The 67296-nt window shown below is 44.0% G+C and overlaps 3 protein-coding genes across 4 annotated transcripts; 2 read left to right on the top strand and 1 right to left on the bottom strand.

The window, feature by feature from the left end:
- Nucleotides 1–12117: 12117 nt before the first annotated feature.
- Nucleotides 12118–29863, top strand: CHRNB4 (cholinergic receptor nicotinic beta 4 subunit). Of its 2 annotated transcripts, none has more exons than XM_066635005.1 (6): nt 12118–12172; nt 18045–18190; nt 24011–24055; nt 24702–24811; nt 25908–26880; nt 29723–29863. In XM_066635005.1, the coding sequence occupies exons 1-6, from the start codon at nt 12118–12120 to the stop codon at nt 29861–29863; spliced, it is 1470 nt and encodes a 489-aa protein (XP_066491102.1). The 2 variants fall into 2 exon arrangements, with proteins under 2 accessions (XP_066491102.1, XP_066491103.1); XM_066635006.1 differs by lacking the exon at nt 12118–12172 and adding an exon at nt 13261–13282 and having other exon boundaries at nt 18057–18190.
- Nucleotides 29864–41829: 11966 nt separating this feature from the next.
- CHRNA3 (cholinergic receptor nicotinic alpha 3 subunit) lies at nt 41830–49475 on the top strand. Its single transcript, XM_066636036.1, has 5 exons — nt 41830–41964; nt 42744–42788; nt 45387–45496; nt 46726–47740; nt 49347–49475. The coding sequence occupies exons 2-5, from the start codon at nt 42762–42764 to the stop codon at nt 49473–49475; spliced, it is 1281 nt and encodes a 426-aa protein (XP_066492133.1). The 5' UTR covers nt 41830–41964; nt 42744–42761.
- Nucleotides 49476–54732: 5257 nt separating this feature from the next.
- On the bottom strand, nt 54733–63984 carry CHRNA5 (cholinergic receptor nicotinic alpha 5 subunit). Its single transcript, XM_066636037.1, has 5 exons — nt 63841–63984; nt 62287–62331; nt 61293–61402; nt 58143–58974; nt 54733–54891 (listed from the first exon to the last, which is right to left on the bottom strand). The coding sequence occupies exons 2-5, from the start codon at nt 62311–62313 to the stop codon at nt 54733–54735; spliced, it is 1128 nt and encodes a 375-aa protein (XP_066492134.1). The 5' UTR covers nt 62314–62331; nt 63841–63984.
- Nucleotides 63985–67296: the final 3312 nt, after the last annotated feature.

The raw sequence follows: 67296 nt of genomic DNA, 5'->3' as shown, positions 1-67296 counted from the left end.
TCCTGCTCCTGCCGGCACCAGGGGTAAGTGAAACCACCAGGTGCTCCCTACTATCCTGGTGCCATAAACGTGCTATACAGCACCCAGTGACAGTGCTAGGGCTCAGCGCCGGTGCTGGAAGCATTCAGGATTGGGCCCTATGTCCAGTGCAGGCGTTGAAACAAGGTGGGAAGAGGGCAGGGAGGGGGTTGAACGGGGTGGGGAGGGTGGAACGGGGCAGTAACAGGGGCTGGGGGTGGACAGATCAGGCCTTGGAGGGGGACAGGATCAGCAGTGCCAGCATGCACCAAATCCCTAGGCCATTTCCAGGCCTGATCCGCCTGCTCAGATCAACGCAGACCTGTAGCAGCAATATTGCTAGTATAGGTGACCTGTTGTGGCTTGCAGGGACAAAAGTATCCATACCCTGAGGAGACCTCCAGCAGCCAAAAACCCCCATGGGACACAGCTAAGCCTGCACAGTTACATCACTGCGCAGGGATTTGCTTTTCATAGGGCTGCCCCAGTCCTAAGAGGCAGAAAGAGCTTTTACGCTAGTTTTATTTATGTATGTATTTTTGCAGTCTCAGTGTTCCCACAAACTCCAGGATAAGACTTGAGATTCAGCGTCACATCCATGAGACAGTGATGTGAAATTGAGTGGCTGTCACAGTTTGCTTTTTCTAACACAGTGTTAAGCCATAATTTTTGCAGTGATCATCCTACATCTGCGTCTGTCTCATTTCATAGATGCCAACTCTGCTCCAGGCTGTTTCAAGCTTGGGCAGCCTCATGCCTGTGCCTCTGGTACATCTGCAGTGTAGGTCAGTAGACATCTGAAGCCACAAAGCTCTTTCAGTCAGTGTGGAGAATGTTATGAGCCAATGTTCTCTGTATGCTCTACCGGGGCAGTGCTATGGAGCCTGGTCTTGCACATGACCTCAAAGTGTGCCCAACTACACCCCATCTGGTCCACTGTTGCAGTGCTACCCCCTACACCAGGGGTGCTCAATAGGTGGATCGCGATCTACCGGTAGATCGCGAGGCAAAATGAGTAGATCGCGGAGTGCTGACCCCCCCTTCAGGTGCCTCTGGGAGGAAACGCCGGGAGTAAGGCCCATTGTACTCAATGGGGCTTACTCCCAGGTAAGTGTGGCTAGGATTGCAGCCTCACAGCCTAATCCTAGGCATGTCTACTCAGGAGTAAGTCCTGTTATACTCAGTGGGGCTCAAGGTACACCAACATACATTGTACACATAAATGTTATATGTTATGATGGCGCGAACATTGTAAAAAAAACTCTGGTAGATCTCCGGGCTTTGCTGGGTTTCAGTGTAGCTCTCGAGCAAAAAAAGTGTGAGCACCCCTGCCCTACACCATCCCTGTGACATCCTGGATATTGGGGGATGGAGCAGAAGAAAAAAGGTGGTGGATTATGGCATGTCCGACACTCTAGCCCACTACTTCTCTCTTCCACATTTCCTCTTCTGTGCCATTCCCCTCCAAGGAGGAGGAGGAGCTAAGGCTGGCCCATCATCAAGTTAAGTGGGCAGCATTTGGCTTGCTATCTAAGATGATGGCAGGGCCTATGAGAGGAATTTTAGCAGGGATTACAAAATTTCTTCTGGGCCCCTTCCCAAAGAGGAAGGGGGGCAATGGGGGCAAGCAGAATGCGGGAGGGGCAAAATAGGGCAGGGGAGGGTGCTGACAGCCACAACAGACTTTGGAGCTCAGATCTACTAGGCTTCTTGATGCAGAGCCCAGGTCTACCTGACCATGCGGCATTAGCAGCTAGATAAAATAATATGAAAAACCAAACACACTCCTAAGTCTCTCTAAAATTTTTGAAATGCCAAAGAGCTACTGCAGCAGGCCAGTTTCCTCCCAGATTTGACAGTGTTAAAGAGGATAGTGGATGCTTTCCTGGGCCTAGAGTGTATGGCTTGCAGCAGTGATTAACATTGCATGCACATGGTCGTGCCTCAGCATTATGCGCTAGCAGTTAGTTTAGGTAAGATAGGAAATGTCAGGTCCCAGGAACTTTCTGGGCCCCCTCCTTTGGCTCCTGGGTCCCCTTTCTGACCCTGGGCCTGGGTACAAATTACCCCCTTTAACCCCCCTCTCCTAGGCCCTGGATGATGGGATGTCTTAAGTCAGCCCTGGCCTCAGGTCAAGCATAGAGTCTTCTTCATTACCAGAGAAGCGGTGAAGCAGTGGACCCGGCTGCTTCCAAGGCAAGCATGCAATCTCCCAAGCGACCTTCCCTTTTATGGAGTGTTGGGGGACTGGGTTTCTATTTTCTCACTGGCTAATACAGAGGGGAGAGCATCTTCCCAATCACTGGGACTTATCCAAGCCACAGTAAGGCAGGTGGTCTCAGTCAAAGGATAAGCACCACCAGATCCCAGTGGGAGGAGTGGAAGTGCGGAGGAGAGTGCTGGGCACACAGATGCACTCATCTTCCTTTCTGAATCAAGGAGAGGAAGGAGGAATGGCAGGCGGGTGTGCTGCTGTGTAAGAGAAGTGTGACCATAACTGTGTTCTGGTCAAACGTATCCTGGTATTGGACATTAGTGTCCATTATTTTTGCATGCCATTCATTTGTGTCCCAATATATGTCTATTTATATTAGATGTACTTTTTATTTTTTTAAAAAACAAAGGTAGTGTTAGGGCTGGGATAAGAGGCTTAGGATATATAACATGACATGTGCTACCCAGTTATAGTAGGATGCAAATGACCAAGACACTCCCCCCCCCCCAAAAAAAACACCACAAACCAGACACAAATGTCCATGGTTGCCAATGATGCATTTGACCAGGGCATAACTGTCCACTATAGGAATACCCTATTACCAGCATTCGGCATGTCACCTTGGGCCGGTCCTGCAACCGTCTCCTTGTGGAGCAGTCCTAGTGAGATTTCTCTGGATTTTTGGTAGCCTTGCTCTTCCTGTGATCTTGGGTGATTTCTTTCCAAAGTCATGACAGCAGTGCATGGCAGAAGGTAGATGGGAGCTCAGCTGTGCCTCTGTTGCCCTTGGCCATCCGCAGCTGACTTGAGCTTCGCCAGGAGAAATGCGGAAAGCAGGAGCAACTGATTGCTTGTCTTCCGGCAGTGGTTTGGTCTCTTCGTGTTTGCTTTACCTGCTCCGTGAACCATCCAGTGACAGCTGTGCGATGCTGATTCATCCTCTGCACCTTTTCTCGGGGCCTTGCACACGAGGAACGTCTTTGAAGGCGGATCGGAGAGTTGGGGCTCCCTCAGCAAATCTTACCAAGCGTCTTTCAGCATGCATGGGGAAAGGTTGTGCTAAGCAAATGACTTCTGCTGTCTTCTGCTGTCAGGAGACCACAGGGGTGTTGCTGAGCGGTATTGTATTAAGAACAGCAGCTTTGGGGCCCCAACTCCCATTACTGTTGACTGCTGCACAGCCCTGAGCCACAAGCAGATGGCTGATGAAGTACTTCATTTTATATAGCGAAGGGCTGGAAGCAGAGAAGGTAAAAATATGTGTTCTTCCCCTTGTTTTCCCCAGATGTCAACTCAAGAGCTTAGTTTCTCTGGAGTCTGACTTGTCAAAGAATTACTGTACCAAGTTGACAGCTAGTTGCTGCAAGCGCAAGCTCCCCGAGTCGTACTGAGGCCATGATATTTCTAATGAGGTTGCTCACCAACTAATATTGAAGGTTTTAGACCAGAGGTGTGTTCTGCCAGATTCCCAGGCCAAGCTCCACCTAGAGAACTTATGCCTACTTTCAGCTAATTAGCTTCCCTTCTATCCCCAACAATAACCCTAGTTCTGCTTTGCTGGACCCCACCACCAGAGTAGCTCACTTGTTCAATCTGCAGAGGTCCTCCTTCCTCCTCTCTCCTGCCAGCAGCTTCTCCAGCCACTACAGCAACACCTTGGTCCTCAGCAGGTCTTGGGCGTGGCAGCCACACACCAATCTCCAGTGTCTCCAGCAGTCTTATTCTCCCTACTACCTTTTCCAGTAGTCTTTCCTCCTTGCCACTGTCTTTCAAAAGCAGGGACCGCATCTCAGTTCCTGGCCCTTTCACTAGTTCTTTCATTCAGTGAATCAGCCCTTCTTACAGGGGATGGGTGAGTTTCGATGTGTGCCATTTTTGCAGCCAGAGCAATGGCTCTTTTAAATTTGCAAGGACATAGCCACATTTGGAATGGGTGCATCAGATACTCCGCACCGCCATATCCTAAAGTCTGTATCAGGCTAAAAAGCCTGACACAGAGTCTCTAAAGTCTGTACCGGCAAAATAGCCGGCGCAGACTTGTGAAGCCCCATTGTGGGCTTGGGACACTGTGGGCTTTGGACCACAAACAGGATAATGCAAGGACCTGAGAATTGGAGATACGTTTTCAGCTCTGTGTAGGACTGGCATCTAAAAAATTAGGTACGGGTGGTTTCCCCTCACTCCTGCCCCCCAATAATCCTTTCCAAACCATTGCAATTCAAGGTAGTGAACTATTTTTCCTGTTCCCAAAACTATCTATAATGCTGAATAGGATTAGCATACTTGGGGCCCAATCCTATCCCATTTTCTAGGGCCAGTGCAGCCATGGCAATGGGGCAAGTGCTGCATCTTGCAGTTGGGGGGAGGGCGGTCTTCTCAAGATATGGGGATATTTGTTCCTTTACTTTGGGGCTGCATTGTGGCTGCACTGATGCTGGCAAATTGAATAGGATTGGGCCCTTGGTCATTTTTGCAAGCGTACAAAGGCAGCCAGAAACTTTCAAGAACCCCTGGGAGAGAAAAGTGAACGGCAATAGGCGACTGCTTCTCTTTTGGTGAAAAGCCTACAGTAGATTTGGTTACAGCGATGCCACTCTGAACAGAAAGTATTGCTGAGATGAGTGAAAAAGAACCACAGGCAAACGGGACCAATTAACAGCAGGCAGAGCCTCAGTGCTCTCTTTTACTGATCTCCATGGAGCATAGGAGGAAAACACGCCAGGAAAAAAGTACCCAGGACAAGCTGAGAGCTTTATGCTCAAAGTTACATTTGTTCAGTCAGAGTTTGTACTTTTATTGTTGTCCTCACTTGGGCAAGACTTCAGTTTTTAAAAGGAAGCTTCCTTGCCTCATATACCCTCCCTGGCACCACTGCTCAGTCTTGCCGGCATCTTTGTGGGCTGTTGTGTTCTCTTGAATAAGAAGTATTGATTTATTTCCTCAGCCTCAGATACAGTAGTTTTAAATAATATCTCAGACTGCAATCCTATACACACTTACCCGGGAGTAAGTCCTACTGAATTCAGTGGGACCTAGGCTGCAATTCCCTCCACACTTACCTGGGAGCAAGCCCCATTGACTATAGTCGGTCTTACTTCTGGGTTGACATGTATAGGATTGGGCTGTTAGTTCTGAGTAGATAGGTATAGGATTGGGCTGTAAGCTACTTAAAGGACTCAGCCCTCCAGATCCTCAGCCCTCTCTTTATAACAGCTTCTTTATAACAAATCTCCAAATATTGGGGAAATTCCTCTTTTTGAAATTATAGGAAACTGCTTTATATCAAGTTAGCCATTAGTTGAGCGAGCTTAGTACTGTTGGCATTGACTGGTGGTGGCAGTGGCGTTCCTAGTGAGTAAAGGTGGGCAAATGCCCCAGGGTACCATGCATCTGGGGGTGGTGCCACCCCCGGACACATGGTGCCCTGGGGCATTTGCCCACCTTTCTTTGCTCTTCCGCTGCCCCTCGCCCCTGTCCTGGGGTCTTTCAAGAGCCAGGGAGGCCGCGCTTGGCCTCCTCAGCCCTCCAATGGCCTTCTGAGGCTTCTGGAGGAACTTTAAACCCTACTTCCAGTTTGGCTGAAAACCTGAAGTGGGATTTAGAGTTCCTCCAGAAGCTTCCAGAGGCCTGCAGATGGTGGGGGCAGCACTCAGCAGGGGAGTGTCTTGACTGGGCAGCATTCGGCAAGAATCGCCCATGGGTGGTGGTGCTCCAGGACTCTAGACAGGAGCTTTTCCTCTGCCCTACCTGGAGATGTAAGAACTTGAACAAAGGAATGTTTAGCTACCTGTGTGGGAAATTGCCAGAAATGTCCAACGTAGTTCAAAGTGCTGTGGCTCAATAGAAGAATAGCTGCTTTGCATTCACTTGCCCCAAGTAGGACTGAGAAAGACCCCTCCAGCTGAAAATACTGGAAAGCTGTGGGCAGTACTGAGCTAGATGCTAATCCTGAGACAGACTTTGTGAGAGCAATGGCACCCAAGTGCTTCAGTATCGGTCAGCTCTTTCTTGCCCAAACTTGTTACAAGCTGTCTCTCTGTCCCTCCCACTGATTGAAGGGTATAGCTTTCCAAATGCAGATGAAGAATTTTTCCAGCCATTAAGGTACATTCAACACCACTGTTAAGCACCTGTTCAGATTAGTCACATCATAAGCAGCATCAACACCAATATGAGATCTGTCTGTGCCTGAGGTGGGGTACCAAGACTTGCCCCTGCTGCCCTGGCCCAGTGGTGAGCCAAGATGCAAAGAGCCATCTCTGCCATTCTCCTTCTCTGCTGCTGTTCCTCTTCTAGAGCCTCTCCCTTAAGCCATTTCTACCCAATGTTGCATATACACAACAGGGATCAAATGTGTACAGCTGTGGGTTGGGCAGAAATGGGTTAATTTTAAAAAAGAAGAGGGGACTGGAGCATAAGGGGACATGTGAAGGACTAGTTTACCACTCCCCTTTGCTCCACTCTGCCTCTCTCATTCTGTTCCCATCTTCCTTTCTCAAATACAAGGGCTGTGGGAGGAAGAGTAGCAGAAGAGACTGTTTTGCCAAGCTGCTGCCTGAGGCAACCACCTCAGTCTGCCTCATGTAAGGGCCGGCCCCGCTCAGATTAGCCAAATGTACAATATTAATGCCTTACTACAGAATTGCGGGGAGGCCGAATGACTTAAGAATCGCCAAGCTCTTTGTAAACCTCGAAGTGCAAAAGATTTTCATCAGTTACCAAACTGAATTAACATCTTCCTGGTGCAAAACTGTCGAAGTGCCTGGCTCACAGGAGCCCGGGCAGACTTCTGCTGACAGAAGGGAGAATAAGATCCCATTCCAGAGACATACAGGGCTGACTTGGCTCCCTTTGATCCAGAAACGTTGATTTGTAAGCCAGATGCTTTTGGGTAAGCCTGAGTCAGGCAGCCCACAGAGCAAGTTAAGGAAGAGATCAAAGCAAAAGAGGACAATGAGAAGGGCAGACAGATGACATGGGGCCATGGCCCCCAAAGGGTCAAGGTTAAGCAGAAATTAGGGGGTGGTGGTGAAGGAGAGCAAGAGAGAAAAGACAGGATCAGACCATGGAAGAAAAGTTGGCAGGAAGTCTGTATCAGGTCCTAGCAGGTTTGGACCCCAAGCAGGTTTCAAGGTCCACAAGAATCCTTGTTGTCAGTCCAGTGGGCCATGGAGTGAGTAGTAGGGTCCAGGGTAGGCATATAACAAGTTCCAGAGGCAATTGATGCTGTCCAAGGGCCAGTCCAAGACCTCCTGATACCTGCAGCAGCAGCTCTGCCTCCCCCCTTTACCCAATAGCACGCCAAATGTTCCTCCCCTTTCCACTCTCTGTATTTAAAAAGGAATAGGGGGACAGAGCTGAAGAGGCAGTGTGAAGGAGAGGTGAGTGGTGGGCTAGAGTGTCTTCTCCAATCCCCTGTTCCTTTTCAAGTTCAGGACCCCTTAGCAGTGGCACGAAAGGTTTCTTTGGAGCTTGAAGCAGCACACGCCTCCTCCGAAATCAGAGGCAATGTGCGCCACTTCAGCCAGCTGCCCAGCCATTCTGAAGGCTGCCCTCTTTTCTTCCCCTTTCTTGAAAAAGACCTAGTTGGGAACCATGCCTAGAATGGCTACAGGAGAGCACAGCCACTGTTGAAAACTGAGAGCACAACCAGTGAAAAACTGGTGGCAGGGGGAGCAGGTCGCGGCGCCACTCCCCAACTGCCCAAGCACCTGACACCAGGGGCATTTGCACTCCTTGCTCCCCTGGGTATGCTACTTTCCAGAGGGGAGGAGGAGAAGAAGCAGAGAGCCAGAAGACAGGGGCAGGGGATGGAGGCCCCCTGCCGCTCTCCCACCTGAGGTTAGTCAGTCTCCAGAGCAGGATAGCCATGAGATCAAGGGAGGCAAGAGGGCAAGTCCCAAACGCAGCAGTCAAAGCTCAGAAAGGACAGAGGCAGGTGATGCACTTTACTACTAGGAAAGGTAGTTGGGCTCCAAAATGCAGTACCACAGGGGAGAGGGCAGGGCTTCAGGAGTCTGTAGAGCAAGTCGTCTGGGTGATAAGAGACTCAGGGCCCCATCCTATGCAGTACACACCAGCTCCCTGCCTGCGCACACTGTCACAAATAGGCAGAGGAGAGGTGGTGGGGGGAGGCAGGGAGAAGGTGTTCTGGGACAAGTGGAGGTGGAGGGAGGGTGGGGAGAGGGTGGGGAGGAAGTGTGCCAGGGGGAGGGAGCAGGGCGGGAGGGAGGCAGGACCGGTGGAGTTTTGCTCCACCAGATCCTGAGCCTCTGTGTTGGGCCGCACACCCGACACAGAATCGAGTAGCCCCACTGCAGGGTTACTTGCCTTGCCTGGGGAAGGGGCGAAAGTCCCCTTCTCCTGAGGAAGCAGTGGTGGCTACTTGGGGTGCACTGGATGCAATGGCAGCTATTTTTGGCGCCGCTGCAGCCCCGCACACCGGGCAGCTCAGGATTGGGCTTCCCAACTGGTGCCAGCCCTGAGGCTGAGTGGTGTACGAAAGTCATTTGGCACCCAGGGCCCTTAAATTTTTGGCACCCTCCCCTTGACAAAATTATTTTCTGTAATAGTCATGATAAATGAATAATAATAATAATGACCAGAGAAGAAGCGCAGGCAATGAACATTTTCTTTTATTGAACTTACGTGAAATAGGTTTCACATATATAGTGAACATTAGAGACCAGAACTCAAAACAAAACAGGGAAAGAAGGCCTATTAAAATAATATGCAGTGGGCTTGTGGTCTACCATACATACAAAGCAGTTTTGTTGTAATATAGAAGAAAGGCAAAACATGTACAATGCATGTGTGAAAAATACATTTGGTTTTCTGGAATACTTGCAACAAGCTATTTATTCCCAGTGGTAATCCTAGTGTAATCCACTTTTTGTTACATAAGGCCATTGTGTTTTCCTTTTCTGGTTTGTTTGTTTTTTTGCTATAACTTTTGATAGAATAGAGATATTTCAATGTGGTTGGTTTCATTGCATTCTGCATGAAATTGCACATCAAATGATATATAACATGATGGTATTATTAGAAAATATCAAGATTTTAAAAATTGGAAGGTGGCCTCTGTCACCCTCCTCCTGCTTGGCACCCAGGCCAGCAGGCCCCCCCCCCCATTTGTACATCACTGCTTGAGGCAGCAAGTTTAGGAGACCAGCAGGGTCCCCATTAACTCCTCAGATCATCTGAGGTGACTGGGCTGCCAAGCTGTTGTATATCATCCAGCCATTATTGGGGGTGAATGAGGGGAGGCTGCAAATCCTCATGAATTGGGGTCAGCAGTGTTGTCCCCCACCCCTGCTGAACTGCCCTTGTGGCAGAGCCTTGGCTGCCTAAGCCCTGTAGGTGGTTCCTATGGGTTTAAGTCCACCCCATTCATGGCATCTTAACCCTTAGGTTCCGACACTTAAAATTGCAACAGAGCCAGGGCTGCAAACTACACTCAGCTTAGGGCAAATTCACCCAACCAAACTGTCAGAGAGATAACAGGGGCTGAATGCTACTGTGCTGTGGTTGTGAAGTTTGCTTCACAACAAGCCAACACTTGTTTACCCTGCTACCAAAGAGATCACTGACAGCATATAAAATTTATATTCTGCCTACCCAGCCCAAAAAGATCTAGCAGCAGTTTACAGCCTAAAGCCCTATAACAATAAAATAAATGAATGGTGTGTAGACCCGCTGACAGTGGAAGAGAATGATCATAGGCTGTTCATCTTTATAACACTGGAATAGTTAGAACCACTTGGCTTGGTGAAAAAAATACCATATGGGCCTTTGTTTCTGTCAAAAGATAACTGAGGTTGACTGTCAATTTGGCAGGCCTGTTTATGAGGTTAAGGGCGTAATCCTAACCCCTTATGTCAGTGCTTTCCAGCACTGACATAAGGGCAATGCAGCTCTGAGGTAAGGGAATAAACATTCCCTTACTTTGAGAAGGCCTTCGTGAGTGACACCCAACTGCAGGATGCAGCTCACGTTCCATTGGCACCACTATGCAAGTGCTGGAAAGTACTGACATAAGGGGTTAGGACTGCACCCTAACTGAGAAAGTCAGTGCAGGTGGATTGGCAGGGACACCTGCCCCCCACTGCTCCTCCTTCTCCCACTCCCTGAATTCAGAAAAGGAGAGTACAGGGTGAGTCTTCTTATTCATAAAGGTTCCGTTCCCAGAACTCACCTGGATGGCAAAAATCGAGTTAAAGCAAATCCATTTAAAAAACAATGTCCCTTTGCTAGGTGATTTAAAAACAGCCTTGCTGACCTTTGTGATGTAAGATAGAGTCATTAAGAAGATACTCCATCAATCAGTCTCTCTCCAGGTGCTTAGAAAGGCTTCACTCTGAGCCAGCAACCCCTCCCTTCACCCAGTGCACAGCCCTGGGGAAGAATGCAAAAGTGATTATCTTTCTTTCATGTGCTTAGGGGGAAGGGAAGGGTTGCATGCCTTGGAGTGAAGAGCCTGGAGAAAGAATGATTGATGGATTTTCAGCCCTCTCTGAGGCTATTGTTAAACGACTTTTTCCTTCAATTTAAAGGGCCCTTTCTCACTGCGTTGAGATAAAACTGCAGGTGAAAAATCCATAGATAATTAGGTTATACCTGTATAGCAGAAATATAGAAGAGACATCTCTGATGCTAGCCCATCACTCTTTTCTCCTCCACACTTCTGTGAAAAGAGACGAGTCGCTCAGATTATTAAATCCTATTGACCTTACTGAACTGAAACCTCATTGAATTCTTATACATATTCACCCAGGAGCAAGTTCCACTGAAATTAATAGGATTCATTTTTAAGTAGACATGCATAGGATAGCATTGTGAATGTACACAAATGTACAGCACATGAAACAATTGCATGCATATGTTTGCATGGAGTGGAAGCATTCCTTTAATGATCAGGAATAAGCTGGGAGAACCCATACTTGGCCTGAGTGTGCAGCACATAGTGCATTGGGGGGGTGCATAGTGCATTTAACCCTTTCCCCCCATGCAATTTCTCCCAAAGCTGCTATTTGTAACAAATAGTAACTGCGGAGCAAGTAGTGGCCTGGGACAATTTCCCCTGCACTGCCTTGAAGGAGAAAAATTTCAGAACCCCTCTACTGCCCCATGATGCTTTCCTAGGCTGGATTGGTGTCCCCTTTGGCTTATTTTTGATGATAAAAAGACCACCTCTGGGGTTAATTACATGTGGCTTAATATCACATGTAGTTTAACCCTTGGGAGGATGACTCCCACCTTTAAGGACCCTCTAGTACCTGGCTTCTCTTCTGATCCCTCCTTATAGCACCTGTGATGTGGAGCACCTGGATGCGTGAGCAGGAACTCCTGCTTGGAGCTGGGGTTGGGCTGGATGACCTTCCAGTGTCTTCCTGCCCTACCATTCTCTGAGAAGCAGCACTGCTTGGACATTGGCACAGAGTTCTCTCCAGTCCTTTCGCTGGCTGGCTGGAAAGACAGCCCTCCCTCCTTGCCAGCTCCGGTGCAGCCTCACTAATAAGGCAAAGGCAGCCCTTTAAACGCTGCCCAGTCACATGGATAATGCACTTGTCTTTTGCAGATGTGTGCACTGGCCCATTGATACCACTCTGCCCTTCTTTTATCACATTTTAAATACATCATGATTCCTCTTCCACATTTTCTTCTCTTTAATCAGCTGCAAAGGGGGAGGGATCACCTTCCCCTGGAGAGCTCCCCTTGGTACAGAAGACTTTCTGGGTCCTACAGTCTCTCTGCTTCCAGACTCTGAATGCCTCCCAAGTGCTATTTTGCTTTGATTTCCCATGCCTATACAACTTGACAGCTGAGCCCATCTCCGGCAGTGTCCCCCACAAAAGACCAGTCATCCACCTCCTTTTATAACTGCCATGAGGAATACAAGCTGGCTCTTTTTCTCTGCGGTGGTCTCCTTTTGCATTAAAGGTGAGTGCTCTTTTCTTTCCAGTACAGTTTGGGGAGAGGATGGTAGCTTTGAAGCAGCAGCACATAAAAATCTTTCAGAAAGCCGATGCAAAAAAGGTTGTCTAACTTCCAGCCAGGTTTGCTTCTTTGCAAAGAAAATTGCATGAAAGTTCAAAAAAAAACATTTGTTTTGGTGTTGTGGTCTGTGGTATTTCCATGGCCAGCATGATGGTTCATCGCTCACCTAATCGGTGCCAAAGTGGAATGGGAAACCTTGACTGGAAATGAAAAAGAAGGCTCATCTTTAATAGTACTAGTTCCATAAGGGGATGTTGATGTCAAACATCTGTTGGGTGTCAGCTCTGTACAGCACTGGCTGAAACAAGCATTGCGATGCCTCTGTGAATCCTGCTCCTCTTTTGGTTTGATAAACAGGATTCAGTGGACCTTGCAAATGTGGTCAACATAAGGACATGGGTGTGAAAAATGATCAAAACAGAGATGGTCTTCTCTTGTTTTCCCAGTTTCATAATAGAAAGTATTAGTGCAGTACTAGTTTAGCAGTATTGTTTGATAACCCAGTCGACACACTCTGTGAACAACCAGTTTTGTTCTCTTGAAGGCAATGGGACCAAACTGGCTAGAATTTCAAAGTTTAACTAGACTATGGATCTGGCAGTGCTTTCCAAAGTCTTTCCTTCCAACGATCATTACTGCATTAACCAAGATGCACTTTATTGAATATGTTCTCTGACAATTGAAAGCACTATTTATTGTTAAGTATCATAAGCATGACGAGGGGCAAAAAACAACAACACAATCAATCAATGTCTGGAGCAAGATGGAACCAAAAAAAACTGGAAAGTTGTCATTTGATTGAATTTATTTTCTTAGTACACTCTGGGACCAGTTTTAAAATGAGGATCCATTTGAAATGACTGCACACTAGCAATAAAATATCAATGTAGAATCCAAGACAAGTAGAGTGTGCAACGTATGTAGGCAGCATTAATAAACCATGATCTATATAGAGCATGTTGAGAGGTAATAACAATCACATTCAATAATTTAAGAAGCTCTAGAATCCCAAATTTGATAGCTCGATTGGCATTCTTTGTGGGGTGCTTGGTAGTTTGGCCAAGGAAACGTGATAATACAAAGTGATCAAACTACTTGGAGGAGTAGGGGATCAACCTGTCTTAATTAAAGAAATAAGAGGACAGAGAAAAATTAGTTTAGTTAAGAGTTGCAGAGCCAGCAAATCTCTCTGCCAACTTCGCTGTAAAGAAATCGATTGATGGTTTGATCATCTTATTTCTTAAGCAATTCATTTCTGTAGTGGAAAGTAGTTATCTCAATCTCATTCTTCTTCTTCTTTTTTTTAATTATTAGATAACCACAAAGAGTCTTGACAGTGGGATGATGGAACTAAAGCTGCTGCAAAAATAGACCAGCTGTAGGAGGAAGGTGTCAGGAGTTACATACCAATGGTGATTAAAAGAGAACCCCAAAACAGTTGTAGTACTGTTTTCTAATTCTCTCTTTTCACTAGTCGCTTGAATGGAGTGGCTCCATTGATGACAACTGGCCAAAGTAGAAGTTGTAGATTTGCTGTAACAAAAAGGAACCAATTACACACATTCAGAGAGAGAGAGAGAGAGAGAGAGAGAGAGAGAAATTATATTACAGGAATTTGGCCACAATTTGTTAGTTTGCTTAAGTGAAAATGACGAAGGTTTGTAAATCTAGTTATTTTGCTTTCAGGACATGATGCAATTGATGCTTGATTTAATAAAGAGGGAATGGAGTGACTAACAGTGACTTGAGCTGGACAAAACATATTTTAGGCCCCACAAATGCTCCGATCTGTGAAAATATGCAAGTCAGTGTGCTCCTGACATCTAGTGGTGTTTGCTTCATAATGAGGGGCAAATGACACTTTTGCCACTGGAGAATGGCTCATTCCTCAACAGCCTGGTTCCAAGTGATTTCCACACCTGAAATTGATTTTATCATTCCCTGTTTCTAGAGTGAGTGTAAAACTTTGCACCGGCCAGAAGGCATGTTGGATTTAAGCTCTCTTCCGCTTTCCAGGTGGAATTCATTCCACTCACACATACATGCACACACATGGAAGGCCCTTTTAGTGTCACATGTGGAAACACACTTAAGGCCTGCCAGGCCTCCGCAGAGGAGGTGTCTGTGAATGTGCCCCCTTCTGGTTTGTGTGCCAAAAGAGCAATCCCTGGGTGTTTCTCAGTGCGGATTCAGAAACTGTGTGCACAGCATCAAACAAATGCTCGGGCACTGACAGCTTCAAGATTGGTAATTACTGTACTTGTTTGGGGTGGGATGCTGAGCCATGTCTCCTCCCTTCCCTGCTGATTGGTTGGTTGGGGCTTGGATTCAGGTCCATCCCTTTCTTCAGGGCCATCTTTAAGCCAACTGAACCATTGCTCCCAATTGGGTCCCCCTGTGCTAGAGTAAAAAAAAAAATAAAATCAATATGTTTACTAAATCATTTCAAAGTCACTGAAATAATTGATTTTGTAACTAAAGGCAGTTCTCTTTATATGCAAACTTGCTTATCTGCGAGGGACAGAATTGCCACCCACCTCTCGCTATATGTGACTCTGTTCTCGCTATCCGCTAATACTGTGCTGGTGCCGCATCAAACAGGAATTGGCCCATGGAAAATTGTCGGACAAATTTGTATCCGCTTCCAGACTTGCCCCACCATTTTGGGCACCATCTTGGGGACTCCAGCTCAACCTTCCCAACCCTGGCAATGAGGAGAGCTCCTCTGGGGCTGGGGCAAGCCCAGAGAAGGAGCCCAGAGACTGGTGGAGGAGGAGGACAGGTGAAGCAACCTCCTCCCCACTGCTGATCTCTGAGGCCTCATTGTTGGGCTGGTAACTTTCAATGAGTTGAGGCATAGCCAGCATGGAGAAATTGCCATTAGCATTGCCACAAACTTCAATGCATCAAGGGATATCCAGCACAGAGGAGGAAGCATCAGATGTTGGAGATGTAGATGAGCCTTCGCTGTCATCCATAGACTTCAAGTTAAGATTCAGGTTCATAAAAGTTCGTAGAGTATATGGTGGAAAGAGTCCCTTGGTACCTAATCCCATTTTCCCCATAGTTTCAATGATTCAGTATCTGCTAATTCGGTATCCACAACGATTTCCAGGAACCTAACCCTAGTGAATAATGAAAACAGACTTATTTACTTTTCAAAAGTAATCTACACATTTTGTTTGTTTACTTGTAGGTGTACGTGTATGCAATTCTATATTCAAATACGTATGCTTGGATCAATTTGATCCATTAACTCACATTTTGATTGTGTTCCATTCTATCATAGAGATATACTGTCTATATAATACATTTTATATATAACTCTAAGATTACACAGACATTGGCTGTGAACCTGCCCCCCCCCCCAAATGTTCCTAATGGGGCCCTGCAGCCCCTAAGACCGGCCCTGCCTTTCCTGAATTTTTGCCTAGTTATTTCTTGGTAAATTTAATGAATATATTTCTGACGCTTATACTTGGCCTTTCTTCCTTGCTGGAGCTTAAGGGATCTGTATGGGATCTGAGCCAGGTGGTCTTTCATCCAAGCACAGTTCTAAAGTTGACCAAGCCATTTTAGCTTCAGCAGTGCAGCTGTATCATGTGCCCTTAAGCCATGTCCTGGTGCCAGGAATCTCTCAGCCACAGATTCATGTGCAATAGTTTTAAGAAACTTTTGATGTTCAAGTTACAGTAGCATGTGCACATTAAAATACTGTCACACCGTCCATCATTTCAGATATAAAAAATAGGGACATGCCTCTGTTCTTATACCAAAGCTTGTTGCCTGGGCGCATGTGTGCATCAGAACTTCATTGCACATGCCGAAGGCTTTACTCCATCTGCTGTGTTTATGCTTCAATAGTCTGTCCTGAAGTATTTTCACAGCCAAAATAGATGTGTCCTTTCGGTTAACGATACGCGAGAAGAGCATAAATTCATATTGCCCTACAATGATCTGTTAACAGTTCCACCCAGATTCTGTGGAACGGCAGACTGTACACTGCAGGCACCTTACTGACAGACATGCGCACTCAAGAGATGTATCCGCCCAGCTACCCAGAGATTTAGCTTTGGGGGACTCAAGGCCTGCCTGTCCATGAGGGTTGACTGAGGCAGTCACCTGGGGTGGCAGCTTGGTAGAGGATGGCCACCTCTGTCTACCTCCACTGTTGTTGTTCCTCCTCCCACATCCTATATTTATTTATTTATACAGGTATTTATATACCGCCTTTCTTTGGTCGTCAGTTTTCTCCTCAGACTTTAATCCAAGGCGGCTTACATAGGCAGGCTGTTCTAAACCCCCGTAGGGATTTTTACAATTGAATAGTTCTACGGAGTCTTTCATAGAACTCCTCGTTCCAGCTGGATTCCTTCCTGGTCTGGCCTCTCTCTGGCCCTTCGCCTCCCACGCTCCACTTCAGCTCATCAGTATATCAGCGTGTCGTCAGTTCTCGGGTACTTCCGGTTGTTTCGAACTGGCAGCCTCAGATCTTCAGGAATACAAGGCGGCAGCTCTACCAACTGAGCCCGACCTCCTGCCTATATTTGAAAAGAAAGAGGGGAATGGAGCAGAAGAGGAGGGACTGTTGTCTTGTGTGCTCTTTGAGACATTTGGCGGGCCACTGTGAAATGCAGGAAGCTAGACTAGATGGGCCTATGGCCTGATCCAGCGGGGCTGTTCTTAAAATGGGCATGGGGTGCTTTCTTCTAAAAGGTGCTCTTCTCCTGGTGCTTTCTTTTAAAAGAAACTGTTGGGAGATCTGAGCTTCCATGTCTCATCAAGTTTGGCCCCACATTTAATTTGTTTGCATGTAGTTATCTTGCCACTCTCCCCCCCAAAAAGAAAGGGCAAAGCTTAACTGTGATATTCATGCAGCTTTTAATGGCTTTGCCTGGCTCTTTGCTAGGGGAATGAGATTTAACAGGTGGCCTTGCATGATTATATCCTTCAGCTGTCTCTTTTTAATATTTCATTCAAATATAGGGGTTGACATGCTAACCATGTGCATATTATAGTGTTTTAGAGTGTCATGTTGAGTGACATTAAACATTAATTTATAAGGTATTTGAGTATGAAAGTGAAGGCGTTACACAGGACAAAATGGTGGATGTGTCCTTAGAGACCATGTGAGATCCTCGTGGGTGGTTACAACTAGGTTTGTGAAGTCACATTTCCTAGATGATTATTTTTTTGCCTTCCAGGAAGCCCAATCCTATGCCTCACCAACCTGCGAGATGCTGTGGTACCTATGGAAACTTTTTTAGTTACCTCCCCTTAATCTGCTTGGCCACTAATGAAGATCCACAGATTTATGCCAGCTACTTAACTGGCATAAGTCCAAGGCACCTTAGGGGGTATGTTGGGCCATGAAAGGGGATCTTGATGTGTGCCACTGCCACCAAGATCACCCCTCCCCCCAAACCGCCCCCAGTTCAGCCTGGTCAGTCCTCCCCCAAACCACCCCTGCCACTACCTTACCTGCTCTTGTGTGGACTGGGTGAGCTGCTGACATGTGTGTGAGTGAGTCTTCTGGTCATTTGCACTGGTGGCCCTGAAAAAGCACTGGCATGGTTTTTGCGGTGTCAGACCGGGACTTTCAGCAACAGATCATGGAATCCACTGCCATAGGATTGGGCCAGAAGTTTGTCAATTTGATCCTTTTCATACTGTTAAATTATTGTTAAATATTGATCTATAAGCAGAGATTATGGTGGTTTCCAATTAAGTACACTTCTGGGTTGTTTTCATTCTTCAAAATAAAATAGTATCTTGCCTCCATTTTGTGATTCTGTTTTTGTTTCCTGCTTTATAGGAAATGACACAGCAGATGCTGAGGAAAGGCTAATGAATCACCTCCTGAATACTTCACGCTACAATAACTTAATTCGCCCCGCCTTCAATTCTTCACAGCTGGTTGTTGTAGAACTGCAGGTAGTCCTAGCCCAGCTTATTAGTGTGGTAAGTTTGAATCAAACTTCCTTGCTTGCTTGCAAAATGTAAGACTGTCGTAAATAGTGTTTCTCAACCAGCGGTACTTGAGGTGGTATCTGGTGGTAATTGTGGGACTCCTGAAGCCCTGGATCAAGAACGCGACACCACAAACAACAGTAGGAGGCTTGGTTCTTAGCGGGGAGAGCTCCAAAGCATGCTTGCCCACGCTTGAAAAAGCCCTCTTGTCCACCCTGAGCCTCTTACTGGTGTTTGTCACATCACATGGGGGCATTTGGTGGGCTGCTGTGAGATACAGGAAGCTGGACTAGATAGGCCTATGGCCTGATCTAGTGGGGCTGTTCTTATGTTCTTATGTTCACATCTGGTCTCCCAACCCAGAAGTAACTGGTGATCACATCATCTGATGTCAACTGATGTCATCCTCAGTTATTTATTTATTATTATTTTTCACATATTTATACCGCCCTTCCTCCAAAGAGCTCAGGGCGGTGTACACAGCTGCTCCCCTCCTTTTGTCCTCACAACAAGCCTGTGAGGTAGGTGAGGCTGAGAGAAAGTGACTGGCCCAAAGTCACCCAAGAAGCCTCATGGCTGAAGGGGGATTCAAACCTGAATCTTCCAAGTCTAAGTTCACCTCCCAAACCACTACACCACCCTGGCTTCTGGTGGTACTTCAAATAGGTGGATCATGTGAAGTGAAACAGTGGAGGACAAACGTTGAGAAACACTGATATAGAAAATAAGCATTGGGTTTGCAGGACCTCCTATTTTATTGCTTTGTAGACTCCAGGAAGTTTGCAAAAGCAGGGTTACCCTTGAAGGGCTAGAGCCTGGAAGAGGCCCAGAATTTCTTGATGCCTGAAGTGTACAAGGTAGTGCCCTCCTTACCCTGCAGTGTTTCAACTGCCATTGCCACTACTCTTCCCTCCTCCCCCAAAGCTGACATATGAAAGAGAAGACATGTCCTGAAGGGCTAGAACTTTGGAGGCACTCTAGCCCGCCACTCTCTTCTCCACACTTCTTCTTTTGTTCTCTTCTTTTTGAATAGACTGAAGAAAAAGGAAGAGACACACTGAACATAGGTGGGCATCCCTTCCAATCCATGGTTTGGTGTGACCATCTCAGTCAACCTCATTAGATGGACCAGCCCTGCTAGGCCTTATTCTGCCAAAGGCAGGCAAACATCTTCATGAAATTGATAAATTTGCGCTTCAGACTTGCATGCACTCTGGTGCTCCATGAGCTTATGAAGATGCGTTCCACCAAGTCAGGCCAGTCCATCTCGCCCAGTATTGTGTATTCTGATGGCAGTATCTCTTTAAAGTTTTGGGTGGAGGTCCTGTTATCTTTCATCTTTGACTGAGAAAGACCAGAGCAATTCAAGTTCAAAATACCTTCGGGATGTTGTCTAGGAAAGCAGATCGAATGATTGAAAGCAGATCGTATGATTGAAAGCAGTAACTTCATTTCTAGATATGAATATAATCAGGACAGAAAGAACCAGGCAAGGCCAAAACGATGACTGGAAGCATGAATGTGATTAGGAGGATTTATGGAACACAGATGGAGTCTTAACCTAGTTAGTTCATTATCTTTGGGTGTTCCTGATCTTTGTGCTGGAGCCCATTAATCTGTCAATCAGCTGGAGATTTCCTTTTCCCAGTTGCCCTGTACATTCATATAGTATCCAAGAATCGCTCAATTACCTTTCTGGCTATAACCAGTGCATTTTTCACCCTGGGCTGCACAGCTACTTCATTAAAAGGCTTTGAACTAGCTAGCTTAGAGGAGGGGAATTGAAATGGATGCTATCAAAGGCTAATTCATCTCCCACCTGACAGCACTGCTGAAAATGACAATCAGTTTCTTTCAGAGTGGGACTTCACTGTTTACACCAAGTTTATGTCTACATCTAAGTATATATGCACACATACATATTGCACGTGTGTGTGTGTAGCAGCTGAGAGGGTTGTTTTTGTCATGACCAGAGACTGAAGGAGTAAAATTCCCCATTAAGGGATGGAGATGTAGCCCAGTGGAAGAATACCTGCTGGGCATGCAAAAAATCTCAGGTTTAATTCCCGGCATCTCCAGGTAGTGCATAGAAAAATGTCTGAAGATTTAGAGAGTTTGCTACCAATCAGCATCAACAATACTGCCCTAGATAGACCAATAAGACAACTCAGTATAATTTCCTACATACCCTATGTTACTGATCCCCCCACTGCTATTTTACAAATTCAGACCATCTAATGACCCTGCAAATTTGGTGTCTGTTTCAGCCCTTGTTACATAACATTGCCTATGTTGTATATAATTCAGTAAAGAGCTACTGCATCACAAAATTGCAGACCTAAACATAATCAGGCAAGCAAAATGCAGTTATTCTATTCTGGGAGGAAAGTCTGTCTCCTTGTAGCTAGTGGCCAGAGGGGGAAAGGCTTCAGGCAATGAAGAAAGAGGGATCAAAGTTGCTGCAAACCAAAGCCCAAAAGAAAAAGAACAGCCGTCAGGTCGAGTATATTTCCTAAAGAACTGAGGGTTTGCTTCACCTGCTGCAGGAGGCCAGAGTGTCATCCCATGATGGACCTCCTCCCTTGCTGCAGGTATGGCCACGCCCCAGTTGGTGTGTGCACTGATGCACTATTGCCCCACCCCACTGGGTTTTTGGCTATAACTCTTGATAGACTAGAGATATTTCAACGTGGTTTATTTCATTGCATTCTGCATGAAATTCCGCATTGAATGATGTATAACAAGATGGCATTATTCAAAAGTACCAAGATTTAAACAATTTTGACCTATAGTGGTGTCACACCCCCCCCGTGTGCATCACCTGGTGCGGCTCACACCCTTTGCGCCCCCCACATCGACGCCACTGCTTTGTGTGTCTTTAAAATGTGTAACACAACACCACTGAAAGGGGAGAACGTTTCGCAGCAAACTCCCTTGTGGACAAAATGCGAGTATTGAAGCCATATAAAAAATAGTTTCCTTACTTAACTCTTATCCAGACCAGTTCACTGTGAAATATATTCACCAACAGGACATCTGTCTATGAAATCTGCCCTTCACCTTGGCTGAGGACCTCACGTATATATAATGGTACTTCTGTGGTTTTATAGTCTTTGAAGACTTCACACAACCTTTAAAGACTCACAGTAAAGGGATTGCTCGTTTTGATCCTTAGTGCTATGAGCTCTGCATCTCCAGTAATCTCGGAACTGTCACCCAGGGCTGGCTCAGGTTTCAGTCATGCTGGGCACCAGCAGAGAGGTCACAGGCTGCCAGAGACCCAAGCAACTGATCCCAAAGTCTCCCAGTTGTGGCAGTCAACCAGCAGCAGCAGTGCAGTTTGCGCAACAAGTGAGATGTGCTTGCTGACTCTTTCCACCTGGCCCATCCCCAATTGGGCTTCCCCAGAGGCCTGTGTCATGATGCAGAGCCCTCTGAGGGAGCCCATTTGTAGAGGACTGCTGAGGGTGGTGGAGGTTGGCTGTTGGATGTTCCATCTCAGCAACGCTGTGAAAGAGAAGCATCCAAACTGCTCTCCTTTACCCATCCTGGTCATCTAGGTTAGGTAAAGAGGCGGTCGAGACTGGAATGTCCAAGCTGCTCCCAAGTAGGGGTAGTGTGTGCTTGCACATGTTCCATGGGGGCCCAGCATAGGGCCCCCACCACCACTTGGCCCCAGCACTCCTGCCTCCACTTCTGGCTTCATAAAAGCAGACGGGAAAGTGAAGAGTTTTCTTTGGCTCCGTTCCTTGGCTGTGGTAATTGCCTTTCTGCAGATCCATATTAAGCCATTTGTCATTATGCTCATTCCATCCAAAGGCCAAAACATGCCTTTCTTCCTCTTTCAGTCCATTCCAGGCTTTGTGAACCCTGGATGGAGTACCTTGTTATGGAGCTCTTGTTATGGTAATGAAATTATCAAGACCGTGAAGCATTTTGCACAACAAAAGTGCCGGGTACATGAAATAATAAACAGGCTGCAATTTCCCGATTAGAGATCTCTGGAAACCAACGGCAGTTCTTTTGAAAAAGCCCAGCTTCTCTCTGTGGGGAGATGTGTGTGGTATCCCGCTACCGCAACCCGCCAATTGCAATCCTCACGCTTCACTGGTTTGCATTTACAGTGCACTCTGTGCAAACAGAGGGAAAAGAGCCTTCCAGAAATTTGCTGATCCCTGGAGAAAGTCAGCTCAGTGCGTTCCTCCGACGGAGTTCTGCTCCCAAGCACTCTGTGCAGCGATTCTGATCTGTTTGTATCTTGCAGTCTTGCCAATTTCCTGTCCTGAGCACATTCAGGCATGCTGGGTTCTTCCTCAACCTCAGCTATGGCCTCTTTTCTCATCCAGGTAGAGGTCCAGTTTGTGTCTGCGCAATACACAGCCCAAGGTTAAGCATGTCTGCTCAGAAGTGAGTCCCTTTGTGTTCAATGATACATAGGACGCAATCCTAACCCCTTATGTCACATCTTTCAATCCATTCTAGGTCTCATCCAGCACTTACATAAGGGCAATGCAGCTCTGAGGTCATCTTTCCAGGACTGACATAAGAGCAATGCAGCTCTGAGGTAAGGGAACAAACATTCCCTTACTGTGAGGAGGCCTCCATGAGTGACACCCAATTGCAGGATGCAGCACATGTCCTATTGGCACCGCTATGCCAGTGCTGGAAAGCACTGACATAAGGGGTTAGGATTGCACCCTTACTCTCTGGAAAGTATCCATAGAAAGCCTGGCTTAGGTTTATCACCAGAAATGTTATGGTGAAGGGGGCTTCAATACCTAGAGAAGCATTATGGAATACAAGAACGTAAAGGCAGCGAGGGGGGTGGCAGAACAAGTGGGTGGCTAGCTGCTGGGGAGAGGAGGCAGAAATTCCCTCATTTTCAGTTTTTTAAAAGCCTGAGCATGACATCAGTTCCGGGGCATCATTTTGAGCCCAGCATCAGGTTACATGATCATCAACTATGACACTGCAGGGAGCCCATTCTGGAGTGAACCTCAGGGGCCTTACTCAGGCTGCAATCCCATATACTTGCCAGGGTGTGCGTCCCATTGAACACAGTGAGATCTACTACTGAGTAGCACTGCATTGAGTAGCATTGCACCGTCAGTCTTATGGGTAGGGTGGCCCTGATTTAATCCACAAGAGATTAGATTCTTTCCTATTTGCTCAAATAAATGGGTGCCATTTGGCTTAGAAACTAATTCGCTGCCTTTGAAGATTTCCTTCTCCTCAGTCTACCAACACAGGCTGATTTAGCACTTCTAGAGCAGGGGTGCCCAAACCCCGGCCCGGAGGCCACTTGCAGCCCTCAGGGGCTCCCAATCAGGCCCTCGGGGAGCCCCCAGTCTCCAATGAGCCTCTGGCCCTCCAGAGACTTGCTGGAGCCCATGCTGGCCTGATGACCTCTCACCTGAGCTGTGGGACGAGGGCTCCCTCCACTACTTGCTGTTTCACATCTGTGATGCAGCAGTTGCAGAGAAGGAAAGGCTAACCTTGCTTTGTGCAAGGCCTTTTATAGGTCTTGAGCTACTGCAAGACCTTCATTCATTCAGAGAAGTTCCATCTCTAATAAATTCATTTATGTAAATTTATTCAAATTTGAAATGTAAATTAATTCTTTCCCTCCCCCCCGGCCCCTGACACAGTGTCAGAGAGATGATGTGGCCCTCCTGCCAAAATATTTGGACACCCCTGTTCTAGAGCAACAGAGTGGCTGTGCTACGCGTCCCAATTTACCCCCTACATACTACATCTATCTATCATGATGTGAAATGTATCTTGCTTCTTTGTATCTTTCTCTTTCTTCAGAATGAGCGTGAACAGTTCATGACCACCAACGTCTGGCTCAATCAGGTAACCATCCCATGAACTTCTTTCTTTCTTTCTTTCTTTCTTTCTTAGTCCATCCATGAGGCCAACTGAGATGGTTGCCTCAGGTAGTGGTTTAGTTGGGAATGTCCATCGCCCACTTGCCTCTGCCACTCCTTCCAATCTTTGGGTTCAGAAAGGGGCTCAGAGCAGGAGGTGTGAAGGAATTCTAGCCTACACAGTGGCATACTTAGTGCATTTGACACCCAGGGCAGATAATTTTTTAACACCCCCCTCTCAATACAACACTCTGTCCTCCTCACTCACTCTCTCTTTCAACCAGCTTGTCTTCTACATGGCTCTTTGCCCAGCATGCCTGGATAAAGTGAAATTGCCTCCCTGGAAGCAGTTGGCAGTGATGCCACTGCTGGGTGCCTCACTGCTGCCGCACATCTTGGTGAGTGGGGGGGGGGAGCCTGCAAGTGTGCTCCCCTGTAAAAAAATGTTTTGCATTGCAACTCACAGCTCCTACTGCCTCCAGCACCCTCAGACACTGGGAGTTCTTGATGGAGCCTTGCTTTCTTCCTTCAAGATTTGTTCTGTACTGTTCTATAACTGTATAACTGTGCAAGCACACTGTGAAATTAAAAAGCCACTTTCACTGTGGTTGTCTCCCGCTTTGTTTTTGTAGGAATGGACCGACTACCGCTTGTCTTGGGAACCTTCAGAATATGAAGGCATAAATAAACTAAGGATACCAGCTAGGAAAGTCTGGCTCCCGGACATTGTGCTTTACAATAAGTAAGTGTGGCCCAGCGGCTGTTGCACTGTCCCTCAATTCCAGCTTCTCTGACAATGTGCATGAGCGAGGCACTATCAGATGACACTGAAAGCAAGGATGAGACCTCTTTTGAACCTTTGAATAGCTAGAGGTAGCAGGAGTGGTGTCAGAGGTTAGCCACTTGCCAAGGGCCCACGCCCATCAGAGGTCTTGTCCCCGTCAGTACTGGTGGTAGTGCCCACTGTACCATCAGATGGAGGTACTGTGGGGGCCTAGATAGATAGATAGATAGATAGATAGATAGATAGATAGATAGATAGATAGATAGATAGATAGATAGATAGATAGATAGATAGATAGATAGATAGATAGATAGATAGATAGATAGATAGATAGATAGATAGATAGATAGATAGATAGATAGATAGATAGATAGATAGATAGATAGATAGATAGATAGATAGATAGATAGATAGATAGATAGATAGATAGATAGATAGATAGATAGATAGATAGATAGATAGATAGATAGATAGATAGATAGATAGATAGATAGATAGATAGATAGATAGATAGATAGATAGATAGATAGATAGATAGATAGATAGATAGATAGATAGATAGATAGATAGATAGATAGATAGATAGATAGATAGATAGATAGATAGATAGATAGATAGATAGATAGATAGATAGATAGATAGATAGATAGATAGATAGATAGATAGATAGATAGATAGATAGATAGATAGATAGATAGATAGATAGATAGATAGATAGATAGATAGATAGATAGATAGAAGCAATATTCTGCTTGTGCAATTTAAAAAAATGGGGGGGGGGTGTTCAGAAGTACACCCAGCTCAGGGAGTGGGAGGCTGGCACACCACCAGGCAAGAGAGGGGCAGCATTTGGCCCATCACTGAGATGCTGGGAGGGACTTGCATAATTCCAAACATATCTGAATTATTTTAACTGCCTGTAAAAGTCCCGTGAAGCTGCTGTCAGAAAGATGCTGAGTCACAACAGTAAAACAAACTGGAATGCATTGTCATTTGAAACCCATATTGCACACCACCTCTCCCTTGACTGTATTTGCCTCCTCTGTTTCTTTAGCGCTGATGGCACATATGAAGTCTCGGTGTATACAAATGTGATAGTGAAGAACAACGGGAGCATTTGGTGGTTGCCTCCAGCCATCTACAAGAGCGCTTGCAAAATCGAAGTGAAGCATTTCCCATTCGACCAACAAAACTGCACCCTGAAGTTCCGGTCATGGACCTACGATCACACTGAAATTGACATGATTCTTAAAATGGGTTCGGCCAGCATGGATGACTTTACACCTAGTGGCGAATGGGACATTGTGGCACTCCCAGGGCGAAGAACTGTGAACCCCTTAGACCCAAATTATGTGGACGTGACGTATGACTTCATCATTAAGCGGAAGCCCCTGTTTTATACCATCAACCTCATAATACCATGTGTCCTTATCACATCCTTAGCCATTCTGATGTTCTACCTCCCATCAGACTGTGGGGAAAAAATGACTTTATGTATTTCCGTCTTGCTTGCCTTGACTGTGTTCTTGTTGCTGATTTCCAAGATTGTGCCCCCAACATCCCTAGATGTCCCACTGATTGGAAAATACTTGATGTTCACAATGGTATTAGTGACATTCTCCATCGTTACCAGCGTCTGTGTGCTGAACGTCCATCACAGATCTCCCAGTACGCATACGATGCCACCATGGGTGAAAGTGGTCTTCCTTGAGAGACTTCCAAGCTTCCTGTTCATGAAGCGTCCAGAGAATAATTCTGCAAGGCAAAGGCTGGGCAGCCGGAAGAGGTGTAAAGTGGACAGTTTCTGCTCTGACCCCTCCGACATGTACAAGGCCTCCACCTATTTTGTGAACACAGCCTCCGCTAAAAAGTATGACCTGAAACTTGCGGAGAATCCTGATCAGATCAGCAGCCATCAAGACGTTCGGCTACGCTCTTCGATGAAGTTCTCTCCCGAAGTCCAAGAAGCTATTGATGGAGTCACTTTCATAGCAGGCCGCATGAGAAGCGAGGACAAGAATGAGAGTGTGAGTAGCTTTTCTCAATCTCATCTGATCTCAGAAGCTAAGCAGGGTCAGGCCTGGTTAGTACTTGGATGGGAGACCGCCTGGGAATACTGGGTGCTGTAGGCTTATACCATAGTCTTTCGAGACTGAAGGTTGCCAACAAACCACTCCCAGGCTTCAGTCTTTTTTTTCTCCCCAGAACTCTCAGGCCCAGGTCAGCCTTAGGAGCTGCAGGACCCAATGCAAAACATTTTTGCAGGGCCTTCCCTACTCCCAGGATGAGCGGCAGTGGTGAGGCACCTGGCAGCAGTGTCACTGCCAACTGCTTTCGGGGGGGGGGGGTGCAATTTCCTGCCAATTGGACCCAGGGGCAAGCAAGAGGGAAGGCTGTCCAATGGCAATGCTGCACTCACCATGCTTTCCTTACAACACCTTGGCATGGAAGATTCCAGCAAGGTGTAAGCTGTAGCTATGCGCACTCCACTCACCACCCCAGGGCTGGGCACCTCCAGGTGTGGGGCCCAATTTGGCCAAATTGGTCAAATTGCCCTTAGGCCAGCCACACTTGGGCAGAACCAAAATAAGAGTTCATGGATGTAACCACAGCCATGAAACCTAGGAGCCCTCCAGGACCGGACCCTCAAGATCAGCATCATGCTCCCCAGAGTGAGCAATCAAATGCCCCCAGGAAGCAACAAACAGAATGTGAAGGTAGTAGCTTTCTGCTGCTGCTGTTTCCCAGCAACAAGTACCTAGTGGTTTACTGCCTCCTGACACGGAAGTTCCATTTACAAGAAGACCTGTAGAGATATATTGGTTCCATTCCGGAGATGTGTCTGGAAGTGAGAACATACGTAGGTTGAAAGAGTTGGCTCTTGCCAGTCCAGCTCTTTCATGCCTGCGCAGAAGCACCACAATGGACAGACTGGCCCATGTGAAAGTATTATTATTATTATTAACATATTTATATACTGCTTTTCAACTAAAAGTTCACAAAGCGGTTTACAGAGAAAAATCAATAACTAAATGGCTCTAAAGTACTCTAAACTAAAAGTACTGATGCAACTGTAGATAATTCATGGATGTAACATGGATGTAACTCAGGCACCCCCTGTATAATGGCTAGTGGCCATTGGTAGACTTCTCCTTAGACTGAAGTTTTGTAATCAAATCTAGGGAGTGAGGGAAGTAGGAGCATCTTGGAGGCTGGCTGGCAGTGGCCTCCAGTTTCAGCAGAAGTATGTCTCTGAATACTAGTTGCAGGGGACCGCTGGTGAGACAGAATTATGCCCTTTTCTGCTGCTTGTGGGCTTCCCAGGCAGTTAGTAGGCCACTGTAGAAAAGAGACTGTTGGACTCAATGGGCCTTTGGCTTGATTCAGTAGGGCTTTTTAAATTATCTTAACCCTCTAGCTGAGACAAGTGCCTCAGCTGACCTCATGGCACTGGCGTCGCAAGGGGGTGAGGCATGGCGTCGCACTCTCCAGCCATTTTCAACCACTGTTACGTGGCACACTGATGTGCCGTGTATGGTCCCCTGGTGTGCCATGGGAATTTAAAAGAGGGTCATTTATTAGCAGGATCATTGGGGGATGTGAGCCCCCCATTGAGAGCACAGTGTGCCTTGTCAGCTGTCAAAAAACTGATGGTGTGCCTTGATGATTTTAGTGCCTTGCCAGTGTGCAGTGAGATGAAAAAGGTTGAAAATCTGCTCCAAATGGTTTTTTCCATAGGAAAAACAGGATTTGCCAGGAAAAAGTAACAGAAAATAGCGAAAAGGGAGGTGTAGGAACACCGTCCTTAGGAGTAAAGTCTAAGGCTTTAATGCTATACACATTTTCCTGGGAGTAAGCTGCATTGGATACAATGGAGCTTACTTCAGAGTAGACACACATAGGCTTGCACTTGTAATTTTGATTAGTAGTACATCTATGACAGAGAAACAGAAGTACCCCTCCATATAATGAGAAATTAATGTATGATGCTTGCTACTGTGAGATGGGCGGCGGCCAGGAAGAGGGCCTTCTTGGTGGTGGCCCCCGAACTTTGGAATACCCTTCCCTTAGAATTAAGAACTGCTCCCTCGTTGCTAATATTTCGGCGTGGACTGAAGACCTTTTTATTTCAAAAAGCTTTTAATTGTTGACAGGCTGGCTGGCTTTCTTTCTCTTCTTTCTCTTTTATATTAGAATCCACGGGGCTTGTTTTAGATTTTTTAATTATGTGCAATTGTTTAAATTATTGTTTTTAATTGTTGTAGGCTGCCTTGTGTGCCCACGGGGCAAAAGGCGGGATATAAATTAATAAAATAATAAATAATAATAATAGGACTGCAATATTTGATGAGGGCTGCCAGCTGAGACTTAAGAACAGATTTGACAAATTCATGGAGGAGGAACCCATCAATTAGTGATGCTCAATCTATGGATCCTCCATATCCCATTGAAAAATGCCAGTAAGTTACCTGGGAAGCAACAGTGCCCAGGGAGTTATTTCCTTCAAGACCTGCTTGTGAGGACCTGAAGATATCAGGTTGGCTACTGTGAAAGGCAGAGTGCTGGGATAGGTGATGTAATCCATTGAGGCTGTTCTTATGGGAACATGCTTCATGGTGAGCAGAGACCACTGGGGTGAACAAAGTTGGCAGCATTCAGTTCTGACCTTTATATACTTTGAAGCGTCCGATAGGTTCAAAGATTACAAAAGGATAGCTAGCATTTAATATCAATGGAAATAATAAAATGGTGTTTAAATCCATGTAAGAAAGAAGAATTGAGAAAGCTAAAGGGGGGTTGAGGACTGGCAGCGAGCGGTTTATGCAATTGTTACATTATTTAATGTATTTAATTGGCTTTTACCTCCAGGTCATTGAGGACTGGAAATATGTTGCTATGGTAGTGGACAGACTGTTTCTCTGGATATTTGTCTTCGTTTGCGTTCTGGGGACTGTCGGATTATTTCTCCAGCCACTTTTTCAAAACCACTCGATTACTGTGAGCCCTTGAGCCGACTGAATTCAACACAGATGACTGCGTTCCCAACAGCTGGGCTTGACACTGGTTTGAGGTCCACAAGTATAATTTCAAAGTCTGGCCGTTTACCCACATTTTCTACGAATAAAACATATAGCATCATGGTTGAATGATTGATTGATTCTGCTTATTTTACATGGGCTTATAGTCCTGTCCTCCCCCCATTCCGGCAGCTTACGACGAGCGATGATGAAAAACGGGGAAAAAAATAACGAAATATATAGTGTGCTAAATTAAAGAACGCCTATATTTAACCCCAGTCCACCAAACATCTGCCCAAATAGATTACTCAGGCCTATTGGGTGCCCTTCGGGGAGAAAGGCGGAATACAAATCTAATAAATAAATAAATACACACATTTTGCTGTCTTAAATGGTAGACCTATTATATTTGGAAGGGGCTGATTCGAAAAATGGCATTGCTTGATTGGCTCTAGTTTTGGGGGTATGGCAGAGCCACCTTATATGTGGATTCAAGCAGCTTCTGTATGAAGAGGCCATGGTGGTGTCTGTACATTGCTGTCTATGCCCAGAATAGCTCTGACAGTGAGTGGGATGGGTTGTTTACATGGCCTGTTTTAGCACCTGCAGCACTTACCATGCCTCCCCCATCTCGCTACACTACTGGACCAACTCTCCTACTGGCTGTTTATTGTTGTCTCCCTTCTGTTCCTTTTTGTGTCAAAACATGCATGTTACTTTGAATGTATGTGCTGCCATTTTTATAAATAGTCTGCATCATGGGGGGAGCACATACAAAATCAGAATCACGGTAATGGGTGGTGTGGCTTTAACTGTTTGCAGTCCAGGACAATGGGGGCAACCACCTCTGCACATGCTATTCTTGGGGAACCAGCTGCCCCTCCCCCCCCAGGGTTCTGATCTGGAGAAATCACACACTGACAGCAAAAGCAGTTTCTAGTTTAGAGATTTTCTCTTTTCTTTGTTTTAAGAGCAATTGCCTGGTGCACAGGCCAACACACCTGAGACAGGCCAGCTGTCTTGGGATACACACTGTTTCAAAGTTTCACAGAGCTTTGACTTGTATCCATCGTTACAGAGAGTATCCCACCACCTTTTTTTGGTACAACCTATACTTAAGCATGCGTCGTGCACTTGTTTTCTCAAAACCTTGACATGCCCATAAGGCTGTTTTTAGCTTTCCTTCTCTCCCAAACCCCATGATTTCCCTGAAATGACCTCCCCAAAACTTGTTAGTGTAGTCTAAGCATCCAACAATACATCATTTCTACCAATTGATAGGCCTTGGTACTGCTCATTATAACGTACTGTTAGAGCTTAGCACCGCTCATTACCTGGATACTAGTTTGTGCCAAAATGCTAAGTTCAAAGCACATTCCTAAGTAAAAACCCCGTTAAGTAACAAGCATCCTTCAGGCTTATTCTAAGAAAAAGGTTATGCACAGGTTAGAGATGACAAAGGATGGAGCTCTTAAACGGATAAATCCAGAAGTTGACAAGCAATTGACCATAGCCAGAATTTGCCTAAAAACTCTCGAAGTATCTACAGGGATGGCCACAAAGTCATTATGCAGGCTGAGCACACAATCCTATCCAGCTTTCCTGCACCAATGCAGCTGCAATGCAGCCTTAAGGTAAGGGAACAAATATTCCCTTACCTTGAGGAGACCTCCATGACCGCCTTCCTCACCACCAGATGCAGCTCATGCCTCATCGCTTTCCAGCTACATCGATGCTGGAAAGTTGGATAGGATTGGGCCCTGAAACAGCTTCAATCCCAAATCTACACAGTCTCATGTCTAGGGACTTTGCAGCCACACTGTAGATGTGAAACCAAAAGTCTGCACACATGGTGAAAGAAAGCAGAGGACTCCTTCACTGACCTGCAAGCAAGTCATGGATGAAAATAAGGGCATGCTTGTAATGACAGGCTTCTCCTGAAAGGACATGCTTGCATGGAAGGATGTGCTTCTCATATAAAGGATGGTTGTCCAAGGTTTTTCTCCACCACCCCCCATTACATATTGCCGAAGGCTCAACTGCATCTGCTTTATACTGCATTCATTTACTCTGCCATGAGATCTGTGCCAAGACAATGTGTTCTCTTTTGGCGAAAGATATGCCAGGAAAGCTTAATGGTCCTGCAGTCTTCTATCAACAGTGCCAAATGAGCACCACCAGCAGAGAAAATGGCCAGCTGGGCAGGACATGGTGCCTTTGTGTTCAAAGCCTTGGTGCGCACGCACCAGTGACAAGACAGATCCACATGCTCCATTCTGACATTCCTTCTCCACTTAATGATTGGAATACTTGATAGCCAGGGGTGGGGGTGGGGTGGGGGGGGTGCTGAACTCTATGGAAGACAATTCTATCAACTCACATGAACAACTTCTTAACAAAATGTTAAGTACTGCAATTTTATCACAGATAGGATCAGAAAACCTGGACTGTCCCTGCTGAGACCCTGTCCCTGGGTCTCTAAGGACCCTTAGAGAGCTTATTGCAACCCTAGAAGAAGTAGTTTGTAGCCCATTTCTTCCTTTTGCACCTGCAGCCTCGCCGATGGGCCCTTCAATGGAATGGAAGACTTTTGCTTCTCCTCCTGTTGGAATCATAGGGACATCATGGAATGGCACCAATTTTTCCAGCCTATAGCCAGTCAGCCATGTTCCCTGGATAGTCTGCATCTCCAATACACTCAGAGAAACACCACAACAGGTTGTAAGAAAGCTGAAGCTCGGGGGGGGGGGGGGGTGTAGCTCAGTGGTGGAGAATTTACTTTGCATATAGAAGGTCTCAGATTCCACCTCTGGCATCACTGAGTAGGTCTAGAAAAGACCCCTCTCCCCCCCCCCCCAAAAGCCTGGATCGCTGCTGCCAGTCTATGAAGACAATACTGAGCAAGATGGAATAATGGTTGGGAGCCAGTAGAAGGCAGAGTGTAGGTTCAAGGGCCTTGCTGTATTATTTTGACAGATGAGAGCTTGGAGCAGAAAAGCAGGAGAGGAGGCAGGCTGCTTAAGCCCAGTGGTGTCACTAGGGAGGTGTGGATGGCATCAAGTGTGGACTGCACTGGGTGACACTATGGGGGAGTGAAATGACTACCTATAAAAATCCTGCAGTGTTTCAGGGTTTGACCAAGTCACTGTCGAATGGCTACAATCCCATAGTGCTCTGTGGGGGGAAGCTATGAAAAGGCTCTGGGTTGGTACATGTGTTCTGGGTGCTACCATTGTCGGAGTGAGGTGGCCTCAGGTAAGGGGCTTTTTAAAAGACACACTGAAAAACCACTAATAACATTATTAACAGAAAAAGAACACTGAGTGGAAACCGCCAATCAGAGGGGGAGACACAGTTACCACATTGGGTGACACCGACCCTACTGGCTAACTTTTCCCCACTGATGGTTTTTCCATTCCAAATTGCACACATAACACCGCTGGCTCCCCCCCCCCCAATCCCTGTAGTGTTTGAAAACATGATTAGACTTTCTTTGCATGAGATTTGGAGCAGATTCAGATTCAGATTCAGACACCTTTATTAGGCATTATTAAGCATACAAAAAAAAAACGTACGGAAGTGCACAAACATAACATAGCAAACTACAAATAACACCTATAACCAAACACTTCAGAGAGTAGAGGCACGCTTCAGATTAGTCGCCACGATTTTTGAGATAAATTTAGCTATCTGAGAGACAATGTCAAAATCAGTGGAGGTTAATAAAAATTGCATTCTAGCAAAATCCTCAGCAAGGGTGTTAAGGTGAAATTGGAGGGCCAGACATTTCCTTCTGGCCTCATTGTGAAGCGGACAATGAAGAAGAAGGTGGTCTAACGTTTCTACGTACGTAAGGTATGCAACTTGTCCCTCAAAACGGCCACAGTGCCAGAAGATTGGAGGATAGCAAATGTCACGCCTATTTTTAAAAAGGGAAAGAGGGGGGACCCAGGAAACTACAGGCCGGTCAGCCTAACATCCATACCGGGTAAGATGGTGGAATGCCTCATCAAAGATAGGATCTCAAAACACATAGACGAACAGGCCTTGCTGAGGGAGAGTCAGCATGGCTTCTGTAAGGGTAAGTCTTGCCTCACAAACCTTATAGAATTCTTTGAAAAGGTCAACAGGCACGTGGATGCGGGAGAACCCGTGGACATTATATATCTGGACTTTCAGAAGGCGTTTGACACGGTCCCTCACCAAAGGCTACTGAAAAAACTCCACAGTCAGGGAATTAGAGGACAGGTCCTCTCGTGGATTGAGAACTGGTTGGAGGCCAGGAAGCAGAGAGTAGGTGTCAATGGGCAATTTTCACAATGGAGAGAGGTGAAAAACGGTGTGCCCCAAGGATCTGTCCTGGGACCGGTGCTTTTCAACCTCTTCATAAATGACCTGGAGACAGGGTTGAGCAGTGAAGTGGCTAAGTTTGCAGACGACACCAAACTTTTCCGAGTGGTAAAGACCAGAAGTGATTGTGAGGAGCTCCAGAAGGATCTCTCCAGTCTGGCAGAATGGGCAGCAAAATGGCAGATGCGCTTCAATGTCAGTAAGTGTAAAGTCATGCACATTGGGGCAAAAAATCAAAACTTTAGATATAGGCTGATGGGTTCTGAGCTGTCTGTGACAGATCAGGAGAGAGATCTTGGGGTGGTGGTGGACAGGTCGATGAAAGTGTCGACCCAATGTGCGGTGGCAGTGAAGAAGGCCAATTCTATGCTTGGGATCATTAGGAAGGGTATTGAGAACAAAACGGTTAGTATTATAATGCCATTGTACAAATCGATGGTAAGGCCACACCTGGAGTATTGTGTCCAGTTCTGGTCGCCACATCACAAAAAAGACATAGTGGAAATGGAAAAGGTGCAAAAGAGAGCGACTAAGATGATTACGGGGCTGGGGCACCTTCCTTATGAGGAAAGGCTACAGCGTTTGGGCCTCTTCAGCCTAGAAAAGAGACGCTTGAGGGGGGACATGATTGAGACATACAAAATTATGCAGGGGATGGACAGAGTGGATAGGGAGATGCTCTTTACACTCTCACATAATACCAGAACCAGGGGACATCCACTAAAATTGAGTGTTGGGCGGGTTAGGACAGACAAAAGGAAATATTTCTTTACTCAGCGCGTGGTCGGTCTGTGGAACTCCTTGCCACAGGATGTGGTGCTGGCGTCTAGCCTAGACGCCTTTAAAAGGGGATTGGACGAGTTTCTGGAGGAAAAATCCATTATGGGGTACAAGCCATGATGTGTATGCGCAACCTCTTGATTTTAGGAATGGGTTAAGTCAGAATGCCAGATGTAGGGGAGGGCACCAGGATGAGGTCTCTTGTTATCTGGTGTGCTCCCTGGGGCATTTGGTGGGCCTCTGTGAGATACAGGAAGCTGGACTAGATGGGCCTATGGCCTGATCCAGTGGGGCTGTTCTTATGTTCTTATGTTCTTATGTTCTTACGGCCCGCTGAGGACAGGGACAAATTCTTTCCTGGAAAGGAATGCCATTAAATCTACCCCAAAGAACAGAAGATGGGATAGAATTACAACGGGCCATAGAAAAGGCCCTTCTAATCTTTGGGCATTCCAAAATATACAGATAATTGGGAACTTCGCCTACTTTAACTGGTAAGTGATAAAATAAAGGTGAACAAGTTTTGTTGGCTGCAGATAAAATATTGAAGGAGTGAATATCCAGGAGTCTCCCTTTAATGAGCCTGAAAGCCTCGGCTTGGGACAAATGACCAAGTAAGTCAGGCTCAACTCCCAATTGTTTTATTTTTGCACTCCAAAGTTTATCAGAGAAGTAAGGGTCAACAAGGAGGTGATGTAAAAGAGTGTTAGGGTCAGAATTATAGAATATTTTGAGCCAAAATGTAATCGCTCTAATTCACGCAAGTGTTTCAAGTTGGATTTGGCCTGATTCAAGACAGAGCACCACATAAGACACACACCAGGACAAACCCAGTGTGCTTCTTAAGAAAGTTGATTGAATCTGCTCTAGTGAATTATTGAATGACCTAATCCAAAGTGGAACCCCATATAATAATTGGGGGGAGCATTTCGCATTGAAGGCCTTCAACGCCGCCGGAATAAACTTGCCACCTTTACTGTGAAAGAAGCTGACAATGGCTTGCGAAGAGGCTTTAGCAAGAGAACGAGCCATATAACAATGGGACGTCCATGCTAAATTGTACGCAAAAAGAATGCCCAAATATTTAAATGTTTTAACCTGTTCTATAATTTGGCCATTGAATCTCCAAACACTTGGACTCCAGGATCTTCCAAAAACTATAATTTTAGATTTGGTACAGTTAATTTGTAACTTGTTAGCACAAAAAAAATTCTATACACTTACTGATCAGACGTTTGAGACCCAGGCTAGAACGGGATAAAATGACTGCATCATCAGCGTAAAGTAAAAATGGAACCTGCAAATCCCCCAACCTAGGGGGGTGACCGTCAACAGTAACCAGGGAAGGAGCCAGGTCATTTAAAAAAAGATTAAACAGTGTGAGATTTGGAGCAGAGAAGCAGCAAGTCCTAGAACTGTAGCAAGATGGGAAGAAAAAAATAGAGGAACTGCTTTATCTCCACTGCCACCATGTGGTGGCAACACAAGTCCCACACTTGCTGATTAGCTACTTCCTGTGTGGGTACCAAATTGTTGTGGCAGCTGGGATACAAACAGTTGTGTACTACTTGTTTTTACATCACAGCCATAGAGGGAATCCATTATAATGGACTGAATTTGTGGTCAGCTCCAGAAGAATTAGGTTTAAAATAAAGGACCTCGCTGAGTTTCTGAAGAGTTCTTTCTCCTCCTCACCGCTCACTAAAACCAATTGGGCGGCAGAGTCAGATGAGGACTGAAAGATCTGGGCTCAATTCTCCACTGAGTCAGGAAGCTAGCTGGCGACACTGGGCCAGTCACTTGTCCATTACAATCTATCTCACAGGGTTGTTGTGACAATAAAAGGGAGTAGTAGAAATGTACCTGAACTCCATGGAAGGAGAGATGGATAAAAATACAATACTTAAAACCAGCCTCATGCATCTATCATTGAAGGTACGATCTTGCAGACTTGATACACGACAGTTCTCATTTCATAAATTAAGCATTAGCCTGCCACCTCAGCCCACTGATTGCCCATTAGTGGTCATTAGTGTTCAGTTGGTGGATCACACTGGTATTCCCAGAGCTTTCCTTTTTTGTTTTCATCTTAACTGAAGGACTCAGGGAGTGGGAAAGGATGATTAGATGCAAAGGAGCACACAGTTCCTTTAAATAATCACACTTGATTTTAAAAGATGTCCATCTTCCCTTCTAGTTCTATTTCAGTTTCCAAGTGTTGCTCACACTTTAAATGGAAACGTCAACTTTTTGAAACAGGAATAACACAGTAAAGCAACATGCAAGATTTAAACGTAGACTCTTTGGTGGACAGAACAATCAGTTTAAATTTTTTTTTTTAAATTTGAGGGCATCAACATTTTAAGATCTTGGACAAGTTCATCAAAAGGCCTTCCTTGGCCACCAGGTTCAACCTAAGGCCAACACACTCCACAAGATGCCATGACAAATGCCCCTCTCCTCCACCTTGTGCATTGGATTTGAAAAGGGGAATGAAGCAGAAGAGGAAATACAGAGGATAGGGCTCAGGGACATGCAATCAGGGAGGCAGGGGAGACAGAGACTCACCTGAGCTCCAGCCATGACTGGAGATATTCTCTGGTTGAGTTCGGAGACTTTCTTGGAGGCCCTCTAGAGGTGTTTAATCAGCACTTCCAGTTTTTGTGAAAACTGGAAGTGCTGTCACCAAAACTGGAAGTGCTGTTCATTTAAACACCTCCAGGGGACTTTCTGAGGCCCTCAGAAAGGTTCTAGTCGCATTTGCAGGCCCTGAGTCACTGGGCTCCATGATCCTGTGTGCATCACCAGTGCATAGCATCATGGCATGTCCCTGGGTAGGCAAGAGCATCAGAGTAGCCCAGCATTCTCTACTCCCACAGACTTCCTCTTCTGCCTTGTTCCCCTTTTCCTTTTTTAATCCATGGACTGGAAAGAGGAGGCTCAAAAGGCAGGGAGGGATGGGCACCTCCCACCAATCAATCACACATATTGTCCAACCTCTGTTGGTTTCATGGAAGGGATGGCTTTGCCCGGGTCAACCCATATGGCACCAGGCAAACTTTCTCAGGGAAGGAATTCCACATCATGTTACAGCTTAACATGCCCCTCTGTCAGTCACCACCCATCTAATATCTGACAGCAGTAACATCCAGAGAAGGACCTCTAATGAAGGTATTTTGGTAGCCATGACTTCTTCACTTCTTCTTCACTCCATGACAAGCTCTACTGTGAGAAATCTCCCTTCTACACAGCTACTAAAGTATGACAGCCCTGTCTTCCATTCCACATTACAAAAATGGGCACACATGGTCAGAAACTCTAAGTGGGTCCAGTGTTGCAGGTGCAATTAAACACGGCCCTTTGACCTAAACAAGTTGAAGATTACTGGGCCAGTTCATAGGCCTCAGGCACCGGCCGATCTTCACTCCTCCTCCTTTCCTGCATAGGTCTTTTTGAGAAAACATCCATAAACATCCAGCACTTGTGTCAGCTAATTCATTAATGGGGCTTGATCATCAGCGCCAAAGTGCTCCTTTTATTGCCATGCAAACTCAGGCATCTCTCATGTCAGTATCTTTGCAGCCTGCCCAATTCAATTATCCTATTTTCATTAACTGGACCTGTTGGAACCGCTTGGCACCGAGTGCAGATGACAATTCCGATTCTGTGCACAGAGCCAATTGCAAAAGCTCTTAGTGTGATCGGATTACTGGCTTCCCCACTTATGCACCAGCGAATGGCCTTTTCCCCTGCACCAGTGGCCAAGGAGGAGTGCTTTGTGCTAGCGGTAGCGACACCCATTTGGTCCAGGTTTCTCCTCTCTCAGTGTGAGCAGCTGAGGAAAAGGGCTGGGCTGCAATTACACAGGGAGCTTGCTTCCTAGTACAGATCAAGGTCCCTCTGTCTGCCCATTGCCATGACTGCATCCATCAGAATCTAGGCAGTCTCTTTTGCAGGTCTCTGTATGATGCTGTCAGATGAACCTGTCTCCACTACAGCAGGCTCCGCTGATGAGTGGTAAATCAGAGCACCATGGGGAGGGCTGTTCCGAATCTTCTGTTTGCCACTTTTTGCTGCTTCCTTAAAGGTAAGTGATCCTTACCTTTTTGTTTGCTGAGAGCAGAAAAGGTAATCCTATGGAGGGAGACACTTCTTGCTTGTACTGGTTTCAGATAAGATGGATGTTGAGGTCCATATACATATTTAGCAGTATGCTATAAGATGCATATTCATCTAGGGGGCTGTGCAGATTGATCTCTCTTGTTTGAAAAGTCAACAAGCTGACACGGGATTGCAAGCTGTCCTTGTCATTTACCAAGAACCTGGCACCAGAAGAGGTAGTGATATTTTGTGTGCATGCTGAGACTTCTACAGTGTGGCAAAGGGCAAAGATTGTTGCCTCTTCAGCTTTAAATGGAGACTTGGAATAAATGAAGTACACCTCTGCTAAATTCAGACTTTCAGTCAACACATTTGTTGCAAAAATAAAGCATGGGGATTTTGACTCAAATACCAAAACAACAATTGCAGGGTGAAGGGTGTTGGCATTTGGGTGAACTTGATAGAGGAGGCCATGCAGGAGGGGAGGATCAAGGGAGTAGAGTACAAAACCTACAACCCAAAAGTATTTTTGCCCAGGAAATAATTACAGCCACATGAATGAGGGTTGTTACTAAAAGTTCTCTAAGCTAAAATGCTAAATGCTTTCTGTATTCATCTTATTTCTTTGAAAAAATATTCCAATAAAAGCATGATTAAAAAAAATTAAAAATGTCTTGCCTTGAATGTTTATAATACAAATATTTCCAAATTAATAATCCTTTATCAGTAAGGAGGTAGCTGGAAGTATCCAATACTCTTCCTAGCAAGTTGAGAGATTTTAAACCATATAGAATCTCATTTTCAGATGAAATGCCAGAAGCCAGCAACATATAAACTAGCCTGAGGATAAATCCTCTGCTGGTGACATTTTAGAGTTTTGGGACATCTTCATTTCCCCTTTTTGTTAAGGTTAGAATATATCCAACAGAAGTGAAATCATCTGAATAAATGTATTTGCTGTCCCATTGCTGGTAAGATATAAAATAGTTAGGAACTAGTATTGGCTGGCACACAGGCAAGAATGGGGTCAGGCTATTAGACACAGAAAATACCTGGTTCTCAAAGCTGAGTTTGTACAAAAGAGAAGACGCTCTGAAGAAAAAAGCGTTACAGATGTACAATTCACCTGAACTATATTACTGGTTGTACATCGGAAACATAACCCAACTGCCCACATGCAAAGGAGTACTACCGGTCTTGCAAACATGGGCTGTGTAGTGTTGGGATACAGTGACTGTCCTCTTCCACATAGCAAGCGCTTAAACATAGAGCACACCATTGCACAACCCGTCATCTAACCTCTTCAATAGCTTTCAGTCCACCATCAAATATTCTTGAGCGTATGTCCTTGGTTTTGAATTTGGGGAGTTTATCTGAAGGGGAAGGGGTTGCTTCTGTCCCCATCGATATTACGAGTTGGCTGTTACACGCACCAAAGCGCTCATAAATTTTAAAAAGGGTATCATCATAAAACACAATCCACAACTTCTTGGTGTGACTATTGCAAACTGAGAGTTCATCTTATATGGAGCAGGAAAAGCACAGCATTGCTTCTAATGCTGCATGAGGAGCTTGTAGCCCACACCCTGGTAGTAGCCCCCCCCCCCAAATGCTGGTGGTCCTTTGGAATAGTGTGCCATGCAATACAAGGGGCTGTTGGGAGGCAGCAAAGTCGGCCACACCCCAGTGGCATAAGTGGATGCATTGTGCATAAATGCACAGGTTTCTCTGGATCCAACACAACCACTTAGTTCCATCACGACAATCTCATAAATTTAAAAATATATCAGCATTGACCAGAGACCTTCTCTATTGTCTTAGTAGGGAACTCTCAGTATATACTATTTCTTCTTAAAGCAGAACAAGTATAGATATGGTCACACAGCTTTTCTATGGGTTTCACCTAAGTAGATGCTTTGCCACTTTTTTCCTCCCAAAAACATATTTTGTGTATTTACTTGTCCTCTATGATTTAATCTCAAGCTTCCCTTTTCTTGTATGGAACCCACCACATCCAAATTATGAATATGTACGAGTTTTGCACGGTGGAGGATTTTCACCACAAATTCAGCAGTGCTAAAAATACGTATTTTGCTGAACAGTCCCCACTTTGGAGAGGAACAAGTACCATGCCCACATTTATACTTGGGCAAAAATGGACTAAGTAATGTATGACACTTTTTAAAGTATCATACACCCTAAAAAGCTAATTGAAAGACACTGCAATGCAGACAAGTGTATTTTGCATTCTGCTTTCAGTGGGTATTGTTAATGTTGGTTAAAGATTCTCACCCCCCACCCCAGCATTGCTTTCTGTGTTTTAACCTGGCAAGAAAGAAAAAGCAACACACAAACCAAGCCCCATCATTCCTCTTGTCAGTTCCGCCTCGCTCTAATTGTATAACTGAAACATAAATTGCATCTCCTGCTTAGACAAAAGCTGGGCCCTTCTGCAGTGGCTGCATGAGCATTAGGAAATTAAATTGAGTCCATATCCATCTGAATGATGAACTCCAGACCACTTTCTTTGCTTCCGTTTGATGCCTGTCTAGTGTGTCTGTGGAAGAAAATAAACACACTAGTTAAGGGGCAGCTGGATAATAGCTTGCAATTTAATTTTCATTGAAAATGATAGCTGTCAACATGAAGCTTCCTAGATGGCTTGAGACTCTCAAGCCAAGATTTTGGGAGGTGGTTGTTTTTCTCCTTTGCCCTCCTTTAGGCTGCTGTTGTTCTGAAGCTGAGCACCAGTTGTACACAGAATTGTTCGCAAATTACAACAACATCATCAGGCCTGTGGAGAATGTGTCAGACCCAGTCATCATTTGGTTTGAGGTGTCCCTGTCGCAGTTAGTGAAGGTGGTAAGTTGATGTCTTTGTTTACTCATGATTATATGAATACTCATTGTGTAGGATGACTATATATGTGTAATATAAAGTAAAGGAAGTTGCTATCTTCTGAGTCAGATCAATGGTCCATCTTGCCCAGAATAGCCCACTCTGACAGCAGCTCTCAGAACAGAACATAATAACAGCCCCGCTGGATCAGGCCATAGGCCCATCTAGTCCAGCTTCCTCTATCCCACAGTAGCCCAGAAATGCCTCAGGGAGCACACAAGAGATCTGCATCTTGGTGCCCTCCCTTGAGTCTGGCATTCTGAGGTGACCCACTTCTAAAATCAGGAGGTTGCACATACACCTCATGGCTTGTAACCCATGATAGACTTTTCCTCCAGAAATTTGTCCAATCCCCTTTTAAAGGCATCTAGACAAGATGCCATCACCACATCCTGTGGCAAGGAGTTCCACAGACTAACTACACACTGAGGTTCACATGCTAAGGGTTTTCTCAGGCTTGCTACTAGAGATCCTAGGGTACCTGAATGTGCAAAGTACATGCTGTAACGTCGACTTATGGCCCCTTCCCATAAAGGGTGGTAGGACCTTTTATAAAAAAAGTTTTGGCACTTGAATAGGGTTTGGGAAAAAGACCTCTGGGTCACAGGTCCCATCAGTTCCATTGGTGGAAAAGCCAAGGCAACTTTCTTCTGGTCACTTGGCAACCAAAAGGAAAAAAGGGCTCTATACCTTTTGTATACAGTAAAGGACTTCCAACACTTCTATGGTTTTTCCTCATTCAGGATGAAGTGAACCAGATTATGGAGACCAATTTATGGCTGAGACATGTAAGTAGAGAATCATTAGAAGGTTAAAATGCTATTAACGATTCCAAAGGTTTTACATAGATAAGGAAGTAAAACATAAGCAGCACATGCCTGAAAAACCACTTCAGATTCTTAGGGTCTGTCCAAGATCTTCTGGCTCCTGAGATGACATACCAAACACCCATCCTTTACCCAACAATGCACTAGCTGCTGCCACCTCCACTGCTCCTTCTCCCACTCCCTGGGTTCAAAAAGGTTTTACCACCAAAACACAAGCCTATCACCTCCTCTCATCTACATTTCCTTTTTGAATCAGGGAAGAGGAGGAGTCAGGGGGATCGTGGACAGAGGTGGGCACCCTCAGCCAATCTAACCATCATTGCCACTGCCAAAGAATCTAATGGATGGGCCAGTCCCACTGAGAAGCCAGACCTAGCAGAATGGAGAAATGCTATTGTAATTCCAATCTAAGCAAACTGATAAGATTTAGGAGTATGGAAATTTACACTTGTTCCGAAACAAGCAAATGTTTTGCCTATAGAAGCCATTCAGAATCTTTGGCACAATGTAGTCCAAAGCACTTTAAGTTCTATATATGTCAGTCCCAAGGAGTTAAACATGGGCTTAAGTCTCCAATTGAACTCAGACTTGAGAATACTGGACTATGCCCTATGCATTGGTAAGACATTTTGACTGACTACAAACATCTAAAAGGAAACTGGACTGTACAGTCAGAATTTGTTTTTCTATTTAGCCACCTGAATAATTTGGTAAAGGCCCACAGAAATACGCAATAGCAAAGCATTCAATATGTGAAATTAACATTTGCAGATCTGTCACAGTTTAAGAGCTCCAAGCTCAGCCATGATTCCAACACTTTCAATGTTATAGTGTAAGCTTGCTCGTATTTTAGTTGCTGAAGTGAAATCCACATGTTCCACTTCAAATGTCTTCAAAAGAGCAGATTCATACATGCATGTCTATTATTGAGTAACCCTTTCCTCAGTGTCTGGTCACTTCTTGTTTAGCAGCTGAACATAAGAAGTGCTTCCACTGAAAAAAATATGCACCTGATCTGAAAATTATTCTGCCTATGCAAGTAAACTCTGGAAGGATGCTCAGGGTGGAGTGACCCTGTTCCAGAAGAAACTGGGACTCTTCCCAGGAAAGGGAGAAGTTCCACACTTACAGCTTTCCCCATTACAATTTTACACTGATTGGAAAAACTGTGCCCACCTTCAGAGTCCTTAAAAGAACTCTCATTCCTTTTGGAACATGGACATCTTCAAAGAGGCAGAGGAAGAGAAGAAAAGCAGCAAATGTTTTGCTACAGAAAGGATTTCTTGCTGTTCCAAAGACTGAATGGAAACTATTGTAGGTTGCACAAACAAATACAAAAGCACTTTCAGCCAGAAAGAGCAAATAGTACCTTAAAACATTTTTAATATACATTTTAAAATTTAAAATTTCATTTTGAGAAAAGAAGGTCCAAAGATTGCAGCTTAAACTGGAGGAACCAAGAACGGCTAAGCAAGACGGAAAGACTGCAGAGTCTGGGCAGCTGCAGCTTTGTGCATGTATGACACCTAGTGGTTATCTGAATGGTTTGCATTAGATTAGCTGTAACAGAGCAGGAAACTTGAAGAAATATCACTGACACGGCATGGAGGACTTAAGGATCTCCAAGTTCTTGTCATTACGTTGCCCTCTAAAAATAAAAATAGAAAAATCAAAGGCAATCTTAACTACATAGCCCTCATGTTTTGTAATGCTCTGATATTACAGGATGGAGTTAGGGTCAAGGCAGATGTGATATCAGATAACTACTTACAGGGTCCCATTTGAGTAAACTGTCTGGTTATCTCATTATATCCCCCTCTACTTTTCTATGTAGAGAAAAACATGTAACCTGCCTCTTTCTCCATCTCCTACTCTTTGACTGACTACATCTCATCTTCACTACTTTGCCTTACTGCATTCTGAACATGTCTATATGCCTTTCAATGGCTTCCAACATTAAATGACCAGCCCCACCAATCTGTCATCCAAGGCCAGGGGTCTCCAAACCCTGGCCCAGGGGCCAGATGCAGCCCGCAGCAAGCCTCTGTCTGGCCCGCAGCCAACCTCTGATCACCTCTGGTTCAGCTGACCAAACAACTGGAGTTGTGCTTGTAGAGTGCAGGAATGGGGGTCTGTTTAAGTGTGTGCTTTGGGCTGTGTTAGTGTTGGGAGAAACCCTGGACATCTGAGCCCATTTTTTCTTTCATCTAAGTTCCATCTCCACTGTATTTATTTTAATTTTGTATTTAATTTTTCCCCCCCGGTCCTCGACACTGCCAGATGTTTGATGCGGCCCTTCAACCAAAAAGTTTAGAGACCTCTGCCCAAGGCAAACACCTCAGTAAGCCTCATGGGTGAGCTGGCCCCAGCCCAGAGTGAGACTAAATTCCAGTATAGCACAACATTTTGAAAGCCTAAAAGGCACAGTTAGCAGATGAAAATATTCAATGCATACTAAAAACTTGTAAGTGGGGAAGTGGCTATATTAAGCCTATTCAATAGGCAGTTTCTGTGGGGATTGTAATTCTATTTGACTTTTTCTCCTGCCCCTGTGATTAGGTCTGGAATGATTACAAGCTCAAGTGGAATCCAGACAACTATGGAGGTGTCCAGTTTATTCGTGTGCCGTCTCATAAGATCTGGAAGCCAGATATTGTGTTATACAACAAGTAAGGTTTTAGTATCTACTCTTAGAACCAGGGCCTAGGAGAGGGGGGTAAAGGGGGTAATTTGTACCCAGGCCCAGGTCAAAAGGGCAACCCAGGAGCCAAATGAGGGAGCCCAGAAATGTCCTAGGATCTGATATTTTCCCATCCACTCAGACTTGTTGCCCGCACAGGATGTTGGGGACACTACCATGACTGGGGATACTTGGGACACTACTTGGGTGCCACATGGCACCCATGCCACATGGGTGGGTAGACCTGAGCTTCAAAGACTTTTCCAGCTGTTTCCACCTCCCCCACCCTCTTTTGCCCCTTCCTGCCCCCATTCTGCTCACCCATCACCATCCTCCCAGCTGTTTCACCACTTCCCCTTTCCAAAGGAGCCCAAAAGAAACTTTGTACCCCCTGACAAAATTCTTCTCAGAGGCCCTGCTTAGAACACTTTATATTTCAACACATTTGAGAATTTGGGCATTTTGCATCAAGTAGAAGTCCTTCCCGCAGCTGCTATGAGCCCCTAAGTGGAGATTTTTTTTAGAGCAATAGTTCCCAACCTGTGTGGTCCATGGAGCACAGGTGGTCTGTGAAACCCTGAAAAGTGATCCACGAGGTCTCAGAAAAAAAATGATTGCCTTTTATTAATTCTGGCATCTTGCCAAGCGAGCCCTCCCCTAAGGACCACTCAAGTGATGGCTGCAGCTGTGGGGTGTCCATTCTCTGTGCTTTCTGGTGGTCTGTGGGGGACTGCACACAGCTCGCACAGCAAGAGGTCAAAGACCACCAGAGAAGGCGGAGAACAGACTGCCCATAGCCACCACTGGAACTTCCAATGTCTTGCCAAGTGCTTCCCTATGCACTATCAAATCAAATTTTGTGTGGTGTATGTGTGTGTGTGCGGGCAGGGGGGTTGGGGGTTCACAATAATTCCAATTTTTGCCTCAATGGTCAGCAGGCTCCTAAAGGTTGGGAGCCATTGTTTAGTGGTTTATGAGTTAAATGTGTCTTACCTTCTTGCTGTGATCCAAATCAGGCTTCATGAAGGGTATAGTTACTATGAGTAATTATCCAATTACATTGCTGAACTTGACAATGACACAAGTAACACTGCACCTCTTTTTGGTAATCTTCACCACCACCTTGTGAGGCAGGCCACCTTTAGTACCCTGCAAACTGACTATACACAAAGAACTTGTCTAGCTGAGTTGTGTGATTGATTGTGTTTGTCTTGACAGTGCTGTTGGGGATTTCCAGGTGGATGACAAAACCAAGGCATTGCTAAATTATACTGGGAATGTCACCTGGATGCCACCGGCTATATTTAAGAGTTCATGTAAGATAGATGTCACCTACTTCCCATTTGACTACCAGAATTGCACCATGAAGTTTGGCTCCTGGAGCTATGAGAAAGATGAAATCGACCTTGTTCTAGTCGGCTCCACTATGAACCTCAAGGACTACTGGGAAAGTGGAGAATGGAGCATTATTAAGGCACCAGGTTATAAACATGACATTAAGTACAACTGCTGTGAAGCGGTTTATCCAGACATCACCTATTCACTTTATATCAAGCGCCTCCCCTTGTTTTATACCATCAACATGATTATTCCGTGCCTCCTGATCTCTTTTTTAACTGTGTTGGTGTTCTACCTGCCCTCAGACTGTGGGGAGAAAATAACACTGTGTATCTCAGTCCTGTTATCCTTAACTGTTTTCCTCCTTGTGATAACGGAGACCATCCCCTCCACCTCGCTGGTGATCCCGCTGATTGGGGAATACCTTCTCTTCACCATGATATTTGTAACTCTTTCCATTGTCATCACAGTCTTTGTCCTGAATGTGCATTATAGAACTTCCAGGACGCACACAATGCCCAAGTGGGTGAAGACCATTTTCCTAAACTTCCTCCCCAGGATTATGTTCATGACAAGGCCTGCTGAAGAAGATGATGGTGATAGCCAGAAGCCAAAGGCTTTTTCCAATACGGAGCTTTCCCAGTTGAGCAGCTGCAGCACCTTGGAAACCCAGTGCCTCAAAGATAGCTTTGCCTGCCAGGATGTGGCATGCAGTTGCTGCCAGCACCAAGGAATCAAATACGTCAAACTGAACAGCAACCTGACCCAGAGTTCCAGCTCAGAATCCCTGGATGCTCTGCTCCCACCTTCAATGTTATCGGCAGAAATGAGAGACGCAATTGACAGTGTTAAATACATTGCAGAACACATGAGGCTGCAGAATGAAGCCAAAGAGGTATGGGCATGTTTAAGTTATTCAAACTTTATGTATACCACACTGTGAAACTGTGAGAGGCCCAGAGCTGATGGAGATTACAGTCCTGCAACTGGACTGTGCCACTTCAAACAGCAGATGGGGCTTACATGTAAACAGGGTCACTCCATGTGCACTGTTCATGCACCATAGTTTTAACATTTGTCATTGTGGTACAGAACCAAAGTAGCGAAGGAGGAAGAGCAGATGCACAGGACAGGGAGATAAGAAAGGCATCAGGTCCATCTACATCCTTTCAGGGGGCCAGGTTCTGCTAGTACTGATCAACACCACCTTCTTCAGTAGAGGAGTCACCCTAACTCACCTCTCCTCCCACATTTCCTCTTTCACTCCATTTGTCTCTTCATTTTCAAGTCCAGGAAGCAGAAAGTCAGAGCATAGGATGAGTGGCAGGGAAGAAACGTCCTCCAATCTGCTACTTCAGATGACTGCCTCAGTCAGTCTCATGAATGGGCAGACCCTAATTCCATTCCTTTTCAAAAGTGGCAGCTACTCTACTCTTCAAAGCAGCAGCAGTGTGACCATTACTAAAGCTGCCTGCTGCGGTGCTTGGCGATGATGCCACTGTCAAGCACTGGCTGATACGAGGGGAGAAGCATGTATGAAGAAGCCAGTGAGGATCCATCTGCAAGCACTTTGGCCAATGAAAGGCTGCGTAGCTGGTGCCAGTTCTTAAAAAGGGGGCAACGAGGACAGAGGTGGATGGGGAGAGAGATTTGAGTGATGAAAAGGACGTGAAAAGGGCAAAGTCAGAGACCGGGAAGAAGGTGGGAGAAAAGATGGAGACAGAACAGAGGAAAGAAAGGCAAGGTGAAAGAGTTAGAGGTGGAAGACAGATACAGGAGACCAGAAGGGAAAGCCGAGAGGATGCCAGGCCTCAGATAGAAAAGAGACCCTTCTACAGGGGAAAGGGAAGCAGCAAGATTCCCCCCCAAGGGCCCATCCCACCTGCAGCTCTTCAAGGTGGCTGGTGTGTAACCTGGCCAATGCCTTCAGGGTTCAGGGCAAAACTGTTAAGCAACGCCTGCCTCCTGACTTGGCTAGACACACCAATGAGAACCCGCCCTGTGCATGCAGAAGGTGGTAACTGGGTACTCAGATACCAGCTCAGGCCCCCACCCCAACAGGGGAATAGGACATCTACAGGGATGCAAGCCAAAAGGGAGAGAAACTAAGTTGAGGAACTCATCAGGGCTGAGACTGCCCTGTTTTATGTTGCTATTGAACTCCCTCCTCCTGTTTCCCCTTCAAAACAAAACAAGTATCACCTCATCTGCGGCCTCTTTAGTTCTGGTATAGGCTATCCAACACTGGGGGCAGGGGAGTGGGAAGGATGACGAATGCCGTTCTTCAAACCCAGTCCCTTACTAGCTTAATAGATGGGATAGTTTTTTCACATTATCAGCCCATCATCCCTGAAGCCCCCATCACAAGGTTGATTTTCTAATAGCAAGTCACTTAATGCCATATTCAAGATAAATGGCTTTAAAGTTTCTTGCCTGCTCTCCAAGCATACTAAATTCAGTTATATTTGCCTTCATACAATTTGTCTGCTTGTATTTTCCAGACTCAAGATGATTGGAAATACGTTGCCATGGTAATTGACCGCATTTTTCTATGGGTGTTTATCCTTGTATGCATTTTGGGAACGGCAGGACTGTTTTTGCAACCTTTGATGATCAGAGATGAAATCTAGACAACTACCACTTAATAAGGAATTTCTTGTCTCCTGTCCAATGTTTACCTGCTTTTTCTTAAAGTACTCATTTCTGTGTCTTTGAGTAGTGAAATGAGGATATTTGGACATAATCCCTATGAGACAATAGACTTTTCTGCTCATTTTCTTCTAGAAGGGAATTAAAACATTAAATCAGCATTACTTTGTCAACTGTTTATTGTTACATACCCTAAAAACACAGAAGGAAATAAAAAAAAAATTATCTACTGGCAAGTTTGTTTCATTGTTCCAAGACAATTTAAGATGCTCCATTAGCACAGTGTCAGTCACTATAATTTTGTTATCTTAAACGTAGTGTTAACATGATGAATAATCAATCATATGGTTTACATTCGCATTTACAGCTTCATGTAGTTCTGGCCATCCCACCTCAAAACAACTAAAGTACACAAAGGGCATGTAAAACAATCACTTTCTTAATGAAGGTTAAAAAATGAGGCCCCTAATTTAGAAGAAACACAAGAAATGACAAGACAGAGGTTTTTAAACTATGGTGACATTTAAAAATGCATTATTTTCTCTGTACATAGTGAGACTTGCATGTAAAAATGTACAGAAATGAGCTATAACTTAAGGCCATGTAGTCTATGACACCTGTTAGAGATTCATTGGATTCAACTTCTGGTTCAATTGTTTAACAATACATAGAAATATTCTGACTTTTGAAGACAGATAGGATTAACTCATCTCAGATCCTAAGGAAATTTTGCAAATTACGGTAGTACGAATACACCAATGCTAGCCTGGACCCAGAAGTAGCCAAAGATTATTTAGCTTCTGTAATGCTACTACTACCACAAGGATATTAATTAGCCAGATTCTACTTCTGAAAGAGAGTGGTCAAAAGACACAATGCTCTTTGCAACCAAAAATGCCTCCTTGTAACACCTGAATAATCATAATACAATACAGAATACTCAAACCTAAACAACAACAAATCCTGATACCTTTGAGCTTGAATGCTCAGCTTTACCTTGTTGGTTCACAAGATCCTGTACATGGGGCACACATTCCACTAGAGCAGGGGTGCCCAAAACCTGGCCCTGGGGCCACTTGTGGCCCTTGAGGCCTCTCAATGTGGCCCTTGGGGAGACCCCAGTCTCCAATAAGCCTCTGGCCCTCCTGAGATTTGTTGGAGCCCACACTGGCCTGACGCAACTGCTCTCAGTGTGAGGGTGAACTGCTTGACCTCTCGCGTGAGCTGTGGGATGAGGGCTCCCTCCACTGCTTGTTGTTTCAAGTATGTGATGCAGTAGGAGCAGCAAAGGAAAGGCCAGCCTTGCTTTGTGCAAGGCCTTTTATAGGCCTTGAGCTATTGCAAGACCTTTATTCAATCATATAAGTTCATCTTTAATATTCATTTATGTAAATCTATGTAAATGTATTCAAATTTTGAATGTAAATTAATTCTTTTTTCCCCCGGCCCCCGACACAGTGTCAGAGAGATGATGTGGCCCTCCTGCCAAAAACTTTGGAGACCCCTGCCCTAGAAGAACAGGTCATGCCTAGTTATCCACTGGGGTTCCTTTCCGGAACTCCCAGTGGATAAAAAATTTGTGGATACCAAATCAGTGGAAAAATAGCTCTTAAGACCCACTTCCAGATTTCTTGCTCCTCCATTGTCACCCCAGAATGCATTCAGGCACTAGACCACATTCAGGCACTAGATGGGGTGAATGAAATGAAATTATAATTATTTAATAGCGTGAAGGTAGGAAATGGGATTTTGATGCTTTTTCCCCTTGTTACAAGGCATTGAAAGGTGGACCTTGGTATCAGTGGTGAGTCAAATCAGTGGATACCAAGGTTCCACCTGTACTAAAAAGAAGAGTATTGTAATATCTCAAAGACTAATCAATTTGCTTCCACATAAGCTTTCTTAACATCTTCAATCCACTTTATCAGATGTAGTTTCATGAGAAGAGGACTAGAGTCCATAAAATCTTATGCTGAAATAAATTGAACTTTAAGGTGCTATAAGACTCTTGTCTTTCCTGCAACTTCTCTAGAATACCATTGTTCCCCCCTCCCTTTTGCAAACACCCCTCCTTGCATAAATTTCATTCACCTCATTACACATCTCAAATCCTAAGGAAACGTTTTTGCCCAGCACAGTACTGTGTAAGTGCCTAGTTTTCTCTTGACCCAAATTTCTCTTGGTCCAAATGTTCCTGTATCTAAAACCGTTCTGGCTGAGGCTCAAATATCTTTTATCACTGATGCATTTATAAAAATTATCAGTACCAGTATCATTTATTCCTTAATTTGCTCCTGAACCACAGCTCTCATCCCCAACATTAGTTGTCTAAGCTGCATCAGTATAACAGCAAGCTCATTAATGTTATATTTAGGAGCAAATCTTTTCATCAGTGATTTAAGTTTTTGAGCCAAGTTATCAGTGACGCTTGTACAGTGCTTAAAAGCAGTTTTTTGAAAAAGGGTCTTAATTTTGCCAGGGAGCACATGACCTGAAGATTATTGCAAGTGAGCTAAATTCACTGAGCTAAGGATTCTTTTCAGGGCATTTAGTTACAGACTGTCATCCTGAGGAATGACATTACCCCCCCCCCCACACACACACACCCACACCCTTTCTTGTAGGGAAGAAGCACCTACAAACTACAAAGTTGGTCCTTCAGAGAGGGCACCCACCTACTAACAGCTTTTGTAAGACACATATTAGTCCTCATACAGTCCATTATTAATGCCAGCGATTTAAGGACTTCCACAGGTTTACCCAAATCTGACGAAAAGGAGAAACAGAGTGGGGTATTATTAACATGTTGACACTCTTCCAACACCCCCAGTGACCTCACCCAGTAGTTTCATGTTGCTGTTAAACAGTATGGGGAACATCATAGTGTAATTGTGATGGGGCATAGTAACATTCCTCCAACACCACCTTCCAGGCAGGAATGGAACCACCCTTAGTGTCCATATGTAGAACATTGGTCAGGCTGATAAGATGCTGGATCAGCCCCATGGTTGTCATGGCAGCCATGATATCCTGAGCCACCCCCTAAGATAGCCACAGGACTATCATCCAAGGGGGGCTCAGTTCTAAAATCCACCTCCATCAACTTAGCAGGGAGACTACTGAGCAGTGGAGTTGTTGATACACCAACACAATCCTGCTCTGTTACAGTTGCCCAACACCAGGTACATACACTTAAAATTGGCACCTTGAACTGAAAATTCTCACTACAGATGGAAAGACAAAAATTTTCTTCAGATTTTACTAATAAAAGACAACTCTCATATGCAAGATTTTATTTATTATCATTAATACAAATTCAACCCCAAAGTGCATTAATAGAATTGGAAAACTTTAAAATCATTTTTAAAAACTAATTAAAACTGGAGTTTTCCAGATACTTTGAAATTTCTCTTCTGCTCACAAGATAAACAAATCCAAGATGCAATCTTATACCAACTGCATATGCACATTATTGAATAAGCATACTGCTGACATAGGAATTCTCCAACTTGTTCAATATCTCTAAAGTGCATTTAAATAGTTTTAGTCATATGCATTCTTTTGCTTTAACAGCCATGCACATAGCCAGAGAGAACTTTTTATCCCAAGATTTGATTTCAGCTAGCATGCTAATTAAGGCCTGTTCAAATATTCATTTTTTTCTCCACATGAGCATGCAAATGGAAGAGTGCGTGGCGCAGCAGATCACAGCTTGTGGGCCAGTTCAGATTTAAAAAAATCTTTGCTAGTTAAGTTCAGTTGTGAACTGGGTCTTTAAAGCTCCCAAACTGCATGCTTTCCCTTCCCCACCACCTCCTCTGCTCACATGCCAAGAAAAGTCTTGTTAAATCAGTTCTGCAGCTCATCTAAATTCATAGCTGTCATCCAACTGTGATTCACAAGCCACCATTAACCTTGGTAGTAAAACTACAATGCAACTTCATATCCTGGTTTAATGGTGGTTGTAACCCACAGTTAAACGAAGCTCCAGGTTCAGATATGCTGTAGTTTAACACATCATAATTGCAATGTCATAGCTCCATGTCAGAGTTCAGGGGTTAAAGGGAGTGCAAGGAATGAGGTTTAAGACTGTGTTCATATCTAAACCGGATCAAGTCAGCAACAACTTCTGTCATTATGAATTTGTGACAAAAACTGCTGCTACATTGCTATGGTCATGAGCTGTCCGTTCACATTTTCCTTCCCCAAACAAGTCCAGACCCACCATATACAGATTACTTGAGTGGACTTAAGTAGTGTCTTAGGCAGCTCGGTTTACATATAGGCCTAATTATACCTGTGCCTTGCACAGACCTTGTTGGATTTAAGATAATGGGGGCCCTACACTGAAACAATTTTAGAATTTGTGAGATCTGGGATTCATATGCCTCATTCTATTTTTTGCTTGTATGGAAGCAGAAGTAATGCTCGGATATGCAAGAGGCAAGCAACCCATCACCCAATTTCATACCTGAAAGTTGCTGCCAGATAAAGTCTCACCCTATGAAGTTCCTGCATCGCTGGGTAGAGCAATACTGCTACATGCCCCCAGGAAGTGGACAGCTGGAACAGTCTCCAGTGGAAGCTAACTATGACATAAAGAGGGAGACGTCACAAATAAGTAGCTCAGGGCCAACAACAGCACAACCAGAAGGATGTGGTGGAACTTGTTGGAAGTGCCACACCATGACCTAGTATAGCAGTTGGTTAAGAGTATGAGCTGTAAAACAGGCAACCCTGATTTCAAACCAACTACAAACTCACTAGTTGGTTTTACACCAACTGCTCTAAGCCTTCCATCTGCAATATGGGAATAACACTAACCAGTCTTAAAAGGCTGTTATAAGGGATTATTGAGCTAAAATGCATGAAGGATTGAGTTAAAATGTTTGAATACTTGAAGTGTTCTACATAAAATGTCACATTATTACATTTGAACTGGCTTTTACTCCCTGCATTGTCTTTACACATTCTGCAGATAGTTTGGGGCCCATCAAGACAGCAGTGATGGCACATGGTTGGTTCGCAACTTACTATTAGAAAAAGCAATGTATTATTAAGATATAAGAACATAGTGCATATATCATAAGATATCAATGCTTAAACATAAATGCTAAAATCCCAACCCAGCCCCTAAAGATTTCATATTTGCATGTCAATTCGTGTCAGATAATTTCACTACTTAAGATTAATACTCCTAGAAGACCGGGAGAACTCTGCCCACACCCCATGCGTGTATTAGTTTGTGCTTCCAATATGGACTGGTACTATTATGCTTGCCCATTTATGAATGACGGGAATAAATAGTGCCAATGATCCAATAATCGAAACCAAAAGGAACGTCCATAAGAACATGCGATCAAGCACCTGAGCTATAAACTTCCAGTCTTCAACAACCTGAGAGAACACAAAAAAAGAAAAAGAGTTAGTAGCCGTTTTAAAACACACTCCAGAATATTTGAACACACATATTAGTCCAGCTGAAAACTGTAGCACCTCTCTTATTGCAGTAATAACCGAAATAAATTCTGGGCATTTGACAATCGTTGCCCATGCATTTCCAAACCAAGAAACATGTTTTGGTTCTTTAAAGATGCTAAATCCTGCACCACTTCCCAGATGTGACACAAGCAGACATGGAACCAAAACAATAGCATAACTTATTCAATAACTGTTCAGCTGTTTGGCTACTTGATAATTAGGAGATGCCAAAATTAAGGTTGTTAAGCATGCAGCTTTGTAAATCTTTTAGGACCTGTTGTCAAAAACAATTCTTTTTTATCTCTATGACTATTTCACTCCATGCACAAGGCAAAATGTATTACAACTAGTTATTGCCTGTAGACCTTTGACATTACTTGGCTGATGTGTTGGAAATTGCACAGCGCCTGGGTTTTACTCTTTGATCCCAATGCAAAGCTATCAAAAGTGAGGAAGACTTACTTCCCAAATATTGCCTGAGGAAGTGCTATTCATCATTTGCTATCTACTTAGTTCAAAGCATCTAGGATGAGATTTTTTCTAAGCATACACAAGTGCATGCTGCAGCAGTGCTCTGAACATAAATTATTAAAAATCTAGGTAGCCTGAACACAAAAGCACCATATTGGGCACATCAAGTTCTTATTGCTTTGCCCTTATCAGTTTGTTGTCCCATTATCCACCTGCTTGTAGTAGCAGGGCCTCTGCCATTACAATTCTAGAAATACACATGGTTTCAGGTATTAGGAAATATTTGGTGGGTAAATGGATGAGGGAAGCCGATGTCTCAAACTTATTTCATTACTCTAACAGTATGTTTTTAAGAAGGTACTGCTCTTCAGACCCTCACTGAGAATTGTTGGCATCCACTTATTATCACAAATTGTACAACAATACAATCTCAATACAATACAATGTTAAAAGCTTTGTATTAAGTGCAAGACATGAAAAATTGTGCAGCATAACAGGGACATACATTGACACGAATACCTTCAGGGCTGTTCATAAAATGGGCCTTACAAACACATTCAAATCTCCAGTCATGTGACCCTTAATCTTGCACCTAGAATTTTGCAATTTAGCAGGGCTGCATATACTATTTTGTTTCTATGAGTTGGATTCTTCAAATCACTTGATGGTTATTGGGTTTTTCATAAAAGGTGGCAAAAATAACAGGGAAGATTAGTCATGGAAGCAGTTGTTCAAGGCACAGAAGTCACACCCACTGCACCCTGAAAATCCCTAGTCGTCCAGTTTCAGAGGCTTCAGTCATCAATGGTTAGAGGTTTCTAAGCTTTTCTTTGTAATCAAAAGGGTCAAAAATGTGACTTTAAATAATCAATAGGAGGCCCTTAGGGCAAGTCACTATTTTCTCAGCTTTAGCCCTACATCTGCAATATTAGGATAACACTAGCCAATCTTGCAATTTGCTACAAAGGGTTCAAAAGGGTACCTTGAAAATTCTTTTTAATGGAATCGCTGAATAATAGTTGCTCACCATCAATTACACCTTTACGATGCAGACAGACCAACGGACAAGAGTGGGGACAACAAACCAACGGACAACAGACCAACGGACAAAAGTGGGGACTAGGGTATGTAGTATATGTAGTATATTACCAATTGCATTAAAACTAGTTCTATAGAAAATGAACATGGAGTAATATGTTGCACGCTAAATATTTAAGGATTCTAAAGTACTACATGCAGGAAACTTTCCCCTGAACCAACTATGATGACTGAGAAGAAAATCAAGTTTTCAAGTTGCACAAAATTATTTTCTTTTGTACAAAAAGAGGCTATTTCTAACCTCTTTTTGTACAAGCGTCCTTATTTCTTATCAGTATAACTGGCTTTGTGAAAAGGCATCTTACACAACACTCTAGATGTACTCTTCTCTGACTTTTTAGTGGCCAAATCATACAACATTCTGAAAAGTGGCTCAACAAGTTTCCACCTTTTAGATAAAATACCAGTGCGTGTGCGTGCATCTGTAACTGTGGCAATGAGGGGGTGGGGTTCATACTTTGCCCCATCCTGGTTCCACCCTCAATCATCATTATGCTCATGCAATATTTTTCTGAGAAAATAGCTTCCATTGGCTTTCAATACAGTTTGGCCCTGAGAGATTGAGCTGCAAAGTAGGACTTTCCTAGTTTGAATCTCACAACTGGAGTGAACTTACTAGGCAGCCTTAGGTAAGACGCTCTCTCTCAGCTTCAGTACTCCAGTTGTAATATGGGGAGAATAATGCTTACTTACCTTACAGAGTTGTTACAAGGACTACATCAAGATAAGACATGTGAAGTGTTTTGCACCCTCCAAAAGCACTAAACATAGTATTATTACTGTCATTATTGCTGTTTCTAGCCAACACAGTAACCATTTTGCAAGCATCATAGAATATTATTTCACAAGTGGCACTAAGTCTGCTTCTTGCAGAAAGTGCCAATGTGCTAGAGCTAGACTCAATTTAAAAATCTGATTAAAATCATTTTACATTAAGCATTAGAAGTGAACATATTTCAGTCCTCTATAAATGGACACATCTGTGAACAGTTACACCAATGCCATTTGTGAAAAAGTCTTCAGAATCTCCTCTGTGATCACTTCCAATCCCAGAAAACATTGTTGAAATAAGAAGCAGGAAAGTGGTCTGGCTTGAGTGCAAATGACAACACAAAGCACTGTGTTACTGCAATAGGTATGCCATCTAGTGTGCCAGTTGAATCCGGTAGGAAAGGGTGGTAAAATTCACAGCAGCAAAGTTAGATAACTCTTGGTTACATTCGAGATTCAATTGCTAAAAAGTGTAGTCTTCTTGTGGCTATTTTTTATACAAATACCATAGAATAAGCACATGTGATCTGAAATACTGGGGGTGGGAGAACTGCCCCCCCATCTCTCTAAATGGCGCCGCTGCCTGTACCTTAGATTCCTAGACCACTTCAGTACCTGTATGTCTATTTTGCTTTAAACTGGTTTTTATGTAAAGTTACATTGTCATTTCTGCTGAAAACTGTGGCATCCAAAAATGCTACCTTATTTACAGAACAAAAGATCCTTGAAACACAGTGGGATTTCAGTTACAGTCAAAATAATTGTGTATGCTTCTATCAGACTTTTACTAGCCAACATAGGTGAATGCAAATGACTAAGACACACACCTCACGTACTTCATTCTCCTTGACGATGTGCCTTGTAATGTATCGGATAGATTTTAAGGCTGCTTCCAAGGTATTTCTAGAGGGCTCAGTTCCATTAGCACTGCTGTTCTCCTCCTTCTGAGCAAAGTACCTATCTACATGGCTTCTCATACAAAGCAGTTTTGGAAGTTTGTGAAGAAATATCTTGCGGACCCAAGGTGCCATTGTATTGTGAGTGGACGAGGATCGATGATGGACATTAATAGCAAAGACAGTTATTACTATGGATAATGTTACAAAAATCATTGTGAACACCAAATACTCGCCAATAAGAGGTATCACTTTAGAAGAAGATGGTATGATCTCTTCAATGACAAGAAGAAATACAGTTAAAGATACCAGCACCGATGTGCACAGAGAGATTTTCTCACCTTCGTAAGATGGAAGATAGAAGACAAGGACAGTCAAGAATGATAACCCTATACAGGGAATAATGAGGAACAGTGTATAAAAGAGAGGCAAGCGTTTAATTATAAATGAATACGTAATAAATGGATACCAGCAACATCCATCAGTTCTGTTTCCTCTGATCCCAGTTGCTGTTACTATTTCCCATTCTCCATTATCAAAGAAGTCTCGCTTGTCAACTTCATCATCCACTAGAATTATATCAACTTGGGAGCCATCGTATGTCCATGAGCCAAATTTCATCGAGCAGTTTTGCAGGTCAAATGGAAAGTAAGTGACATCTATGGTGCAGGAACTTTTGTAATTTGCTGGTGGTGTCCAAGTAATAGTGCCATCATATTTTACTACAGTTTTTGTAGATGTTCCTTCAAACCGACCATCTGCACTGAAAAAATGTTCTAACTATTAAATATGAAACATGGAAGCTGTTATGCTTTCTACAAATAATCACATAATATAAACTATGTTCCAATGTTTATTGTGCAACAGACAGAGCTAAATTTATGCACTTTTTCAGCTGACAAGGTGAAAGTGAAACCACATCAGAAATAGAGCATAAATATTCCTAATAATGAAAAAAGTAATAATTTCAACCCTTAAAACTCTTCAGTAGACTAGGTTCTCAAACTTTTAGGGAGCTTTACTCCCTAAGTAAGTCTTTGTGGGAGAGGGACAAGGCCAGTGACGTGATCCCCAGGATCACGTCACTAATAGGGTGAGGGGAGTGCTTTCACTTACTGCAGGCTTCTGCATGCAGTAGGAGATGCAGGGAGCCCCAAGCAGCCCTCCGCAGGGCTCCCTTATGCTTGGAAAGAAACAGCACAGGCAAAACACTTCTGGTTTCACATCATAACCAGGAGGTGTTTGCATGTACTGTTTCTGAACATTCCAAGCTTCCAGGGAGCCCTGCGGAGGGCCGCACAGGGCTCCATGCACCTCCCGCTGCTTGTAGAAGCCCACAGCAAGTAAAAGCACCCCCCCTCACCCTCATTAGCAACACGATCCTGGGGATTGCATTGCTGGTTCCCCCCTTCTCCACCCCTTAAAGGGACAGGGAAGCATTACACAAAGTCAAAGTCAAAAACCTCTATTGGCATAAACAATAAAACCAGGGTGTTAAACAGACGCACCACTTTGAGAAACACTGGACCACAGCAATTCTTCAGATAACAGTTTATCCTAATGGGCAAGTAGTGGTCCCCAGTATAAGTGCAGCCAAAACCGATGTTTCAAAACAAACAATATACAGGAAATGCACTAAGCTTATCCTCAGTTGGAAGGACTATAGATGCACATGTGGAAAGACACTGAAGCACAAACAAAAAATTGTAAACAATGAGGGTGAATATACAGGAAATGCAAGAGACGTGTGATGATTCTATGTACTGTATAGCGAGTATTCACCAACAGCAGTAACTGCTGGATAACAACACCTAGCCAGCTATGCTGAATTAATTAACAATGAAGCAGGAAGAATGTCGACTCGAGCTTGTATCTCTTAACGTCTAACTCAGTGGTAATCTGCTGAAATGTTTTTGTTGAAAACAAAACTGTTGAAAATCTGCTGAAATATTTTTGTTTTCAATAATGCTATTGAAACAATTTATTTTATTACAATACTATAAGGATCAATACAAGAGCAACAACAATAATGCCTTTTTTGTTATCTGCTACAATCTTATATGGGGAAGCTCTAGGTCAAATATAAGGCTCGGAGCCGGATGCGGCCAGTGGAAGCTTTTTATACGGCCCTCTGGTTTTGTTGCTGAGTAGTACTGCTGAAAGCCCAATGAAAATTGGGCTCTCCCATATCTTGAAATATGATTAAGGTTCGTATATTTTCTCTTTCTCATTTGGAATATCATCTCTTATTTGAGTGTATTACAGATCTAGCTTATGCCTGTATTAAGTATTCCACTACCTGCATTTCATTATCCCTTATAGCAGGGGTGTTCCCACTTTTTTGGCTCGAGAGCTACTTTGAAACCCAGCAAGGCCCGGAGATCTACCAGAGTTTTTTTTACAATGTTCGCACCATCATAACATATAACATTTATGTGTACAATGTATGTTGGTGTACCTTGAGCCCCACTGAGTATAACAGGACTTACTCCTGAGTAGACATGCCTAGGATTAGGCTGTGAGGCTGCAATCCTAGCCAAACTTACCTGGGAGTAAGCCCCATTGAGTACAATGGGCCTTACTCCCGGCGTTTCCTCCCAGAGGCACATGAAGGGGGGGTCGGCACTCTGCGATCTACTCATTTTGCCTCTCGATCTACCGGTAGATCGCGATCCACCTATTGAGCACCCCTGCCTTATAGCTTTCCAAGTTTGTTAATGCATTCTGCTTTGAAAACAATTAGTTCATTGCAATGCAACAATCAGGAAAGAGAGGGGAAATGAAAAGGACCCCTAACCTCCTTTATCTGTACCTTTCATAGATTACTCAACTGGTGGTCTTGAGGATGTCTGTCTCACCACACAACTGCAGGAAACTGTTTTACATCTCTCTGGCAAACAGTTTCAAATTACGGAATATCTACTACCAGGTTCGCTTGAAAAACATGAAACATTTATATGAAAGTGCTTTAAACTCTTTTAGTGGCAAAATAAAAATGTCTTTCAGTGAAATTCTCTCATCTCTAAGCTCATTTACATGGCAATACTGTAATTATGACATACAAAAACCGTAAATGCTTACTTGTCATACAAAACAATATCTGGAATCCATATTGAATCTGATGGGACACGGATAGATGTTATTCCAGCATAGTCTTTAGGGTCCCACTTCAATTTTACATCAACCCATTCCTATAAAGGAATGAAAAGTGCGTGTGCATGTGTACGGTTGTTTTTTAAATCAACCTAATTCCTATACAACTGCCTTAAAACAGTCAGTACAAATGGCAACAACTGAGAGGCTGCTACTTTCTGATTCACAAAGGACTTTTACTTAGTTAACCCCATTACACATATAGGGAACTTCCTTATACCGTCATACCATCGGTCCAGCTAGCTCACTATTGTTGACACTGACTGGCAGTTGTTCTCCAAGGTGCCAGACAGGAATTTTTCTCTATCCTACCTGGAGACGCTGGTAATTGAAACTGGGACCTTATGCATGCAAAGCAGAAGCTCTTCCACTGAACTACAGGTCCTCCCTTGTGGTATACCCTCTGACCCATTCACAATGGGACATCCTTTTTTTGTTCTCTTTCAGATGTACTTCCAATAGGCTTCATAAAGCTAAAAGAAAGCTATACAAGAAATCATTTTATCACTTCAAAATATAACATCAATACAGTTGGCAAACTTTCTTACAGGTAAAAAAAGAAGGTACAACATAAATGAGAGCATTTCCCTCTAAAATTTTTCAGTGATAACATTTACAGCCCCTTTCAAGGTAATCTGGATGGCAGACAGGTAGCTGTCTTAATGCAGGTTGAGCATAAAAGCAAGTATTTCAATTATTGCCTTTTAATTTATACTGAGGTTATAGTAACTACCTTTTATTTGGAGGGAAAGTTGAGATTTAAATCATTTAAATACATTTAATAACTATATTCCTTTAGTGTAACTAGATAGGACACACTCTTCATGGAGAACTTGCAATGAACTGTCTCAATGACCCAGACAAGGAGTTGGAGTCAACAATTCCCCCAATAGGAACAAATTTTTAAACATACAGAACTAACCTGCTTCAACCAAACATTAGTAGTCATCAACTGATTTTTCTCATCCTATTAAGAAAAAAGTTTTATATGTATAACATAAAACCTTACAAGTGTGTCACATTTCCAGATAACAATGCACAACATATGGCATACATTGTAGCAGTAATCCATAGCAGGCTCTTACTGTTCGATAAATAAGAGTATAGAACATATTTGACTTCTTGAGTATATGCAGCCTCTTTGAAAGCCTCTCAAAATTTACACATTGTTAAAATATATTGTGAAACTGCATGTGGGGACACTCAGACACACAATGTTTCTTATCAAAAACCCCTTTTCAATCAGAGCAGGCATAGCTCTGCTTTGTCTACAGGTTGTAGACCAGTGTTTCCCAAACTGACCCACCAGTGGGTTGTGAGCCAATTTTTGATGGGTTGCAAAAAGTTTGGCATTTTTGTTATTACAAGCACCTTGGCGCAGTTTGTAGTAGAAAATCATTAGCTGGAATGTTAACCTGTGGTGTGAGGTAATCTTCATACCCTTAAATTAAAATGTCACATTTTTTAATTTTCTCTAGTAATTGGAGTGCTGCAGATCATGTGTGAACCCAGTTGCAGCCTTTTGTCTGGCCTGGAAATCCCTAACTGCACATCTTGCTCTCCAGTTCAGCCTTCTGGGTACCCTGGAATGACTGTAAAGGTTTGGGGGAAACAGTCGTTAAGGGTTTTCCTAATGTGTGCAAACATTTGCTAGACTCCTCCACTTCTAGGGACAGTCTAGCAAATGTACACACACACACACAGGGTCATCAGCAGCCTCGGAAGCACAAGACCCCAACTATTAATAAATATTTTTTTATTATTAATAAATAAAATATTTCTTTTTAGATCTTTTTTTGTCTAGTGAGTTTTGTTAGATTGTTGTTTTAAAAAGTAGGTCCTGGTGCTAAAGCATTTGGTAAGAACCATTCACTTTCCATCATGTAGATAAAGTATGGTCACCTTATGATTCTCACGGCTATCTTATGATTCTATCACGGCTACAGACTTAGATTAAGACAAGAGCACATATATTCACATACTGTAAGAACAAATGCAGTGTGGTATACAATTGCATGCTTTATTTCTTTTCAAGCAAGTGACTAATCACACATAAGCCTTGCATCCCACCCACTTTGCTACTGACTAAGGAGGAAAATAATCTCACTTCTGCCAACTCTCTGCAGAAGTGCAAAGCTGTATATTGTCCTTCACCATAAACTCCAGCACACTTGTGCACTTCCCAGTATGCATATACTGTATGTACATACACAGGAGTAGGGGGAGAAAGAGTGATAAGCCCTGGTATCTTCTGGATGATCAGAGAAGACCCAGTGACAGGGCCAGTATGCACATTTGTATGGGAGATGAAGGACAACAGGAGACTGGTAAGCTCTGGCATCCTCTGAACAATTAGAAGAGACCTCATGACAGGACCAGTTGTGTTCTTCAGACTGTCTCCAATAACCAACCTACTCTGCACTAAAACATGTGCTTTTAAAAAAGTATAAGATATTAGCAGAGCTTTCTAACATACCACATCCACCAACTGGGAAATTGCAAGCCCAAATTTCACTTTGATTGTATCATTCAAGCGTTCCACTGGGCGAACCCATCTTTCATAGTCTTCAAATAAATGTTTAAACAAACAATCTTCACTTTTTGCAATAAAGGAAGGTTCAAATGTACCTGCATAAAACATAAAAAGCAATAATCCAGTTATATGTCTAAAACAACAATTCAAATTAAATTATCTTCTTATTATTGGATAAAAGATAAAGATAAGATAAAAGCAAGCAAACAAGCAATGGAGAAACTAGTTATACATATGCTCAGATATTTGTGCAGATTTGGCAGTAAATGATAGTGATATAAACCAGGCCACAACCTCTCGTACTTTTTTGTATATAAAGACTGGAAGGAAAGATGGAACAATCATTTCTACAGCCCAGTCTTAAGCCCCGGGGCTGCCACAAAAAGCAGCAGTGCTAAAATGGTCGCCACTACATTTTGTGGGACTGGGACAGCCGCCAGAGTCTCCTTGGGATAAGGGAACAAAGGGTCCCTGACTTTGTGTCAAGCTCTGAGACCAGCAATGGGTCTTCTCGGATCTGTGCCCACTATTGAGCGGGTGCAGAACTGAGAAGGCCCATGTTGGACTTTCCAGCTCAAGGGGGGGCACCAAATAATTTGGCAGCAGAGTGCCACCATCCCCGCCCCTCTCCCATATCTGATCCTCCCTCTGGCTCACTCTCCTCCTAGTTCTGTCCCCTCCCTGCCTTCTCCCCCTACTCCAAAAAGCCTCACTGCTGGCCAGCGGGAACACTTACTACAGACCATTCCATATCATTGTCTTCTTAGTGCTGAGGCCCAGCACTGGCTTCAGCACTGATGCCACGTCCTCTCCATCAGTGCAGAAGTGCCTTATGGCATTTTTGCAATGGTGGTTGCTGGGGCAGCACTCAAGATTGGACCTCTATTTCTTTTGCAAATCTGGCTCCTGAATGTGCCAATATCAGAAATGTATTGTGATAATAATCCACTGGAAATCATGCATGGAAGGACACTCCACTATTCCCTACATTTCAACACCACTGACCTGTCTCACCAGGCAAATGGGTCACTTGATCCCAGAGCTTACCCTGGAGAGGCAGCCAGACACCCTGGCAACTACTTTTGCCTTCACAAGGCAGGGCACCTGACTTCACATCTGCAGGACACCTGGCAGATGGCTGAATGCCACTGCATTCAGCTGCGCTTGTTTTCTCCCAACCTAGCAAATTAGCCTGCTTGAAATGGAAGTGTGCAAATGAAAGCCACAGGAAGAAAATTGGGAGAGTGAGTTAACAGCACAAAACCAAAAAGAAAAAAAGTTGCTAAGTCACATAAATGATGAAAGGTAGGGGGACAAGAGCCAAACATGTGAAGTATTTCAAAGCTTAGGGTTCAACAAGCACATAGTAGACTATGGCTTCATTAAAAGTGTTCAAGCCTTCCTTTCCAAAGCAATAGCAAGTGTCTTTGGATACATTTAAAGATTGCAGAGCCTTCTGCAGCTCACAGAAGAGTTTCGGATCAGAGACATTTGTAAATTTCAGGTTCATCTGACAAAATTTTGCACAATCCTAGAATTTCATCATTACTTGTTTACTGGTAGGAAAAATTCCATTTCAAATTTTTCCATTCCAACAAAGATGGAGATGAGCATGCACTCCCCAAAATAAATACAATATTGAGCGGTATGCATGCTACCAAATTAAAGTATTACAACACTGAACAGGAAGATAAACAACTATTTCCTAAGGGTTGTCCAGATATTATTGGCATTTACTAGTATTCTTTTCTATTTTAGGAGGCCAGTAGAAAGAGTAATTAAAGTACAATATCACCTCTGGGGATGTCTGTGTCTGGTTTTGCACAAATTTAATACTTTGAAAATGAGCAGCAGAGTTCATTTTTTCATAACTCATGGTATTTTCCAGCCTACCTTTACAAGTATTTACTGGTAAATACTAACATTTAACAGTAAATGGTCAAATTTGCTGAATCACAGTGACTCTTAGGACTTCTCAAGAAGTGTTGGAATCTTTCTGGAATTTTCTATTTGCTTCATAAAATATTAAGAACTACTGATAATTGTCACATTCATAGAGTTTCTCTTATATTGTGCATACATATGCAAATCGCACTTTAAAAACCTAATTATCATCAATACACCATTAATCAGTAACATAAAAGCACAACATGCCCTTCCCAAAAGATGAATTCTGCCAAACTTCTCTAAACATTATAACAAAGAAAGGTTAAAAGAAGGGTAGCAAAAGGATTAAAGGTATTGAATAAATGCCCACATGAGAGTAGATTAAGGGGAAAATGCAGTTTAGAGAGGAGTTGAACTAGCTAGCACTAAAAGGCAGGCAAAATATGAATGACTGTTGTGCAGAAGACATTTCCAGAGGGGTAGCACTGTTAGTCTGTTCCAACATTTACAAGGGAGTGTTTTAACAACCCTTTAGAGACTAATAGATTTAGGGTTCAATCCTATCCATTTTTCCAGCAGCAATGCAGACACAGTGCAGCCCTGAAGTAAGGGAACAAACATCCCCCTTACCTTGTGGAGGCCTCTGTGAGTGCTCCCCCACTGCAGGATGCAGTGTATGCTGATGACACAGTTGCAACATGGCTGGAAAGTTGGATAGGATTGGGCCCTTAGATAGATAAGCCTAAGTTTTTGTGGACTAGAGTGCACTTCAACAGACAGACACATCTGGGCTATCTTTAGTTGACACATAGATATATAGATGTCTGGTTAAGACATCATCTTAACCCATAAAATCTTATAGCACAATAAATCTGTCTTTTAAAAAATTTCTTTTGTGTTTATTGTGCTAAAGGTTAACTATTTTGTATGCCATCTCTTAAAATAGAGGGACAGGGCAGCAAATACTGAAGTCAACAGCAAGCAGTTAAACACTTTTTTAAAAAATTAATAACTATATACTGCCATCAAGCAAGCTGAATCTAGGCAAGATTGGGTGGCACATTTTCCACTACTATATCTTCCTATGGAAAATTTTCAGTTTCTAAAAATACTAACTTCATGGAGCACAGAGTAGACCAGATCAGAACAAACTAAAACATCAGTTAAAGAAAGAAAACTGTTTCTAGAAAGCCCAGATTAAATAGGTTTTCAGCAGGTGCCTGAGGGACAATATTGTGTATACACCAGGTAAGTCTCCAGGAAAGACTTCCATGGCAGGAGATCACAAATGAGAAGGCCTACTTGCTCAGCACAATCCGTCTCACCTCCAAAAGGTTGAAGCCTAGAGGTGGATCTCTAATAATGATCTCAGAGCCCAGAAAGGAACACATAGAAGCAGGAGTCCCTTCCAGCACTCAAGTCATATTGTTTTTATAGGGAAGAAGCAGCACTGGTAGCCAGGGCAGTTGTTTAAGCACTAGCAGCATACACTCCTCAATTAATGATTCCAAT

This window comes from Tiliqua scincoides, chromosome 8 (genome assembly GCF_035046505.1).
Source record: "Tiliqua scincoides isolate rTilSci1 chromosome 8, rTilSci1.hap2, whole genome shotgun sequence".
Classification (NCBI taxonomy): Eukaryota; Metazoa; Chordata; class Lepidosauria; order Squamata; family Scincidae; genus Tiliqua; species Tiliqua scincoides.
This window is presented reverse-complemented; position numbering and strand designations above follow the sequence as displayed.

Coding starts and splice junctions, on each gene's coding strand:
- CHRNA3 (XM_066636036.1), top strand. CDS start 42,762: ATGGAGACCAATTTATGGCTGAGACAT. Junction 42,789..45,386: donor CCAATTTATGGCTGAGACAT/GTAAGTAGAGAA, acceptor CCCTGTGATTAG/GTCTGGAATGATTACAAGCT. Junction 47,741..49,346: donor TGCAGAATGAAGCCAAAGAG/GTATGGGCATGT, acceptor TGTATTTTCCAG/ACTCAAGATGATTGGAAATA.
- CHRNB4 (XM_066635005.1), top strand. CDS start 12,118: ATGAGGAATACAAGCTGGCTCTTTTTCTCTGCGGTGGTCTCCTTTTGC. Junction 12,173..18,044: donor GGTCTCCTTTTGCATTAAAG/GTGAGTGCTCTT, acceptor CCTGCTTTATAG/GAAATGACACAGCAGATGCT. Junction 24,812..25,907: donor GACATTGTGCTTTACAATAA/GTAAGTGTGGCC, acceptor CTGTTTCTTTAG/CGCTGATGGCACATATGAAG.
- CHRNA5 (XM_066636037.1), bottom strand. CDS start 62,313: ATGACTACTAATGTTTGGTTGAAGCAG. Junction 58,975..61,292: donor GATATTGTTTTGTATGACAA/GTAAGCATTTAC, acceptor ACATTTTTTCAG/TGCAGATGGTCGGTTTGAAG. Junction 54,892..58,142: donor AGGAGAATGAAGTACGTGAG/GTGTGTGTCTTA, acceptor GTGTTCTCTCAG/GTTGTTGAAGACTGGAAGTT.